The sequence below is a fragment of the Lygodium microphyllum genome, chromosome 15, assembly GCF_053477565.2.
Source record: "Lygodium microphyllum isolate KBCC chromosome 15, Lygodium_microphyllum_v1.1.10, whole genome shotgun sequence".
Taxonomy (NCBI): Eukaryota; Viridiplantae; Streptophyta; class Polypodiopsida; order Schizaeales; family Lygodiaceae; genus Lygodium; species Lygodium microphyllum.
In genome coordinates this window covers 115145096-115217184 of record NC_141149.1, presented here as the reverse complement: position 1 = coordinate 115217184, position 72089 = coordinate 115145096, and the positions used below count along the sequence as shown (strand labels likewise).

The window sequence follows — 72089 nt, the reverse complement described above, 5'->3', positions numbered from 1 at the left end:
GGTATGGGACATGCTAGTAATAACCAACAAAATAGATTACAACATCAATTTGATAAAATGCAGGTTTTGAAAGCTATTGAAACTTTCGAGGCAAGGGGAGCTCTAGAGAAATAGGTGGATGGCAGAATAGAGATTCTAGTAATTTTAATATTGCTTATCATTATTGTCATATTGCAGCCCAATGTTATGCTAAGAAGGATGATATTCGCAAAAATGGTAAATTGTAGTAAGGAAACTATGCATCATCTTCAACAATAGAATGAAGACATAAATGAGCATATGTTTGTTATGCAGTATATGATAAATGTTGTTACATGAAAGGGGATACATGATGATGTATGGTATGTCAATCTAGGTGCATCTAATCATATAACCAGCCCTGCTAAATGGTTTGGAGAGATACAAACTTTACAAAATCCAAGTTATGTGCAGACAAGTGATGATTCATATGACGACCTGAGCTGTGCCTTGATGTTGTGTATTTTGATATCATGAATACAAAGATTCCTTATTGATATCTCTTGTGTGCCATTCCACTATGACTTTTGTGCCTCATGATAGGTTATGACTTAAAGTCCTGTGAAGGTCTGCAGTAACACTCCCCCCCTCTCACAGTCAAGTTAGTTGCTATTGCATGGCACATGATTGATGATCATTTACAAAGCAACTCGAGTCCTTCTTGCTCTTTGGATTCACGAAGTTTAATCTCTTGGCACATGTTTTCTAATTATAGAGTTGGTGATTATAGTGAAGAGACAAAATTTAAAAAAAGCTTAATAAAAGTTTTTAACTTTAGTTATTTAAGATATTTACTCAAAGCCTCCTATTCACATGCTTCAACCTCATAATTAGGGTCAACTTTTTGGTAGGCTTGGGAAATTGCACTAAAAGAAATTCACATGGTCATGAGGATATCTTTATATTCTTTACCATAAGCAACTTTTCTATCCTCAAACTCTCTCTTAGATTCTTCCAATAAAACTTGGGCCTCAATCTCTTGAGATTCATTTCAAATGAAAGTTCTTTTTTTTTTTTTTTCCCTTCTTCTTCTCTTGTTCCCCTGTTTTGTTCTCAATAGGTTGAGTTGCGTCCTTCCTTTGCCTCTCCTTGGCTATTTTCTTCTTCTTCCTTTGCCTCTCTTCTCCTTCTTCCTTTAAAGAATTTGAGTCTAAATCCTTTGTGATGTCAATGTGATGAGTGGTGGGGCATCAAGAAAATTGTTAGGCAAGGTCCATGCTAGACTTGATGGGAAATGCATATTGTTTCAAGCTAAGGCTAATGTGATTAGTGGTGGGGAATCAAGCAAATTGATAGGCAAGCTCCATGCTGAACTTGATGGAATGCAATGTTTCAAGCTAAGGCCAATGTGATGAGTGGTGGGGTATCAAGCAAATTGACTGGCAAGCTCCATGCTAGGGGCTTGATGGAATGCATACTATTTTAAGCTCTTCTCTCATTTTTGCAATGGCTAACTCTCAAATAGCCAATACATCAATTGTACTCACTAATCTGTCCATCCTTCTGTCAAACCCCATGAAAGCAAGAACATACAAATCAACAAGGGTGTAGCGAGCTCAACTTATTACATTCTTCTTTATGTGTTGTGACACAAAAGTTCGAAGATGGATCCACAATTTGTGTGATGTTGCCTCTAGTACTCCATAGATTCCAATCAAATCCATAAGAGAAAAGGCAAAGAAGAACATAAGAAACCCAACTTCTCCTCAAATTCGCTTCTCACCCAAGGAGAAGGAGAAGAAGGGAGAGACACAAAGCAAGAGAGAAGCTTCACTTCCCAAGTCCCTCACTCTCTCACTCTCATTCTCCCTTACTCTCAAGATGAAGTACAAGAAGATAGAGTAGAAGCAAGAACAAGAAAAATCCTCTTAAGTTTTCACACCATAAGAATGAGCTCATTCATTCACTTTTAACTTTTACACATAGGGGTTTACTTTTGAGACTTCCACTCAAGTTGGGTATCCCTTCCCCCTTTTTAGTTCTTGGCTGTGATCTTTTTCACTTTATGCACACATATTTAGATTACATCGATTTCTCTAAAGTAAAATGAAAGTTAGTGCATGTGACCTTGTTGAACTACAGCCCTTTCTTTTCAGCTAAAAATATTACAACTTGCAAATTTGTTGAGCTCAGCTCTCAAAATATTATTACAAATAATTATGTGATTGTGGATATTAATTGGAAATTATTGTATACGCACCGTGAATGATCTGGAAGGATTAGTTTCCAAAATACTTTTGATGCCTTGCACCTCTGACAAATTTGCGCTTTTATTTTCTTTTTGTGTTATTATGGTATCCACCTTCATTAATTTTTCTACTTTTCTTGTTTTACAATTAGCATTATCCCCCTCCTAGAGTCGAGTGTTAATCCCATGGCACTTTTTGTTGGGTTAATATGCTTCAACTTGCATTGCAAATGAGAAATGTAAGGACAATGCTGTGGTTGTGGTGAGGAGAGTAGTGGTTATCATCGAAGCTGGATGTGCTTGTGGTGAGGAGAGTAGTGGTTGTCATCAAAGCTTGATGTGGTTGTTGGAGTTGCCTTGCTAAATGTCAAGGAAGAGTGGTAATTGGGATTAGATGGAGCCTTTTGAGATTGGAGTTTTTTTCTTTTTTGCTAGACTATCCAAAACTAAATGGGATGGTTGAAGCTCATTAATGGTGGAAAATTTGGTTCATGAAAGAACCCATGAGCTACCATATTTACTTGTACCCATGCAAGAACAACCCTCTTGTGCTCTCTTCCATGGGGAATGCTAGTTTTATTTTTGTGCACATGACATTTTGATGGATTGGGAGATGGGTCAAACTCAATAAATCTTGGAGTGTTGTCCCATACTTGAGGACCCAATCCGTGTTTAGGTTATGGTGCAATTATTGTGTGACTACATGTGCGTATATAGGCTATTACATAGTTAGAAGATAGCTTTATGGTTTTTGCTTGTTAACTTTGATGAGGTTCAAGCATGAGTTGATGGGTAGAGGATGGAAAGTATTACCATTGTCGAGTTAATATAAAAACATGAAGAGAATCTCAAACTACATGGTCATATATGTAGTCTATGAGGTTCTTTTCTAATTCCTCAATGAGCAAAAATTATAGTACCAAGTGAGGCTATAGCATTCTAGTTGTTTTGCTTTCAATATCATTGCTATGGGAAGGGAAAAATTCACAAATAAACAAAGGGAATTGTACCAATGACCTAATGTGAGAGGTCTATAGGTGAGCCCATGCTCCCTATAGGTGTATCTTGCCCTTGATATACCCTGACTTTATAGGTGGGGAGGGGATTAGGAAGTGGGGCTAGGGTTTTAGGGGTAGAGATAGCCCACTAAAGCCACCAAGCACACCTTACTAGAGGATCCCTAGGTACAATGCTATGTTCATGAATGTATATTTTTCTTTTTCTTTTGCTTCTCTTGTTGTGTTACAATGTAGTACGAGATAGATTTCACCGTTCATGAATATGATAGGATTGTGGAATTGAGAAGGCTTAAGGGGTTCAATAGAGAGAATAATCCGGGCCGATGTTGAAAAAAGTAGTTATATGGTGGTCTTGGGGATTGGAGGATGGGCACCTTGAAGATTGGAAGCTAGATTGTTGAAGCTTGGAATTTGGTTGTTGAGGGGAAACATTTATTGTTGATGAAGCTTGTCTTCTCATTGGATTTGGATATTCTTTATGAAAAGAGAGAGGGTAGCTAAGAGACATGCTTGCCAATGCCTACTTGTATGTGGATGATGATCTCTATAGATATGGTCTTTGAAGTCTTATTCATGGTGAGATTTTTCACTTAGTCGATTGTTGCACTAATGTTGTAACTAGTGATTCTTTAGTAGGAATGGTGGCCTTTGGTGAAGTTTGATCTACCTCCTCAATGACCTATGTTGACTTGCATTCACTTGATGAAGTGCACATGAAGTTGATCTTCAAAGAAAAATGAAATGATTACCTTTCATGTGAATTTAGTTTGATCAATTTTGATCCTTGTTGCCTGAACTTGATAGCCATTGCTAACAGGGGTGTGATGGGTTTTGTTGGCTTAGTCTTATATATACACAATCATTGGGAGAGCCTTTTAATTAAGTACACATTGCAAAATGGGTACAAAATATGGGTTTGCATCACTCCAAGGTAGTGAAAGCCAATTATATAAGTTAGGATTGTACTTGATTGTAGCACAGGTATCAAGAAGCCATGGCAGCTTTATTAGCAATAAGAACAAGTATTGTTTGATGTCACAAGTAGTACCATTCCTTATCCAAGTGTTCTTCTTGCGACATGTAGCTCTTTCTTAATAAGGATTTTATCAAGCAAGGGATATTCTAGAATTGGTCGAGCCAAGTTCATTCCTCAAACAATAGCAAGCATGCAAAATGACGTAGGGGCTACATATATCGGGTCTCTCTGAGACCATCATATGGCTCATATTTCCTTTAAATTAGTTGGCCTTCAAGTTTTTCCATTAACGGTTGATTATTATAATGTTTCTTGAGTTCACTTTGTGTCTTTGCTTGTTGTTTTAGCTCTTTTATCTCAAGTAGGTTTTGTTAGTAGAGTACTTCATGGAATATGAAAGTAAAATGACATTCCTTGACTTCTTTGTTTGAGATATATTGCTTTGAGGTTATCTGGAAGCTCCATTTAGTGTTTGTTGAAATGTTCTTTCTCCTTCCATGTTAGTGGCCATGTTAGGTATTTATTGCGTTCCTTTGGCGATGTATCCATGTTGCTAATAATGGATATAGTTGCATGAAAATAGTTTCAGCCTAACTTTCGATTTTGTAATATACTTTATGAAATTTCTATTCTCATTGTGAACTTTCTTCATTGCTCTTTCTTTTAGAGTTCTATATCCTTGATTTGCGCTTTAGTTTAGCTAGGGGTTTAGATAGAGATGAGAATGATTGGTTAGGTGCTCGTTAGGTGCAATTGATCAGTGTGGGGTTGCTTGTATGTTTGAGGTTCTCATGTTTATCATAAGGCTCTATAGATACCAAAACTTGTTTGGATGTGATAGGTATAGTCATAGCTTGTGGTTGCAACCACTTTGTATCCACTCTTGATTAGGCATTAGGAGATCTACTATCAGTGGATCAAGTTTTATTTGTAGCAATTGAAGGTAACCCTTTCTTGGAATCCTTAGAACCCTTGGAATTATCCTTAGGCTTATTATTCTTGGTAGAAATGAGTGTGGAGGTGTTCATGGTTTCGCTATATGATAAATTATTATTGGAAAACGTGAGTGTGGAGGTGCTTGTGGTTTCACTTTTTGACAAGTTTACAAACCTCTCACTTTTATTCATGGGCTCCATTTCACTCACTCTTGCAACCACTTTGCAGCTGCTCCTATTTCTTTGTTTGCTTCCTCTTCTTTCTTTTGGACAATGAAGGCTCAATATTTGGAGATTCAGGGCATTCATCTAGTCTAACAGTTGAATTGCTTGGCTACTCATCACTATTCTCTCTTTTTTTCCTCCCTCCTAAATTGGGACTATTCTAGCTCATGTTGAGCAATATTGTTAGGCTATTGTGATGATTTAGCTTTGTCTTAATTTGGATGGTCTAGCTTTTTGGCCATTTCACTTTCATCAAGTGCTTCATCCATTCGGGTTGGCGGTTGCTCCTTCTTAGTTGTTAACTCTAGGGTTTTCTTCTAGTTGGTCAAGATTTGCTTTTCCTCAGGTGTTATAGTCAATGTTGGAGGAGGGATGAGGGCCGAGGGTAGAGGGCTAAGTGGATGAGGCCTATTGAAGGTGGATTGAGGCCGAGAGGCTCAGTGAAGTTTGGTCGAGGCTGATGAGGGCAAAGTGAACAAGGCCAAGTACTGGGAGAATTTTAAATGTCGATTCTTAATAATAACAAAATTTACCTAACCCAATAAAGAACAAGGTCTCTTCTCCTCTTATGCCTTCTATTAGTGTATAACATCCCAATCTCTCCCTTCTCCTTCTCTTCTTCCTTCTTTTCTCATTGATAATGGTGGTAATAACAATTCCCCCTTCTTCTCTCTTCTCTTCCACTTTTTCATAAGATGTATAAATAGAGACCATAAAGTGATTTGTCCTAAACTTTTCTATCATATTAATGCTTTCAAGGTTTCTAACTCCTAGTCTATATCCTGAAAATTCATTCAAAATCTTCAAACAAATAATTCTACTTGTCTTGCTCCCTATTTCCTATATATGCCATACCCCCTTTCAAAGTTCATGCAACTATTTTGTTTTGAAGTTCATACCTACATGTAAGGGCTTATCTTGAGTGCTACAAGTCGTCCAAGCCCCAAAAATATAGAAACACAATGTGTGGTATGAAAAGTATTGTTTTCAACTATTTTGAGAAATTATTGATTTATCTATTCAATTATTTGATTTAATATTCTTAATATACATAGTATTAAAATAATATATTTAAGATGCAATTTTATTAGAATAAGCTTTCCTAACTTTCTTTACAAAAACAATAGGATTGCATGCAAAACAAGAGAACAAGGTAAAAATTCAGTTATGTTGTATCTCCCTCATCCGAAGTCGAAATTTAGCACTTTCCGAGTCGTTTTGCAGTTTTGCACATTTTGAATGCAATGGTGATGTCAAAACATCATAATTTGTCTCATAGAAATTTCTATATCTAGAACATTGTAGTTTGATTGATATTTGTATTTTCTTTGTAATTAGTTATATGATATACATATAAATAGCTATGTAATCATATTTCATAATAGAGAATGGTGAACCATGGCTTTTGTCATGTGGAAGGTTGGGCCATATGGTGTGTTTTTATCTTATTCTTTTTTAATTCTAAAATTATTGGATTCTTTTATGTTTCATAACATTGTTTGCATTTAAGATTTAAGATGCTAGATTCGAATGTTATTTGTTTAGCAATAATGGTATCAAAGCTTGGCTACACTCCCACTTTTAATCGTTTGGCATCTTATATGAAGACGAGTACTATAGCATAATCAAGATCTACAATGCAAACTATTACAAACAAAAGGTATGGTTACAAAATCTATGGTCATGTTTTTATATTTCAAAATCCTCAATTTCGTTACTTAACTACATTGATTTGTGTATTTTTCATCTTTAGTTTTGAAAATAGTTATTAAATTTTGAATGATTATATGGGTTGCCTAAACTCCAAAACCTCAAAGTCATCATCATGATTATACTTTAGTCCCAAATTCTCCTATGGAGTTATTTTCTAGGTATTTGTTTTTATGTAGAGTTTGAGGATGATATAAAAACAAAAGTTTTAGAGACTGAAATGATCTATAGTTCTTATTAGAGACATGTTTTCCAAATTTTGAACATTTTGTGAGATATTTCAATTCTAAAGTAACTATGAACCCATTTTCCATTGTAGTAAGCATAAATTTATGTTTTTGGCAAACTTTGGGCTCTATTTTCACACTCTTATCTTCTCAGTTAGCAAGTCATCAATAGGAGAGGATTTTTTGTAAATTTTTATTATCTACAACTCTCTAGTTATCATCTTGAACTAAATCTAAATACTTAGAATGGTATTCACCTCTAAAGTAGATCTTTAGACTAACTTAGACTTTTTTTAGATTTTCTAGCTCAAACTTATATAGTGACCTAGTTTGTCCTCAAAATATCTTTTGATTTATTTAGATATAGATGTATTACAAAAAGTAAAGTTATACCTTATAGAAAGAAGTATAGCTTATAATAGATATGATTTTGACTTAAAAATATGTATAGTTTTTAAGTTAATTTGCATGTAATTAATATTTCATAATAGAGAATAGCAAATCATGACTTTTGACACGTGGGAGGTTAGGCCTATCGTGTGTTTTTCTCTTATTCTTTTTGAATTTTTGAAATTATTTGTATATTTTATATTTCATAATGTTGTTTATATTTAAGATTTGAGATACTAGATTCGCTAGGTGGTTCATTTAGCGACAATTCTAATCCTATTGTGGAAATAAAAGCTTTTAACATAAATAAAGATTTTCGAGGCTAAATTAAAGAGTAATAATTCAACATTAATGTATGCTAATAGTAGTAGGAAGAGAGAATGAGCCATGGAATAAATGCAAAGTTTTCCATGGTCTCGCTGATGTAAGTACCAACAGTGGATACACACAAAGTCAAAATTTGAAAGAGGCAAGGATGGCTAAGTTGTCTCTCAGCTAATGTCTCTTTACTCTTCTTATATGTCCAATGTAAAATGAGAAAGGAAATTGTACCCTCAAATCATCTTTTGATTAGTATTTCTCATTCTAACAATGATATGATAATCAAATTAGGTTGGTTTCACACATACCCTACTTTTGTTTAGAATGGAACATGTTAGGAAAACAATCTAGCAAATATGGGCATGATTTACTAATTAGAACTTGTAGCCTAGATAAGCATTGTCTAAGGGACTCAAATACACCTAAGAATTCTTGAGGAAGACTACGAAGAAGGTAGATAATAAATAACATACTTTATGTCTCCAACTTGAAGTAAATATTAAATAAGGAGACCTACATTTTCAAGAGGAACTTTAAAAAGCCAAATTAGGACTTAGATAAGTTGAAGACATTGAGGATAATAGCATCCTCCTACATTTGCAAGAGGAACTTAAAAAGGCCAAATTAGGACTTATATAAGTTGAAGACATTGAGGCTAATAGCATCCACCTATACACCAAAAGTTGGTGGATAGGAAAGGTTAACAAACCAGCTAAGGACATGTTCCTCTTTTTCAAAAGAAAAATGAAATAAACATTGTGCCCCTTCTACTAAAAGTGAACGGTTCTAAAGCTAAAGATAATGCTAAAACCCTAATTATTAATATGTATTTCTTCTCTAGCACCTTGCCAATTTCAATTTAGAAAGCACTCTAGAGAGAGCCCAATTTGTTAGGATAAGAAAAATGGTGGTGCCCAAGACCTTGGTTGATATCCTAGATAGTGACCTTACCTAACTAATTAACACCATAAACTCATTGGCTAAAGGGAAGATTGGCATTGATGGACTATTCAATGGATTCTATGAGGGATTCAAGGATGTCTTGATTCATTCATTGCTATTTATCTAGAAGGAAGCGATGAAATATGAGGCCTCACCTATTAATACTAATGAGGGGGTGATTAAACTCATCCACAAAAAGAGATGAGAAAGAGTTGTCCAATTGGAGACCCATTGCATGCTTGATATCTGCATATTAAATCTATGCCAATACACTTGCTAGGAGATTTTAATCACATCTAGATGGATGCATCACAAAAGATCAAGAGGGGTTCATCAAATATGGATACACTTTAGGAAGGTATTGGACATGCATTTAAAAAAATCATAAAGACTTCATATTCTTTGAGATAGACTAAAACAATTATTATGGTAGGTTGGAATGGAACCTCATCTTCTAGTCCCTACATGATATGGGATTTGGAAGAAGATTCATTGGGTAAGTGGGAGTCCTTTTTGCTAATGCCATTGCTAGAGTGGCAACCAATGGAGAGATCATAGACTCTTTTCCCCTAACCACATCGATCAAACAAGGCTAACCACTAGCCTCTTTCCTCTTTGCTATTGCTACAAATGCTTTGGGATAATTGATCCAAGTTAATGTTGAAGTTGGTAAACTCGATATGCAATAAAGATATGGTTCTAAATCAATTTGTTAATACCAATTGTACATTCAATTTTTTTTTACCATACATCTCATCATTCTAGGTTTGTTCACAAACATTTTGCAAAGCTTCTAGTTTAGTCACAAATCTAGAAAAAACTAATATACCCTAATCAATGACCCCCTTTGTTGAATATAAGACTTTTAGCATATTTTTTAATATATTAATGTTCAAAAAGTCGTTGTCTATATCTAATGTGTATGTGATTTGCAACCAGTAAGGTTGTTTACATTTAATATGATTTTTTTTGTAGTCATTAACACTATTTGGATTTAATGATATGGTATGGTTGTTGTTAAATGTTAAAATTATTTTTGCTTCTTAGTAACACATATATAATTCACATTTTCAAGCTCATCTTGGACATCTTATAGCTTGTAACTATACTTATGTATGCACATATGTATGCATGTAAGTATGTGTATGCATGTGCATGAGAGAGAGAGAGAGAGAGAGAGAGAGAGAGAGAGAGAGAGAGAGAGAGAGAGAGAGAGAGAGAGAGGCATTTGCAACCTATTTTTGGAGATTTGGTAGGAACATTAATGGGTCACCTAATGGTGTGAAGGGGTATAAAATTAGAGGGACCTCATAGACCCAATATTAATATAGTTTATGAGAAAAATATCTAATATTATGTCAAAAAGTACTACAAAAGCATACTTTGCACCACTTGATTTGGTAAACAAGGTGGTGCTTTGGAAATTGCATTGGAAATCATACTTTTAAAATACCCAAAACATAAAAGATAGTACACAAGGTCTTTGTTTTTAAGTGTGAAAATTTGAGATCTACATTGATTGTGTAGGTATGATGTTTCCAAATCCATCCAAGAAGCTCTATACATCTAGGATGGATATAGAGCGAAACATATGAAAGTCTATGGAAGATGTGCCGTTAAAGGCAAAAACTGAGCAACAATTAGTCCAAATGACAACAAGAACAATGGTTAGCCCAAGCTCACTTCATCTCTACAATTGCATAAAAGGATCAAGAAGAGGAGAATGTAGTCAAGATGGCCATTGTTTTTAGGGATGTCATTGAAGATACCTCACATGGCACCTTGATTTGGGAGCCGCCCATTGTGTGATGTTCACCAAACAATGGTCTCCAACAAGAAGAAGAGCAACCAAAAGTGACACCAAGGGGCCATCTCCTTCAATTTCACCAATTGGTCTTTGGTTGTAAGCTTCCTTGCTATCGTCTTCCATATCAACATGTTCAAAGTAGGGGAAGGGGTGTCTATTTCCAAACTTTTTGGAACCTCTTGCCCCATGATTGGAAGGTCATGTACAACATTATCTCTTTCCACTTGTAAGTTGCTTGCATGATTGATCTAGGATCATTGACTTAAGGGGCTTTCCTCTTCTTAGATTTGGCTAGCAGCAAACCTTTGCAAGTTTGCCACTCAAGGGTTTATGCCCATGATACTATACACTGTAGGCCATGCCATTGATCCTTGAGCCTCTCCACAGAGTCTCAATGAATTAGCTTCTTGCTTGTTGAGAGAGAATTGTTTTTGAAGAGCTCTATGCTGCCTGATTTGTAGGGTCCCTTGATCCCAAAACTCATCCCATCATTTAATTCTCTCCTTCTTAGTTGCCTAGAAAGGCTTGTGTTGAGTGCTACCAGCAATGTAGCATCCTCGAAGCCATCCTTGTTGGTCTAAGTTGACTAAAGCAAGGAGGAATCAACCTTGCTACTCCCTTGAACCTTGTAGTTAAATTCATTAATCACAAGGTGGCACACATTCAATACTGATTTTGCAAGGCGAAAGACCTCATTAGCCCAATGCAAACATTTAAATCCCATTGGCGAGATCTTATTTGTCTCAATCGAGAATCCCATGATTATTGCCCATGGTTACTGATGGGCAAGGTTCTTTAATGAATGTTAGGCTAGCCTTTGTGCCTTACAGCAACTTCCCACGGGGAGTTTGAGAAACAACCTCCCAAACTCCCTAAACTACCCTCATATGATCGGGTTCACCTTCCTGCGTGTTAGAGAGATTGTGCTCGTTTCGTGTTTTTGTGTAGGTTTGAAGGAAAGTTGCGAAACTTTTGCCATTTGGGCAAAGTTTCCTCAAATGCATGTGTTTGGACAAAATTTTGAAACTCTTAGTGGGAAATATCAAAACAATAGTTTTGCCATTGCCAAAGCTTTGGTGGGAAGAGGCCTTTATTAGTGGAGGCCTTCAAGGCTAGGAAGCAACCTCACAACATACACGAACCCGGCCGTCCCCCCTTCTCCTAACCCGGTGAATTTAGAAAGATGAGGGTGGTGAAGCATATGGTCTGGTTCTGTCTGGCCACCTGCCTATGCGTTCTGCTCAGTTTCCTCAGCACAAGCATGGTCTCGACGCCACCCCATGGTACGAGTAAGTCTGATCGATCATCCACCATTCCACAATCTAAGGCTTAGCAGTAATCTCCTTCTTCAACTCGACATGAACTGTGATGGATCACTTATGGAAGGCAATGTAATCGTGCAAGCTAGTATAGCTTATTCGCAGCCATCATCTCGTTAGTCATCTGGAGAGCCAACGAAAGGTTAAAATTTCGAGCTATAGCGTGGTTGATATAGCCACACGGCTCTCTATTCGTTGGATTTTGGTTAATGTGGCTAACCGATCTGTTTCTTTCAAGAGATCACTGCATCTCATGGTTGATGCGCAAATGCGTATGACTGCTGTTTCGATTTGCATGTCCCAATAGATATGATTTTTTGTTCCGTGTGTACCACTGATTCCTGCCTGGCTCCTTTGTTGCCAACATTACCAGTCTCACTTAAGTCCGCTTGATTCATTTAGGACGAAATCGGCTCCAAAGGAGACAGCCAGACAGCTGTAGTGGGCTCTTTTGCACAGAAGGAAACGACAGTCCTTAGTCTTTTGAGCTGTCTGTAAATCAGAAATCACCCATGTATACAAGCCTTTCAAGCCTGTCTTGGGGGAGGGGGGATAGAGGCCATGGAGGGGGAATGTAGCACCACCGAGGACAGCCGTCCTGTAACACGAAAAATAGGCCATGGCCACCCCAGTCCTTTGTTGACCTAAGTTTGACTGATATAAGATCCAGAGTATGACCATTTGAAACTGAACAGATGTGTAGATAGACATCTTGTGGCGATTCACCAATACAGGATACTTCAGATAAGCAAGTTTTAATTTCTGATTTGCCACTGGAGGATCTCATGCATACGTGCAATGATGATCTAGACCTTTCAAAAGTTAGTTTCCATGCAACCACTAGTGGTTCTGGAACAACCATGTGTAAGCAAGAATGATACTTCAACTGGAACATTTGCTTGAACATAGTTGTCTCTTTATCAAATATCTGATCAAGGCACTGCTCCAACTGCCGATCCACACCATACACTTTTTGCATGGAAAATCATGTTGTGAATTTGATCGGCTTGGTGGGCTGTATAATAATGGTTGATGCTTCTTACAGACCAACTAAGCTCACGCTACTTGTAGGAAAATAGCTCAGGTTGCTGTTGAACAGAAGACACTTCTACTATTGCTGATTATGCATTTTCTTGTTGTCAGTCACTTCAATGCCACTTCCAAGTACGAACCCAATGCAGAATCATGCACTGGCAGGACATCCTTCTGTATGGAACCTGGATAAGTATGCTGTTTTCAAGATTGTCAAAACTTGTAGTTTTGAGATCAAACTAGACAACAGCTGAGCCAAGAACTAGCCTGACGTTTGATGAAATGAGGATGAAAGTTGCTAAGGAGTGCAAGGTGCAGTGCTTTCACCCCTTCCCATGTGATTGCAGTATGCAAACACTTTCTTTGCTGAAATAGTGCTCTCTCTTCTGTGTTGCATGTTTTGTTGATTAAGAAAACACAAATTTTTGGAAGTTTTTTGGTGCTTTATTCTTCCTAGCTGTCTAAAGGACAGAACCGATTCTTGGTTTTGCTGATGTGAATCTGAGGCTGTTGGTGAAAGTACAGATTTTTTGGGTTTTTTGTTTTGCTGATTGCAGTATGCAAACACTTTCTTTCCTGAAATAGTGCTCTCTCTTCCGTGTTGCGTGTTTTGTTGATTAAGAAAACACAAATTTTTGGAAGTTTTTTGGTGCTTTATTCTTCCTAGCTGTCTAAAGGACAGAACTGATTCTTGGTTTTGCTGATGTGAATCTGAGGCTGTTGGTGGAAGTACAGATTTTTTGGGTTTTTTGTTTTGCTGATGTGTAGCTCCTGGTGCCTGTCAAAAGATAGAATTTCTGAGATTTGGCTGTTTTTCACGAGCCATGAAAGCCTGATCAATTTTCTTTCTATGCTGAAAATTGTTGCTGCAGTCCTGCTGCTGTTGGGAGTGTTTCTTGCATATGTAAAACCACCACTGTTTCTTCTTCTTCTTCTTCTATCTTTAGCCCTTCTTGTCTGTCTTTATTCTTGGCATAGTCTTGGTTCTGAGAAGCACCTTCTTTTCATTGCCCTCTACATTTACAACAAGGATCCTGACAGCCACCAAAGATGAAACGACTGCATGGGTTGTTCAAGATGAGGCCGAAGACATTGACTGGAACACCATCCCTGGCTTATTTATGATGAAGTGAATTGGGAGAAGGCACTTGTTGAGCTGCACACAGCAGAAAAGTACAGACTCACTACCGTAGCACATTCAACACGGACGATCACTTTGGGCCATGGATACCCAAGCAATGGGTGATCAAGCTGCCTCCAAGGTGCTTTGGAAAGATACTTATGTCTATTTCGATTGTACCAATCCTTGGCTGCAAAGTGTAGAGATAGCGGAATCTTGATATCTGTCACAAACTAGCTTTGGGCACTATCATGGTCATGGATTCCTCGCCTTTTGCCAGACTGTGAAAGGGTCTCCTCACGCGAGAACAAACTAGGAGCAAAGATCACTCTCTATCAAACATCCAATCATGCATGCAAAAGGTAAACTAGCTCCAAGATTTGAATTTACTAAACCTAATTGATGCATGTAGAAAGCAACTCTTAGGATCCACCACACTTGCATACGGATGAGGCTTGCAAGTCCCACCACCACCACCACCACCACCCTCTCACACTCCTTTGGTATTGGAGAGTTGTGAGGGATGATAGCACCACTAGGGCTAGAAAGCTGTAGAGGTTGGCATAGCCTTTGCTATTTGGCACAAGTCGGAGTTGCAATTTGGATGATGACTCCTTGGAGGATGCCTTATTATTATTATTCTCCTTCTTCTGCAATGCCTTTAGTTTCTTGCAGTCCTTGTAGAGATGCCTCTTCTTACCACATTGGTAGCATTGAATTTTCTTCTTTTGCTTGTCACCTCTTTTGTCAAGTGATCACCCCAGAGAGGCCAGGGCATCGGACCAAGGGTGCATGTTGGTTGCCTAAGGGCCTACCAAGTCCTACAAAGGCGGATGGATACAACAATGGATTGTGTTGGTTGTGTTTTGTTTTTTTTTTTTGGTTGAAAAAGTGTTTTGAAAATACATAAGGAATATAGGGGAAGCGGCCGATTAAGTGACAGATAGGAAAGGATAAAGAGAGTTTTAAACCCAAGTCATTCACAAAACTAGCAAGCCAATCCCTCACACTGACTAGGATAAGTGCTTAAGAATGATAAAAGCGTGTGTGTGTGCTAATCATGTGGTGACTATATGTAGAGGCAAAAAAGATGATGGTGGGCTTAGCAAGACAAGCAAAGCAAGCAAGGAAGCAAGCAAGGGTAGGGAAACTGCCTTTTAGGAGAACTTGTTAGAGATCAGATCAGCACAGGGCAGCAGGTGGCCTGGTGCAGTCGGACTGCACAGTCGGACTGCCACGTGGCAGTCCGACCTGCAGCAGCCAGTCGGCTGCATTTAATGCAGCCGCCTGGCTATTTCTGGCGCCCTATTTCCCCCGCTTCTCGGCTATTTATACCTGGCACTTTCAGCAGTCTGGTACACACTTCTCTGCTCGCAGATTACAGACCGGTGACACGCAGATTCTGTCTTTGTTCGCAGATTTCAGACAGCACACAATGCAGACTGCAGCGGACTTCGAGGTGGACAGCAGGTTGCATCGTCGAGGTGGAGACACGCAGTCCAGCGCACTGCGCCCGTGTATATATCTGCATATCTTTGTATTCAGCATTCTTTATACAGCAGATCTTCATCGTCCACTCTCTTTCTCTCTCTTCTCTCTCTGCGTTCTCTCTCTCAGTCCTACGCTTCCGCACCGCTGCACTCTGACATGGTATCAGAGCAGTGTTTGAGGGCTGACTGAGCGCAGAATCAACCTGAAGAGGAGTTTCCATCGCGACAAAATTTGCGTTTTTTGCGTTTAAGGGCAGACAGGAGGGCTGCGCCTTGGAACAAGGCTGAAACGAGTGTGGGCGTACAGGAAAGGAGTACAGGTGGTGGATTTGCTGCTGTTTGACGCGGAGGAAGTTTGAGTTTTCAACCTACAAGTGCAGGTTTTGCTTTTTCATCGCCTCTGGCGGGTGAAGAAGCTTCAGGACGCGGAAGCGCCTTAGCAGGCTGAGTTTTCCCAGTCAGAGGGGGCTGCTTTTGCGTTTGTGAAGGCATTGCAGGTGAAGATGTCTACAGAGATGGACTTGGAGTTCCAGGCGATTATGGACCGGAAGGTGCCTGTCTTACTGGCTCTTCCTACAGATCAGAAGCTCAACGGCGACAACTACCGCATTTGGCGCGTCATGATGTTGGCCATTCTTGAGTCCTATGATTTGGCGGAGTTGGTACAGGAGGAGATTGACCGGCCCTCGGTAAGAGATGAGTCCAAACTCTCTTCCGATGCTCGTGCGGAGTTGGCCAAGGCCCAGTCTCATTGGGACAAACTGAATGCCAGGATTCGATCCTTTCTCTTTCTATCATGCACTACAGCCGTGATCGCTCACATCGAGCACTTGACGGTGGCTCGGGAGATATGGCTGGAGCTTGATCAGATGTACAATCGGATGACCCTAATGAAGAGGGTTTCTTTGGAGGTACAGATGCGGACCTTGTCCGTAAATAAGTCTTCTTCGCTACGGGAACACATTAACAAGCTAAGGCAGCTTAGATGCAGGTTCAGAATGCGGGGAAGCCGATTTCCTCCGAAGACATGGCGATCACACTATTGTCCCAGTTACTGCCATGATTCGGTACATTTTACTTTGCCCTTATTGCTTCGGGGCGAGAGTCTACTATTCGGTGGGAAGAGTTGGTTCCTATGGTCTTGGACCAAGAGGAACAGCTAAAGGGACAGAATGCTTCCAAGTCGGAGGCGTTGACAGGTCAAGCCTCTTAGAAGAAGGGGAAGGACCAAAAGAAGAAGAAGGGGGATAACAAGTCCAAGAAGGACAAGGAGAAGGACAAGGACAAAGATTCCACATGCCATATTTATGGAAAGACTGGCCATTGGAAGAAGGATTGCCCTGACAAAGACACGAAGGACACCAAGAAGAAGGACACCAAGGATTTTGGAGCGGTGGCTGCACCCTCATCAGCTGCATTTCTTCATCTAGCTGTCATTGAGGACGCTTCACCGAATGCTTCTGATGCTGCGATGACGGCTCCCCAGGCTCGAGAGTGGATTGTTGATAGTGGTGCCTCACGGCACATGACTCCTTCATCAGATGGTGTTGCCCAGTTGCGACCCTCGCGTGGGCAGATTCTCATTGGAGACAGCTCTTCAGTTTCTGTTGCAGGTCGGGGTAAGATGCAGCTTATTCCGGATGGACGAGGTGGTACCCATACCTCAGAGGTTTTGCATGTACCAGGATTAGGGTACCATCTCCTTTCAGTTCATAAGATTTGCTCCCTTGGCCTTTTGGTGGAGTTTGACAGTACTACCGTGCGGGTCCTTGATCGTGGATCGAGGAAGGTTCTCTCATCCGGATACGAGGAGAATGGCATTTACAAACTGAAGTCTTCCACTGCCCTCTCTACTCTTCTTCTTACCTCATAGTCACAGTCAGAGTTATGGCATGCTCGGTTTGGTCACCTGAACTATGACTATCTTCGGAAGGCGTCATGTGGACAGCTTGTTCGAGGGTTGCCGGATATAGTGGTGAGCCAGTAGCCATGTGTCTCCTGCATTCGGGGGAAGCAGCATAGGGATGCCATTCCCCCCACAGCTTCGCGGCGGTCTACTTCACCGATGGAGCTAGTATCTACGGATCTATGTGGCCCTATGAGGAATGAGTCCTTGCGAGGGAGCTCGTACTTCATGCTGATCATGGATGACTATAGCAGGATGACATGGGCCTACTTTTTGACACTAAAGTCAGAAGCTTTCTTGCACTTCAAGGATTTGGCTTCTCTTTGAGGAGAACCGATCCAGCCGGAAGTTGAAGACCTTGCGATCCGACAAGGGAGGTGAATTTGTTTCTAATGAGTTTGCTCGGTTTTGTGCAGATAGAGGAATTCACTAGGAGTTTGCCAATACCAATACTCCTCAAGAAACTGGTATTCTTGAACGGAAGAACCGCAGTGTGATCGAGATGGCGCGCACCATGATGGAGCACCGACAGACCCCTCAGGTTCTGTGGGCCGAGGCTGTGGCTACTGCTGTCCACATCCGCTACTTCGGCCGTGGAAGGGATGACTCCATTTGAGGCTTATTTTGGGACGAAGCCAGATGTTTCTTACTTTCGAGTCTTTGGGTGTGATGCCTATGTTCACATTCCCAAGGCTCACCGTGATAAATTTGAAGCGGCTTCCCGAAAACAGGTATTTGTTGGCTACAGCTCCCAGTCCCAAGGCTACCGACTGTATGATCCCGTTAAGCGGGATGTGTACACTAGCCGTGATGTACGGTTTGTGGAGGTTCCGGCTACTTCAACGGGTGAGGAGCATCCCGTTCTTGAAGATCCAGGGGAGAGTTGGGCTCCTTCTACAGTTCCACTGGAGCCCGAGCCTTTTGATTATGATTTTGTTTCTGACACAGAGTCTACTGTTCCACCGGACACCTCTGAGGAGTTACCACCGGTGGATATTCCAGAGTCTTCTGCTGATGGAGAATGTCGAGGGGAGGTTCGGCCTCCTCCTCGCTGGGCCCGTGACACACTCCGTGATTCAGGGATCGAGGGGGTTCCTGAGGAGCGGGGACCGCAGGATGGTCCGCGGCGGTCACAGAGGCACCAGGCACATTCTACGGAGCTTGTTTGCTCCAACTATTGTTTGATGACCCGTGTTATGCAGGATCGAGAGCCCACCTCCGTGAAGGAGGCTTTACAGTCCGCCCCATGGAAGAAAGCTATGGAAGCTGAGTTGGAGGCTATTGAGAGGAATGGCACTTGGTCACTCGTGCCATGCCTCCCGAAGAAAAAGGTGATTGGAGTCAAGTGGGTCTTCAAGACCAAATACCTCAGTGATGGTACTTTGGATAAGCACAAGGCTCGCCTTGTTGCTAAAGGTTTTGCACAGCGCCCAGGGATTGACTGTCATGACACTTTTGGCCCCACAGCTCGTATGGCGACCATTAGAGCTGTTCTTGCTTTGGCTGGCCATAGGAGATGGCCTGTTTATCAGTTGGATGTGAAGTCGGCCTTCCTAAATGGTGATTTGAAGGAGGAGATCTATGTTGAGCAGCCTCCTGGCTTTGGATCTTTAGATGGGAAAGTCTACAGGTTGAAGAAGGCCTTGTATGGCCTCAAGCAGGCCCCGCGTGCATGGAACGAGAAGATTGATTCGTTCCTTCAGTCTCAGTTGGGATATCGGCGGTCCAAGGTCGATCCGCAGCTGTATGTTCACACTTCCGAGGATGGTTGTGTGCTGTTTGTATTATATGTTGATGATTTGATTGTCACAGGTGATGCTGCACAGCAGCAGGTGGCCTGGTGCAGTCGGACTGCACAGTCGGACTGCCACGTGGCAGTCCGACCTGCAGCAGCTAGTCGGCTGCATTTAATGCTGCCGCCTGGCTATTTCTGGCGCCCTATTTCCCCCGTTTCTCGGCTATTTATACCTGGCACTTTCAGCAGTCTGGTACACACTTCTCTGCTTGCAGATTACAGACCGGTGACGCGCAGACTTTGTCTCTGTTCCAGATTTCAGACAGCAGACAGTGCAGACTGCAGCGGACTTCGAGGTGGACAGCAGGTTGCATCGTCGAGGTGGAGACATGCAGTCCAGCGCACTGCGCCCGTGTATATATCTGCATATCTTTGTATTCAGCATTCTTTATACAGCAGATCTTCATCGTCCACTATCTCTTTCTCTCTCTTCTCTCTCTGCGTTCTCTCTCTCTCAGTCCTACGCTTCCGCACCGCTGCACTCTGACAGAACTGCCATGTATTATGCCGCGAATATGGTGGATCCTAGAGTCGACCACTCCAAAGGACCGAAGAGGGATAAATGCGCACAGATGCATGTTTACATGAACAGAATGCCAATGCATGGGGTAATGCAAAGGGAGATGCAAGATGACATGCTCATGCAATATGCTATGCAATGGTGCCACTTGGACAGTGTCCTCGCAAGGGAATTGTTCACTTGTCCAAGTGCCCTTTTACAATCATGTTATCATGACAGTGCGGATGAAGTTACATATGTTCATAATACAATATAAAAGAATAAATGAATGCAATGTCTAAAAAATGTAAGCATAATCATTGTCACTATCAACAGTAAAAGCCGCTCCCTCTCAAACTGGAAGGGAAAGCAAGAAGGAAGCACCCTTTTTCTGTCAAGCTGAAGAAGTAGGGAAGGGTGTACCCAAGCCGATCCTGGGTAGCAGGTATTGAAGAACCGGCCGGTTGACCGCTTTGGTCAAAATGTCTTCAAAACTATCTGATGAAGGCACAAACTGTAGGCGAATAGTGCCTAGCTCAACCTGCTCTCTGGAAAAGTGAAAGTGGACTCCCACATGCGGTGTCCGTGGTGTGATGATTGGATTGGCCGCAAGGGCAATGGCGCTTTGGTTGTCACAGGAGACAACTGTAGGAGAGTCACATGGTAAATGAAGTGCCGCCAGTAGACTCCTCAGATAGATGGCCTCGGTGGTGCCATCAAAGAGAGCCCAGTACTCAGCCTCGGCCGTGGAAGTCGCGACCATCTCCTGCTTACGGCGGCTGGACCAAGAAATGGGAGCCGTGTCCAAGGTAAAGAGGTAGCCGCCATGGGAATGTTGGGTGTCAGGATCTCTTGCCCAATCAGAATCATTGTATCCCTGCAAACATAAACCAGAACCATATGTTAGGCCATAAGAAAAAGTACACCGCAAATAACGCAACACACGAAGACATGCAATCCAATGTGACATCCTAGGTGCTGTGAAATATTGACTGAGTATACTAACTGAGTAAGCTAAATCTAGCCTAGTGTGAATTAACCAAAGGAGTTTTCCTACAACAAAGCGATAGGTATGGTCATCGAAGGGCTGTCCTAGGGTATCCTTTGACAAGTGGACAATAGGATCAAGAGGCATGGCTACTGGCCGTGTCTGATCTGTAGTGTACTCGTCCACGAGCTGAAGTGTGTACTTTTGTTGTGACACAAAAATACAGCCCCCAGAATGAACTACCTCCATCCCCAAAAAATAGGACAATAAACCAAGGTCTGTCATTTCAAATGTAGCTTGAAGCTTAGTCTTGATTTCTGCTATGGCAGCAGAATCTGAACGTGTGAGGAGTAAGTCATCAACGTATAGCAGGATATAGCTAACCCCCTCTGCAGTAGATCAAACATATAAGTTTGGGTCATAAGGGGTAGAATGGTATCCATGAGACTGTAAGAACTCATCCATTCTATGGAACCAAGACCGTGGCGCTTGTTTCAGCCCATAAAGAGCTTTATGCAAGCGGAATATCTTATTCCTCGGGTTGCCAGAAGGAAAGTCTGGTGGCTACTCCACATAGACCTCCTCCTCGAGAAAACCATTTAGGAAGGCACTCTTGACTCTGATGTATCGGCCAACCGTGGTGAGCGGCTAGCGTGAGTAGCAACTGAAAGGAAGTCAACTGTGCAGTAGGGGCAAAGATTTCTTCATAATCAATGCCATGCTTTTGTCGAAACCCTTGCACTACAAGGCAAGCCTTGTACTTGTCTAAAGTTCCATCAGCTTTTAGCTTAGTCCTAAAAATCCACTTTGTCCCGATGACTTTCTTGTGGCTCGGACGATCTTCCAATGTCCAAGTCGCATTTTGGTCAATACTCTCGAGCTCCTTCTCCATGGCCACTCGCCATTGAGGGTGCTGAAGAGCCTCCTGCCATGTATCCGGCTCAGAATGTGCTATGTAATCAGCTGTAAACAACGATACTCAACACAGTTCATAAGAGCTGTCACTGGTCAGGATTAAAAAGGTATGTATTAAAGTACGTAACGCAGTGGGTATGCCAAGACACTCAACGTAGTTCATAAGAGCTATCACTGGTCAATTATAAAAGGGATGTATTAAAGTACGTAACTCAGTGCTTGACTTGTCAAAGAGTCAAGGCGGAAAGGATCAAGGTGCGTGGAGAGTTACAACCCTTGGACATTTCACAAACGAAATGGGAGTCAATAAGTATGGACTTTGTTGTTGATTACCTACTGCTGCTGGTGGATATGATTCCATCATGGTAGTGGTTAATAGATTGACAAAAGTTGTAAATTTGATCCCAGTCAAAACAACCTATAAGTTATCTGACATTGCTAGAGTCTTTATCAAAGAAGTATTTATGTTATATGGATTGCCAAAGAGCATAATCAGTGATCGAGACTCCAGGTTCACCTCTAAGTTTTGGACTTACCTATTCCAAGCAATTAGAATACAGCTATGCTTCAGTATCGCTTATCATCCTTAAACTGATGGCCAAACTGAGAGGGTGAACCAGACCATTGAAGATATTCTAAGGTCTTATTGTGGCAAAGAACCGAAAGTGTGGATTGAACATTTACCTTTGGTGGAGTGTGCTTATAATACTGCCTTTCAACAAACAATCAAGATGTCGCCATTTCAAGCCTTGTATGGGCAAGAATGTCGTTCTCAGATCCCACTCTGAAGGTAGAGGTTTATAAGGCTATGCTTGAAGAGATGGACCAACAAATCCAATTGATTCGACATGACATCCAAGCTGCTCAAGATCGGCAAAAGTCCTATGCAGATCTTGAAAGATCCATAAGAACATTCAAGGAAGGTGACATGGTGTTTCTAAGGGTAAGGCTCGACAAGAGCTCATTATTCTTGGGGAAATACAAAAAGCTTAGTCCAAGGTGCTGTGGACTATATGAAGTAATCAAAGTAATGGGAAGGCAAGCCTACAAGCTTAAATTGCCATCCCATCTCAAGATTCACAATGTATTTTATGTAAGCCTACTAAAACCTTATGTATCAAACCCCGATCATGTGCTTAATGACGAACAAATAGTTATACCTGCCCAAGGAATTCTGAAAATGCAACTCGAGAAGATTCTAGATATAAGGGAGAAACCTCTAAGAAGCCGAATCCTAAGAGAACACCTAGTACAATTGGCGGATTATTCTGAAGAGGATGCCACTTGGGTCGACGAGGTGACCCTAATAAAAGAATACCTTCAGTTTTTCTCGAGATGAGGACATCTCAATTTCTCTAAGGAGGGAAGAATGTAATGTTCCCATTACTTAGTTTATTTTAATGTGCGTATACATTCCAAAGAAAATTGATTTATGTTGCATATTTTTAAAAACTAACTCTAATTATGAAACTGACTCTTATTATGAAGATAATTGTTATTATTAACGAGGTATTATATGCCAGTTTATGGAAGAAAGACTTGGGAGATCCTCCCAAGACTAGCTTATTAAGACTATGCTTGTAGTATAGAACAATAAAAAGAACTAGCCTAGTGGATAGTCACTTGGGAATTAAGTGTACTTGGGTGATGACACTGCCGGGATGGGTGACCTCCCGAGAAGATTTTCCTACAAGCTAGTGGGAGCTTCTTACGCACAACCAATGGTGCCAACGAAGCCTTTGTAGCCCGTTGCCAAGTGTGTTAAGGCCAGATGCCAAGGTCTATGCCTTGGTCGTCGCCTTAGTCGTGAGCCTTGGAGTGACGCTGCCCGATGACGAGATGTGCGGTGCTCGCCCATATATTCGTTAAATTGGTATCCTCGGGCTATGAAAATGGTGCCCCTCCTAGACGTCATCAATGACGTCGTTAAAACGCTAAAAGAAAGCGTTCTCTCTTTATCGATGACGTCATAAAAAATACTAAAAAGCAAACGTTTTTTTACCCTCCCCTCCTGGTTACTATATAAACAGGGGTAGAGCATCACGTTAGGAATACACACAGAGACAACAACGACCCGTGCAGAAGTCTCTCTGCTGGTTGACACGATGGAAGCTCTGCTGCAACCTTTCTCTCTCTCTCTCTCTCTCTCTCAAGCTGATCTCTAAAGAATACAAACTGATCATAGCTTATAGACGAAAGAAGATTGAGGAGCTCGATCGAAGGATTGCCCTTCAAGAAAAGATTCTAAATGAAGGTATGCATGAATTTCTCTCTTCAGATGTTGTGCGTAAATCTGATGATGTTGCAGGGCCATCGAGACCTCCATCAAGGACGGCTCCCCTCTTGGAGAACAAGACTCGAAGTATGTTCCTTTCTTTCATCCTCTTTCGTCCACTCTGGTGCAAGGTACTTTAGATTTATCTTTTGTTCCTTTTTCTTTTACCTCTTCGGCTTTGCAATATTTTGGTAGAGATCATGTGAAAGAAAGAGTCCAGTCTGTTGACTACGGAAAAGGTCCTCTTGAGGACCAATTCTTGTATGTTAATACACGTCGTAGGGATTATAAGAAAAAGCTAAGTACCTCTTCTTCTAACCTTCCTTCTTTTCTGTCTACGTCACAAAATCAAAATAAATTTGGTGTTTCTTTTTCTTCATTGCATGGTGTATTATCATCTTCACATTTTCGTTTTCAATCATTAAATGATAAAATGAACAAAATGCATCTGCACCTCATACACCACATTTTCAAAACCCACCTATCCCACCACATTCTTCCGTTGCTTCTCCACTTCCATTCACACCATTTACATTTCCATTTCAAACACCTCATGTCGCACCGCACATCACACTGGGGGGTTATGGAAACATAGGCATATCCTTTGGGACCTCATCCTTTCCTCAGCCGGGTGGTGTTCCACCTACTTCATACATATTTTCGAGATCATTGTAGCCTAGGTATCCCCCTAGTCTTTCACGAGTGTGGATCAGTCGATTCCACAGTTTGCCTCCATGGGTTTACCTAGTGGACTTTTTGGTCATACTGCTGTGCCCCAGTCTCACTTTGGACAGGGCTTCCGTGTCCCAGTGCCTCCACCTACATCGGCATCCTATGGAAATATTCATATTCCAGTGCCTCCACCTCAATCGGCACTCATTGGACACTCACAGTCTACTTCTGCCTATCCACCTCTACCCCCTCCTTCTACCTATCAAACATATCTACCTCCACCACCTTATCCCCCACATCTGTCTTACCCCACCTACCCGACACTTCATGGTTCTAGCTCATCTTCTACCAAGCATGCATTTAATGACAAGACTCGTTTTAACGGGTCAAACTTTACCACTTGGTCGAACTTGATGAGACATGTCCTTGACTCGTAGAACCTATGGGATCTTGTGTAAGGGTTGGAACCCTAACCCGATCCCACACTTGTCCCATACGAGGTTGTCCGCTCATGGAAGGCTAGGAATGTCTTTGCTATTGTTGAGCTGATGCATGGCTTATTGCTTGAGTTTCATTCTTAGCTTCAGCATTTTGACTTAGCGTCTGAGGAGCGATGGGCACACTTGACTGACCGCTATGCGGCTTGAGATAGGACCCGTCGTATCAATCTTGACCATGAGCTCCAGCTTTTCAAAATCATTGACCGGGATGACTTGAAAGTCAAGTTGACTAAGTATCAACGTCTTCTCGTTGAATTCTCCACTACGGGGACTCCCAAGTCCTCTGACGATCAGGTCACATTGTTCTTAAATAAACTTCCCAGGAAATATTTCAATTTTGTGGAAGATATAGTTTCAAAGCTTACCATGTTTACATTCTATGAATTTGAGTGTCAGCTGTTGTGTTATGTATGGTTTTTCGATCAGTTTCATATGAATTCCTCTTTAGAGGGGGCTCTTGTTGCTTATTCTTAGAAAGGGCAATAAGGCAAGGGAAAGCAATGCAGAGGCGAAGCAGTAGAGAGAGAGAGAGAGAGAGAGAGAGAGAGAGAGAGAGAGAGAGAGAGAGAGAGAGAGAGCTGTGAGCTAAGAGCAGACACGGTGATCGAGGAGTTCAATGACAGAGCTGAAGAGTGTTTGACAGTGATAGAGTGAGAGTGAGTTGTCAGATAGGTGTGTACCAGTGTGGTATACACAAAGAATAAAGGAATGTATTTATACTTAGGGTACGGTACACTTACATCTGTTAGGGTGGGTTCACATGTGTGAAGTAATATATACATGGGAGAGTGCGTAAAGGGCCTTTGCACCCAACAACCTCCCACTTAAAGGTCCTAAGCGAACCTTTAACCAACTCCCACATGTCTAATGCAATGCTCATGTGGAGCCTTTGCAAGACTTTTAGTGAGAATATCTGCAGGGTTATCCTGTGATTTGATCTTAGTTAGGGTGACTAGACCATCATCCAGAACCTGTCTGATAAAATGATATCGAACATCAATATGTTTGGTATGTGCACGAAACATGGCATTCTTAGCCAGGTATACAACGCTTTGGCTATCACATCTAAGTACAGGTGTTTTGGTGGGCAACCCAAAATCCTTGACCAAACGACCAAGCCAAATTGCTTCTTTTGAAGCCTCAGTGGCTGAAATATAATCAGCTTCAGTGGTAGAGAGTGCTACTATTTTTTGCAATCTAGAGCACCAAGAAACCGCCCCACCCATCAAGATAAAGATATACCCAGCAGTAGATTTGCGAGTATCTAAGTCACTTGCCATTTCTGCATCACAATACCCCTATAGATCCAACGTACCCTTGCCATAGCAAATACATTTTCTTTGTGCGCCCTTAAGGTACCGTAAGATACATTTCACTGCTTCCTAATTTGTTTTGCTAGGATTTGACATGAACCTGCTTACAACTCCCACTGCATAAGCAATGTCAGGTCTAGTAGCAACCATAGCATACATGAGTGAACCACAAGCTGAAGCATAAAGAACACCCTTCATGGAATTGGCTGCCTTAGCATCTTTTGGGCAATTTGCTTTACTAAGCTTAAGATAGGGTGGAAAAGGTACACCAAGAGGCTTAGCATCAGACATAGAGAAACGATCAAGTACTTTGCTGATGTACTTTTCTTGTGAGAGAAATAAGAGTTGTTGCTCTCTATCTCGTGTGACATGCATGTCCAAAATATGATCAGCTGTACCCAAATTCTTCATAGAAAAGGCTGAATTCAGTTGCCTTTTCAATGTATTAATGTGGCTTTTATGCTTACCAGCAATAAGCATATCATCCACATAAAGCACAAGTATAATAAGGCTTCCATCATCAGCCTTCTTAATATATAAGCAATGATCTGCACTACTCCTTTTAAAACCATGTGAGAGCATGAAGGCATCAAACTTTTTATACCATTGTCTAGGAGCCTGTTTCAAACCATACAAGCTTCTCTTAAGCTTACATACCAAATGCTCCTTTCCATGTATAACAAAGTCTTCGGGCTGTTTCATGTACAACTCTTCTTCCGGATCACCATGCAGAAATGCAGTTCTTGTTAGCCTGCTCTTTATCATTCTCAGTCTGTCATCTCCTGGTTGTGAGCTCCTGTCAGAGTCTGACAGGAGACAGAGGAGCTCTGTCAGTTCATTTTGTGGCTGTCCTTGTCAGTCTGCAGCCTCTGGGTGTCATACAGCCCAAACTGGGCTGTTATTCTGCAGTCGGCCCATTTTCTGGGCAGGTCTGCCAGATCTGGCCAAAGTCGGCCAGATCTGGCTGGTCGGCCAAATCTGGCCAGGTCGGCCAGTTTTCTGGCCTGGGGGCTATATATAGCAGCCCCCCCAGTCATTCCAGTATTGTGCTCTGCAGGTTCAGCACTGCCTCCGCCATCTCCGTCTCCGGCATTGGTGCTGCCATTGCTTCCAGTCTGTTCTGGTCCCCTCACTGACGCTCCGGGCTGCGTGCAGGGACTGCTCTGTCCATTTCAGTGTATTCAGCATTCATCTTAGTCAATGCAGACTTTCTTCCTTCATTCTCTGCTTTCTCTCTCCTCTCCTCTGTGTTCGTGTTCTTCTTCTGTTGCGCACTCTCACAGTTCTAACATCCATCTGATCTAGTTCAAGATCCATAGATTCTACAATGGCAAATAACACTCAAAGAGTGGTCATTTTGACAACATGAGAAAACACCTCATGAAAATCAATGCCCTGCTTTTGTGTATAGCCCTTAGCCACAAGTTTGGCTTTGTATTTGGCTTTGCTATCCACACATTTGATTTTATAGACCCATTTGTTAGGAATGGCTTTTCTATCCTTGGGCACTGTAACCAAATCCCAAGTATCATTCTGATACAACGACTTCATTTCTTCCTGCGTAGCTAGCTCCCACTTTTTTTTTAACTCACATGATAAGGCCTCTTTATACGTAAGAGGCTCACCTTCATCTATGAGCAAAATGCAGTCCAAAGAAGGATCAAATATTTCTATAGGTCTTTTGACACGTGTAGACCTTCTTACCCAATGATTGTGTTATCAGGTAATGGATCCACATCCAAGGGAATGTCAATGACCTCATTGTTTGGCTGCTGAACTGCATGTTCAGGTTGCTGTGATACAATTTCAGGCTGCTGTAATTCATTTTCAGCATGCTGATTTTGGTGCTTAAGCTGATGTTCAGCCTCTCCTTGCTGCCCATTTTCATTTGGCTCTATAATGATACGCTGATTGTCATATTCAGCATCAAAAGGAGCTGAATTTTGAGTGGCTGATGGCTACTTAAGTAACTAATCATGCTGAAATTTAACTTTCTTTTTGTCTGAGTCATTAGATGTAACATTTTTCAGCAGCTTTGACTAATTGAATATCACATTCCAGTTGCGTAGCACCTTTTTTATGCTTGGAACCCAAACTTGATAGCCCATTTCACCTTCATCTCCATGACCCATGAAGATGCCTCTATGAGATTTCATGTCAAGTTTGGTTCTGCTATCAACAGGTACATGGACATAGCATTTGCAACCAAAGACTCTTAAGTGGTCATATGAAGCAGGTTTGCGAGACCAAACCTCTTTAGAGATGCCACTTTCAAGTGCAAGATGTGGAGATCGGTTGCAAATATGCACCGCGGTTTTAAGTGCCTCTCCCCAAAACGATTGCGAGAGATTAGCTGTGGACAGCATGCACCGAATCTTCTCACATAACGTGCGATTCATTCGCTCAGCCACACCATTAGATGATGGATTGTAAGGAGCTGTAAGCTCTCATTTAATCCCATTGTTATCACAAAAATTATTGAATTCTTTAGACACATACTCTCCCCCATTATCTATTCTTATGCATTTTAACTTTAAGCCTTTTTGAGTATTAACCAATGCATAAAACCTTTTAAAAGTATCCAATGCCTCACTTTTTTGCTTAAGCAAGTAGACCCATAGCTTCCTAGAATGGTCATCAATAAAATACACAAAATAATGGAAACCACTACGAGTTTTTATTGGCATGGTGCAAACATCAGAATGGACTAAATCCAAGTTAAATGCATTCCTAGAGGCTCCATGAGAGTAGGGACTCTTTACATGTTTACCAAAAACACAATCATCACAAAAATCAAGCTTTGAGCTTTTCATATCAATTCTTCCAAGTGAAGAGAGTGCATGCAAACCCTTTTGGCTCATATGTTCAAGATGCTTGTGCCATAACTCCATGTGTGACTGTACTTCAGCAACTGCAACAAACTTTCCAGGAAGTGCCTTCCAGTAGAGATAATACAGGGTCCCCTTTTTAACACCTCTAGTGACTAGCATAGATCCTTTCTGTATTTTCCACATACCACCACCAAAAGTAGTTAAGTAACCTTTGCTGTCTAGCTACCCAACAGAAAGCAAGCTCTTCTTGATGCCAGGAACATACCTAACATTATGAAGAATCAATTCCTGACCATTTTCTAGAGCAAGGTGTATGGTACCCATTTCTTCAACATCACATGCATGATTGTTGCCAAGGTAGACTTTTCCAAGATTACCTTCTGCATAAGTAGAAAAACACTCTGGAGACAGAGTTACATGAAAAGAAGCACCGTTGTCAACAATCCACGATTGTGACAAACCATCATGAGTTGACAACAAAGCATCTATCACATCTGTTTTAGTGATATATATGTCCTCCACTGTGATAGCAAGCGGATCTGAAAATGCAACCAGCGAATTAGGGTCTTTATCATCTTCTATTTTCCTCAATAACAACACTAGATACCACATTTGCTTTTTCTATCTCTTTAGGGGTAGAGCTGTTATCCTTGCCATTCTTTTTACCTTTTGCATTAGCCTGCTTCTTATATTCTTGTTCCTTTTTAAAGTATCTGCAATCGGGCTTTTTATGCTCTTTGCAACCACATTGATAACAAGTTACATCTTGCTGTTTTTCCTTGCTTTTGTTGTAATTTTTATTTTTATTTGCAACATTATATCTTTTTTTAGGTCTTCCTCTTACATTGTAGGTTGATCCACTGATTTTCCCACTTGCCTTGCGTATAATCTCTTCATTCAGAATTAAACTACGCACACCATTAAATGTCAAGTTGGGGTTATTACTCAATGACACAACCAATGCTTCCCATGAATCGGGCAAGGTCATGAGCAAGAAGATAGCCCTCGATTTAGGATCAAAAGCTGGCAAACCTGTATCTTGTAAATGATTCAAAATACCAATGAAAGCATTTAAATGCTTTGAGGCAGGTTTGGACTCATTAAGCTTCAAGTTGATTAACTTCTGCATGAGATGTACCTGATTGACCGGAGTTGTATTCTCATAAGTGGCCTTAAGCTTTTTCCAAATTACATAGGTAGTATCAAGCCTCTTTATATCAACCAAGATATCATCTGTGATGGCCATTTTAATGTAAGTAATGGCCTTTTTATTCATTTTGGCCCAATTCTCATCTGACAAAGCAATAGGCTTATGTTTTTCTAAAGGATCATCACAATCCTTTAGAAAGAGTATACCTTGTATACGGTCTTTCCAAAGATCAAAACCATTTCCGTCAAATTTACGAATCTCAAAGAGATTCTTTGTATCAAATGTAGATGCACTGCTAGGCATCTTCAACAATACACAACTGCAATAAAGGGCTGAATGCTTTCAGCCAATAGCAAGGTTTTTGAATTGTAATAGCAAGTACACACTCTTGTACTTCCAAAGTGTCCAAGAGGCAGATGTTTAGCTGCAAATTTTAGTCTCAAGTACTGATTACAGCATATGTACGAATCAAATCTGATACATTTGCATTAAGGATAGCTCCCACTTCAGTAATACATCACCAAAATTTCCAAATGCAATGACCCAAATGTTGTATTTACCACTGTTTCACTGCATAATGAGTATTCAACGATACATGTACCAAGAGAAGCTGCCCTTTTTCAACATTTGAAGTATCTAAAACTCAAAAGACTCCTACTCAACAGTGAATCTGCTGCAAATTTCACTGTCCAGTCTCAAAATGACTCAAAAGTATATCACCAATGTGAAAAGCCCCAAAATTTCTTCAGTGAATCTACTCCAATTGCATAAATGCATCTTCCCAAGTATCAAGTGCGGACTAATGTTATAGAAATTTTATGATTTCTGCAAAAGCCCCGAATTTCGGGGTCCAACAGTGCACAATTTCCAAGAAATTGGCTCATCCAAGCAAAAATTTCACTTGCATTTGAGAATCCCAAAATTTTTTGAGGCCTGTACACTCAATGTGTGCAATTTATGGTCTAGAGGTCAGTGCAATATGTGTCAGGCACCAAATTTGGTAAAAGCCCCAAATTTTAAGACATAGATTTTCACAGATTTACACTCTGTGCTTGAATCTGTGAACATCCAGTAGAGAGGGGAAAGGAAATTTAAAAAAAAATTCTTTTTTTTTTGAACGTTGACCTAACCGTTCCATCTGCCGCCTGGCCTTGTTGGCTCGTCACGTGTTGCCCATCTAAACGTCGCATTCAGGTCTCGTCCGTTTGGCCGCATGCAGATCTTGTCACACTGGTCCGGGTCGTGTGAAGATCACGAGTGCCTTTTGCCTCGATGGCAACGTGTCGTGCTCTGGTCAGTTGGTCCAATTTTGATGACTGTCTTTGCTTACGTGTTGTCAGCCTTTGCCTGTTACTTGTTCGTCGTCTACTCTCCAACAGCCTGATTGACTTATTGTGTAGTCTTCGACAGACTTGTCGTGTTGCCTGCTCCTCAATAGTCTGCCAGATTGTTACGCATGTTGGTCCCAATGACGACGACTATACTGTCTATAGTGACTGCTAGCTTGCACCGTCGTGCTCTGATACCAGTTTGCAGAGGCAAAGCGGAAGCACAGAGAGAGAGAGAGAGAGAGAGAGAGAGAGAGAGAGAGAGAGAGAGAGAGAGAGAGAGAGAGAGAGAGAGAGAGAGAGAGAGAGAGAGAGAGAGAGAGAGAGAGAGAGAGAGAGAGAGAACTGTGAGCTAAGAGCAGACACGGTGATCGAGGAGTTCAATGACAGAGCTGAAGAGTGTTTGACATTGATAGAGTGAGAGTGAGTCATCGGATAGGTGTGTACTAGTGTGGTACACAAAAAATAAAAGAAAATATTTAGACTTAGGGTACGGTACACTTACACCTGTTAGGGTGGGTTCACATGTGTGAAGTAATATATACACGGGAGAGCATGTAAAGGGCCTTTACACCCAACAAACAAAACCAAACCTCCACTCAAAATCAAAATTAAAATCAAAAGCAAAAGCAAAATCAATCCGGGGAATCACAAGGAACATCCTGATCTTTGAAACTTGGGTGGCAGAATGTACCTAAAACGAATAGGTATTGTCAACATTGTCAAAAGGCTGGCCATTTTGACGACAAGTGTCGATTAAAGGCAAGAGGCACAACACTAAAATCTAAGTCACAGACCCTTGCCCCTCAGTTGGGCAACCCCCAGCAAGGGAGGCAGGGTGATGGCAAGGGGCAGTTTAAAGGTCAGACTCATACTGCCACCGCTTAGCCATCTCAGTCGACAACGTTCTCAACTTGAGAGGGCTTGTCTGACAGGTCTGCAGAGGCCCACATCGTCTCCATAGAGATATCCGATATGAGTCTCGTCCACATCTATGAGTTGCCTCCTCCTGATGAGGTTACTGCAGAGGTCCACTTGTCACAGTTGAGCACTTCAGCTCCTGTTTGGATTGTGGACAGTGGAGCTACACATTATATGACTTCTATAGCGGACATTTTCCGTTCGTGAGCCTCTGCAGTCGGACGGGCCCGCGTAGGAAACAACTCCTCGGTCAAGATTTAGGCTCAAGGTTGCTTCAGTTTTGCAAGTGACAAGGGTCTGGATGCGGTTTCGCTAGACAATGTATATCCTGTCCCTCAGCTTGGGGTGAACTTGTTATTTGTTCTGCAGCTTTGTCGGTTGGGGCGAGTAGTCTGGATTCTAGATTCAAGTGCTTCCTTTCATGTCACCCCTCATTATGAGTGGTTTTCTGACTATACAGGGGGTTGACATGGTGTTGTCCATCTTGGGGACAACTATGCATGTGACATTGTAGGTATTGGCAATGTGCAATTGCAGCTTTAGTATGGTTCTATCTTCACACTTCAGCATGTACGGCATGTACCTCATCTCAAGAAGAGCTTGATTAGCATAGGGCAGCTAGATGATGATGGATTTCATACCACCTTTGGTGATGGGAAATGGAACATCTGTAAGGGATCTAAAGTGATTGCCAGAGGTTGTAAAAGGAATACCTTGTATTCTCTCCATGTATCTAGTGTGCGTGCCCATGTTGTTGCCGTGATCGAGCAACTAAATACTTCTTTGTGGCATCGCCGGTTGGGACACCTGAGTTAAACTGGAATGAAAGTGCTTTCTCATTTGGGTTACTTGCCTTGTCTTCGTTATGCTGATTTTGAGCATTGTGATCATTGTGTTTATGGTAAACATGCATAAACCTCTCATAAGAAGTCTCTTTCGTTGAAATCTCCTCCTCTAGAGTTAGTACATTATGATATATGTCAGATGCCAGGGTTATCTTTAGGGGGAAAGAAATACTTTGTTACCTTTGTCGATGATGCTACATGGAAGGTATGGGTTTACCTTATTCGTTGCAAGGACGAAGTGCTTGATAAGTTTAAAAAATTCTTGACTTTGGTTGAGAATCAGACTGATAAGACACTTAAGTGTCTTCGCTCTGACAATGGTGGGAAATGTGTCCAAGGCCTTTCAGGCATGTTGTGACAGCAATGGGATAAAGAGAAAGCTCACTGCCCCTTATAATCCACCCCAAAATGGAGTCGCAGAGCGCATGAATCGCGGACCATATAGGATAAGGTCTGTATGATGCTGTCTCATGCTGCATTACCCCATGGTTTTTGGGCAAAGGCTGTTATGACAGCCGTACACTTGATTAATCAGTTACCAAACAGGTCTTTGGGGGGGGAGGGGAGTTCCCCAAGAAGCGTGGTCGGGCAAGCCATCTTCGTATGCACACTTGAAAGTGTTTGGTTGCGAAGCATTTGTGCACATACCTAAGGAAGAATGCAGCAAACTTGAGCTAAAGTGTTACATTAATGAATGTAACTTATTGGGAAACAGCACGAGAGATGACCATCTGGGGGATTTGGGCACTCGTACGGGGTTCGGGGGGCTTAGGAAGTAAGTGGAAATAAGACCTTAAGTAAATGAGTTATAAATTAGTATAACTCATGAGAAATTGACGGTTGGCGGGATTCGACACGCGCTTCTTCCTGTATCTTCCTTAGCATGGACGGGAGGTGAATTGATAGTCTCTCGTGCTTGCCTACAATGTGGCGATTGCAAAATAGAGTTCCACTACACTATCTGCTACACTGGAAAGGGAAGAGTTTTAATTGGGGAACAGACCAAAATGAAAGTTTTGAAAAACTTAAGGTAGCTATTGCTATAGCTCCAGTACTATTAATTGTGGATTTCAATAAACAATTTGTGGTTGAAGTTGATGCTAGTGACAGGGTAGTAGGCGCGGTCTTATTACAAGAGGGTCGATCAGTTGCTTTTGAAAGCAAAAAATTAGACCGTGCAAAATGGAATTATTCCGTTTATGAGAGGGAGCTATATGCAATAGTACATGCAATGAAGAAATGGAGGCACTATCTGTATGGTGCCAAACTTTTGATATTGTCAGATCATGAAAGCATTAAGTGGCTTAATGACCAACCGGATCTACAAGGGCGTAAAGCCAGATGGGCCGAACTCCTCCAAGAGTTCGACTATGAGATAAGGTATAGAAAAGAAAAGTACAATATAGTGGCTGATGCGCTCAGTAGAATGCCCATCATAAATGAATTGAGTTTTACTCAATTCTCTTCCGATTTGCTTGAATCCTTAAAAGGAAAATGCCAGGTTGATCTGGCATATTTCAACTTATGGGAGGCAATTTATAATGGGGATCCAAATGGAAGGGCCTCCACTGAGGAACATCTGAGCATGTTCAACAAGGAAATGGAGCATCAGGGGTTGCTCAAATGGGATTCAAGTGGAAGAATTTTACCATTGATAATGGTTATTTACTCTACAAGGGTAGAATATGTGTCCCGAAAGATGAAGAAATAAGGTGCCGGATACTCTTTGAGTGTCATGATACCCCTAGTGCGGGACATCCAGGAGTTAATAAGACTTATAGTCTTATTAAAAGGCAATTTTATTGGCATGGAATGAATAAGGATGTCCTTGAATATGTGGCAAATGTAATAAGTGCCAGGTTAATAAAGCTGAAAGATTGAAAATGGGAGGACTTTTCCACCCATTAGAGATTCCTTCGGGAAAATGGAAGAGTATCTCCATGGACTTTATTGTCGGGTTACCCAGGACACAGAGGGGGCACAACTCTATGTGGGTGATTGTGGATAGGTTAACCAAAATGGCTAGGTTTATTCCAACTTCAATTGATGTTAAAACACAAGAATTGGCTAGATTGTTCATAGGGAATATATACTGATTGTATGGCCTTCCGGAAAATATAGTTTCTGATCGGGATAGAAAATTTGATAGTCAATTTTGGCATGGTGTATTTAGGAAGTTGGATACTAAACTTAGCATGAGCACGGCGGAGCACCCGCAAACTAATGGGCAAACTGAAAGGGTTAACCAAATCCTTGAAGATATGTTGAGAGCATATGTAAATAAAAGGCAAACTAATTGGCAAGAATATTTACCGATAGCAGAGTTTGCATATAATAGTGCCAAACACTCTTTCACTGGATATAGTCCATTTATGCTTAATGTATGAGAGCCCAGAGCTCATCATGTAGTAGGACTGCATAAGGAAAAGCTTCAGGTAGCAAAAGGTTTTTTGGAGAATATGAATAGTATGTTAAAATTTGCTCAATAAAATATTAAGAAAGCTCAAGACCAAGCTAGAGCTTATGCAGATCATCACCGAAGAGACATCTCCTTTGAAGAAGGGGTATTGGTCTATCTTTAAGTGCCTAGACAAACTAAAACCATGAAAACGGGACAATATCCAAAGCTTTCACCCAGGTATTGTGGTCCTTTCACAATACTTAAAAGGGTGGGGGAATAAGCTTACAAGCTCCAACTACTTGCTGCTAGTAAAACACATTCAGTTTTTTATGTAAGCAAGCTAAGAAAGAAGTTGGGTGATATGGATAATCTAGTCTTAAATGATAAGATTGAGGAGCTATTCAGTGACCAATCTATTCCACATGAACTAGAAAGAATTCTAAATGTTCGTGATAAAGACACAAGGCATACTATTTATCAAGAATGTTTGGTAAAATGGAGAGATTGTTCAGAAGAAAGCTCAACATGGGACGAGTAAGCACCTTAAGGAAAATGTTTCCTAATTTTCAGCTAGACCTTCCAAGTATCGTTTTCGAGGACGAAACCGATTCTTAAGGGGGAGGAAATGTTAAATCAATGAATGTAACTTATTGGGAAACAACACGAGAGATGACCGTCCAGGGGACTTGGGTGCCCGTACGGGGTTCGGGGGGCTTAGCAAGTAAGTGCGAATAAGGCCTTAAGTGAGTTATAAATTAGTATAACTCATGAGAAATTGATGGCTGGTGGGATTCGACACGCACTTCTTCCTGCATCTTCCTTAGCATGGCTGGGAGGTGAATCGATAGTCTCTTGTGCTTGCCTACAACGGGGTGACTGCAAAAATAGAGTTCCGCTACACAAAGTCCTGTGAATGTATTTTCCTAGGATATAGTGATGAAGGTGAAATGGGGTATAGATTATGGGATCTCGAGAAAAGGAAAGTAGTACGCAGCAATGATGTTATCTTCGAGGAAGATTGCATGCATAAACAGCCCGAAAAGACTGAGGAGGTCCGTAGGGTTGTATTCCGGGAAGAAATACCTTTTGGACAGCAAAATGTGCCCGCTATAGTACAACAAATATCTGATGTAAATGAACCTGCAAATACAGAAAATAATGTTGGAAATGATCACCCAACCATTGCCCATAATGATGAGCCACTGGATGTGCAGGAACAGCCAGGACAACAAGTTGTTAATGTTGATTTGCAGGTTGAAATGCCAGGACAGCAAGCTGAAAATGGAAATTTGCAGGCTCAACATTCAGCAAACAATTATCATTGGGTTAGGAGATCGTTTAGGGCTACTAGACAACTTGATAGATTCGTTCATGGTGCAAACAATGTGGCTGATTATGTCATGTTGACAGATTGTGATAAACCGTCTTGCTTCAAGAAAGCAATGGACTGACAGGACAGTAAGAAATGGTATAAAGCCATGTTGTCAGAGATGGAATCTCGAGAAAAATGGCACTTGGGACTTGGTGCAGTTGCCTAAAGGGCAAAAAACCCTTCCATGCAAATGGGTTTACAAGATGAAGGTCACTTTTGGTTCCTTGCCAAAGTACAAAGCAATATTGGTTGCAAAGGGATACAAGTAGGAACATGGAGTTGACTTTGATGAGATCTTCTCTCTTGTAGTCAAGATGACTACATTGAGAACCATTTTGGGCTTGGTTGCAGTTTAAGATATGGAGCTCATATAGATGGATGTAAAGACTGTATTCTTACATTGTGATTTGCATGAAGACTGCATTCTTACATTGTGATTTGCATGAAGACATATATATGCAGCAGCCTGAAGGGTTTGTGGCAAAAGGGAAAGAGAAAATGGTATGTAAACTCAAATGGAGTTTGCATGGGCTGAAACAAGCACCAAGAGAATGGTATCATAAGTTCGATATATTTATGCAGTCTCAAGGTTTTCATAGAAGTCAAGTGGATCATTGCTTGTACACCAAGAAGGCTGCAGATGGCAACCTGATTATCTTGGTTCTGTATGTTGATGACATGTTGATTGCTGGCAGGGATACTCATGTCTTGGACTCAATGAAACAAAGTCTTCATGGTAGTTTTGACATGAAGGATCTTGGTGATACAAATCACATTCTTGGCATGCGAATACTCAGAGATAGGTCAAAAGGATTACTCTATTTATCTCAGCAAGAGTATATCTCCAAGGTTTTGCAGCGTTTCAATATGGAGGGGGGAAAAACAATTGGAGTTCCATTGTCTCCATATATGAAACTCAATGCAGAGGACAGCCCTACATCTGATGATGAGAAGGCTGAAATGGCCAATATACCATATGCTTCAGCTGTTGGCAATTTGATGTATGCTATGGTCGCTACACGTCTTGACATTGCCTTTGCAGCGGGAGTGGTTAGCAGATACATGGCAAACCTTGGTGAAAAGTATTGGGAAGGAGTGAAAGGTATTATGAGATACCTCAAAGACACAAAGGATTTGTGCATCTACTTTGGAAAGCAGAAGGCATCTGTTGTTGGCTTTACGGATGCAGACTATGGTGGTCACGTGGACTGTAGAAAGTCCACTTCTGGGTATGTGTTTACCTTCACAGGAGGAGCAGTCTCTTAGATCTCCAGGTTACAAAAGTGCGTTGCATTGTCTACTATAGAGGTAGAGTATGTGGCTGCCACTGAGACATGCAATGAGGCTTTATGGCTTTCATGTCTGGTGGGAGAGTTTGGCATTACAGAGTTACCTGTTCTCCATTGTGATAGTCAGAGTGCTATCATGCTAGCACGGAATCTCGTCTTTCATGCAAAGACGAAGCACATACAGGTGAAGTATCATTTCATTAGAGATGTACTAGACATCAAGAGCATTGAGCTTGTCAAAGTGCATGCAGATGATAATCTTGCAGATCTTCTCACGAAGGGTCTTTCAGCAGAGCGGTTTGCTCATTGCCGATAGATGATGGGAGTTAGATAGGTATATGTATTTCGGCTTTGTACATACCTAGACTTAGTTGATCTCATCTCCTCTTAAGGCACATTGCCTTTAGGTGGGAGGTTGTTGGGAATAAAGGGCCATCGTGTCTTTTATATGTGCACGGATGTGAACATACCCTTAGCACATTTGTACTTTCATATATATCTATCTAAAACCTAAAGAGGTACACTAGTCTTTTGTACCCAAGAACATCGTGTCTCACTCTTTACTCTGCACTCTCTCTCTCTCTGTGCTGTGAGAAAGCATTGCGTGTCTCGATCCTCACGCTCTTTGTCATAACAATTTTCTTACCGAGCCGACAGCTACGGGCTCCGTGTTCCATAGCTTCTAGGCCTTAGCCACATCTCGGGAGCCTACGAACAATGAGCGCCTTTAGCATTTTCGCTTAGGGCGTCTTGGTTATGACTTTTTTTATGAGTTGTCACACCGTGAGCTAGCTAAGGGCCTTCCACTAGCTTGAGATGTCTGTAAAGCATGTCAGCTTGGAAAGCAACACTGTACCTCATTCCTTGAGCAAACCTCACATCATGCAAAGGCACCTCTTAGATTGATTCATGTTGATTTTTGTGGACCGACATCCATTGCTGCCTTGAAGAGCGCACTGTACTTCTTTTTGATAGTGGATGATCATTCCAGATACATGGGGGTATACTTTCTTAAGCATAAGTTAGATGCTTTCACATATTTTTCTACTTGCGTGTTGCCAGTTTATAACCAGACTGGTGGTCGTGTCGGTTGCATGAGGAGTGATAGCGGTGGTGAGTTCATATCCCATGATTTTTCTGAGTTTCTACAGAAGCATGGCATCTCCCACCAGCTCACGTCTACCAACTCCCCTTCTTAGAATGGAGTTGTAGAGCATAGGAACCGGATAGTCATGGAAATGGCAAGCTCTATGTTGTTCGCAGTAGAGCTCCCTGAGTGCCTTTGGGTCGAGGCTATTAACACTTCGGTGTACATCCTCAACCGGTGCCGATTGTGGCTCTTTCTCAAAAGATCCCATATGAGGCATTTTTTGGCTCTCTACCTGTTATTTCCCACTTCAGAGTCTTAGGGTGTCGTGCATACACACACATGCTTGATGACAAGATAGGAAAGCTCACTTCTCTAGGTGATCTCCTTAATTTTGTGGAATATTTCTCTGAAGCGAAAGCCTATCATTTGTTTGATCCTCGGACAAACAAGGTGATTGTTAGGTGGGATGTTGTCTTTGACGAGAGGGATATTGTGCAGTCCTCAGCATAGGACTCCAATCCGATTCCTTCTTCCACATCATCAGAGATCATGCCCACTGAGCCTAGTCTACTTCCCGCTCTTGACATTTTCGCAGATTCTTCTGCTTCCAGGCCTCCTTCTCGAGATCCATTATCTTGTTTTGTAACAGTAGACCATGCGGGATTCGGAGATCCTACCATTGGATTCCACTTTGGAGGGACCTAGAAGATTTGCCTGGCTTTCTCCTTAGTCATCATTTGCATCATTGTTTACAGCTGATTATATAGCGCATTTTGAGCCGGATACATGGTAGAAGGCTCTTCAATACCCTCAATGGCGAGAGCCCATGGAGAAGAAGCTAGAGAGTATTGACCAAAATGAGACTTGGACATCAGTGGATTGTCCGAGCCACCACAAGAAAGTCATTGGGACAAAGTGGATTTTTAGGACCAAACTAAAAGCTGATGGGACTTTAGACAAGTACAAGGCTTGCTTTGTCGTGCAAGGGTTTTGATAGAAGCATGGCATTGATTATGAAGAGACCTTCGCCCCTACTGCGCGGTTGACTTTCTTTCGGTTGCTACTCGCGCTAGCTACTCACTACAATTGGCCGATACATCAGATGGATGTCAAGAGTGCCTTCCTGAATGGTTTCTTGGAGGTGGAAGTCTATGTGGAGCAGCCATCGGGCTTTCCTTCAGGGAACCCTAGGGATAAAGTATTCCGCTTGCATAAAGCTCTTTATGGGCTGAAGCAAACGCTGCGGTCTTGGTTCCATAGGATGGATGAGTTCTTGCAGATTCACGGATACCATTCTACCCCTTATGATTTGAACGTATATGTTCGATCTACTGCAGAGGGGATTAGCTATATCTTGCTAAACGTTGATGACTTACTCATCACAAGCTCAGATTTTGTTGCCATAGCGGAAATCAAGGCTAAGCTTAAAGCTACAATTGGGATGACAGACCTTGGTTTGTTGTCCTATTTCTTGGGGATGAAGATAGTTCGTTGTGGGGGCTATATTTTTGTGTCATAGCAGTACGCACTTCAACTCGTGGAACAGTGCACTCCGGATCAGACACGGCCAGTGGCCACGCCTCTAGATTCTATTGTTCACTTGTCGAAGGATATCCTAGGATAACCCTTCAATGAACATATCTATTGTTCTGTTGTAGGGAAACTTCTTTGATTAATTCACACTAGGTCAAATTTAGCTTACTCAGTTAGCATACTCAGTCAGTATTTCACAACACCTAGGATGTCACATTGGATTGTATGTCTTCGTGTGTTGCGTTATTTGTGGTGTACTTATTCTTATGGCCTGACATATGGTTTTGGTTTATGTTTATAGGGTACACTGATTCTGAATGGGCAGGAGATCCCGACACCTGGTGTTCCCATGGTGGCTACCTCTTTACCTTAGGCACGGCTCCCATTTCTTGGTCCAGCCATAAGCAAGAGACAGTGGCGGCTTCTATGACCGAGGCCGAGTATCGGGCTCTCTTTGATGGTACCACCGAGGCCATCTATTTGAGGAGTTTACTGGCGGCGTTTCACTTTCCACGACTCTCCCACAGTTGTCTATTGCGACGACCAGAGTGTCATTGCCCTTGTAGGCAATCTGATCATTACACCATGGACACGGCATGTGGGAGTCCACTTTCACTTTTTAAGAAAGCAGGTTGAGCTAGGCACTATTTGCCTAGAGTTTGTGCCATCATCAGATAATTTTGCAGATATCTTGACCAAAGCGGTCAACCGGCCGGTTCTTTAGTACCTGCTATCCAAGATTGACTTGGGTATACCCTCCTCTACTTCTTTAACTTGACGGGGAGAGGGTGCTTTCCTCTTGCTTTCCCTTCCAATTTGAGAGGGGGCGGCTTCTACTTTTGATAGTGACAGTTATGATACTTACAGTTTTTTTTAGAAATCACATTCATTTATTCTTTTGTATTGTATTATGGACATTTGTAACTTCATCCGCATTGTCAGGATGACATGATTGTAGAAGGGCACTTGGACAAGTAAACAATTCCCCTGCGAGGGTACTGTCCCAGTGGCACCATTGCATAGCATATTGCATGAGCATGATATCTTGTATCTCCCTTTGCATTACCCCATGCATTGGCATTTTGTTCTTGTAAACATACATCTGTGCGCATTTATTCCTTTTTGGTCATTTGGAGTGGTCGACTCTGGATCCACCATATTCGTGGCATTGCACATAGCAGTCTCCAAGGCAGTCTTTCCCAGCTTGGTAGCTTGCTTTGCTTGTCTTGCTTGCTTGACATATTTGCTATACAAACACCTTAGCCATTTTCTTAGTCATCGACACCTAGTAATGGTAGGGATAGTATGCTTGTTTTGTGAAGTTCTTGGGTCTGACCATCCCTTATCACTCTCTTGTTTGGGGCACGGATACTCAATAGGACGAAACGTGATTTGAAACCCTCACTTAATGCTTAATCTATCAAAACTAAAAAGCCCAAAAAAAAAGTCCATAGCTGGTTCCATTTGCCTCTGTAGGGTTTGGTAGGCCATTGGGCAGTCGACGTGCACCCTTTGTCCAATGCCCCATTCTTTGGGGTGATCACTTGGGCTCCCTTGATAAGCTAACCATTGCCTTTGTAGTCTTAGTAGGCCACTGGGCAGCTGACGTGCACCCTTTGTCCGATGCTTTGGCTGCTTTGGAGAGGGATGCCTTGGGGTAAAAGATAAACAAAGAAAGGGCTTGGCTGGCCTCTATTCTCGTGGCACCGTGGTTGGGCTTGAGAGGGGGCGTTGAGCTAAAAATGTATTAGCTTTACTTAAACAATCCCAAAACATGCTTAATTAATAAAGAAACCTTGTTTATTTAAAAGAAATGCGATCCTAGAGAGTTTCTGTGTTCCATAAGCACAAACCCACTTGGGAGGGCCTAAACTTTCTATAAATACGTATGCTGCTCTCCATTCAGCCCTCAATCTCGTTTTTGTAGATTTCAGGTGTTTCAGCTTGCTGCCCACGCCCCGTTTGCGGAGGACATCTCAGTCGAAGCTGTCCATTGTTGTCTCCATTAGCTGGTGCCTGATTTCGAGTCCTCTTCATGCAGTTTGGAGCTGATTCTATCCAGGCGATTACTATTTCTGTGCAGACCTGCTACCGTACAGCCTGACACGTCATTACAGTCTTGTAGTCTGTGTTTTTAGTCTTTCTCTCTCTTGCAGGTTGTTTTGCTTGCGTTTTTAGTCTTTCTCTCACACCAGTTGCTTGCGTTTTTAGTCTTTTTCTCTTCTCATTGCTGTTTGCATCAAATTCAGCTTTTCATTGCTGCGTTTGCTAGTGTTCAACATCCGGAGGCTGCCTTGGTGCGATTTGGGATCCGTTTAGAGTACGACACTCTCTCCAGCTCATTACCCTTGCCCTGATCCTTGAGATACAAGAGTTCGAGGTTCAGTATTCATTCATTGCATAGTGTGTTTGTTGCATGAGCATCATATATTTAGTAGTCATATCACTTCATTCATTCATTGTGTTCATTGTCTCTGAGTTACCCTAACCCTAACTATGTTCTTTTATCAGTCTGTGCTTTGTCGTATGGTTTTTGTTTATGTTTTTGTGTTAGGGTATTTCTTTACAGGGGTTAGGGACCTGAAGTGTTTGTAGAAAGGTCAAGAGCGAGCAGTAGACTTGGCTCGGAAGGCACAATCTCATGCGATGTGAGTAGAGGTGAGGATGTAGAGTCCGGTGCAGAAGACTACATGGTGTTTCTCTCATCAAAGACAACATTCCTCTTAACAATCACATTGTTCATTCGAGGATCGAATAAATGGTAGGGTTTTGCTTTAGAAGAAAAGTCCACAAAGATCAAGAGATCAGCTCGAGGTGTGAGCTTTCCTATCTTGTCATCCGGGGTGTTCATATAAGCACGACTACCGAAGACTCTGAAGTGAGAAACAATAGGGTGAGAGCCAAAAAATGCCATGTACGGAGTCCTTTTAGGGATTGCCATAGTTAGATATTGGTTAAGGATGTACCGTGAAGTGTTAACAGCCTCAACCCAAAGGCACTTAAGGAGCTCTGCTGTGAAAAACACAGAGTGTGCCATATTCATGATTGTCCAGTTCCTATGATCTACGACTCCATTCTAAGCAAGGGAGTTGGTGGAGGTGAGCTAGCATGCAATGCACTACTCCTGTAGAAACTCAAAGAACACTTGGGAGGTAAACTCGCCACCAAAATCATTCCTCATAGTACCTACACAATGACTTGCTTGGTTATGAACCAGTGGCATCCAAACATTGAAATAGGTAAAGGCATCTGACTTGTGCTTGAGAAAGTACACCAACACGTACCTAGAGAAATCATCCACTATTTAAAAGAAGTACAGGATGCCATTCAAGGTGGCAATGGATGTGAGACCATAAATATCTACATAAATGAGCCCAAGGGGTTGCTTAGCACGTGTGGTAGATTGCTGAGGGAAGGGTGTATGATGATGCTTACCTAGCTCACATGCTTTACAGACCTCTCAAGATAGCTTTAGGCATGAAAGGCCCTCAACCATCTCTTGATGCAACAACTCATAAAGAGAGTTATAGCCAAGATGTCCCAAGTGAAAATGCAAAAGATGCTTAGAGTTCATGGGCTCCCGTGTGGTAGCCAAGGATTGGAAACAATGGAACTCCGAATCATTGGTAGCCGACTTTGTAAGAAAATGGGTCATGTGGTAAAGGCCATTAGATTGTGCCTTGCCTCGAGCAATCACTAAATCAATTTGAGAGTCTAGGACCTCGATTGTTGTTGCTGTGAAGAAAACTGCTCCCCTAATCAACAAAGCCGCTGAACGGACAATAAGTTCAACCTAAGCTAGATTTTTATTGGCCGTGCTTTTTGTGAATTTAAAATTTAATGTTAATGTTAACTACAATTTTAATATTAATGTAACATTAATATTATGCTTATCTTAATATTTAATGTTATTATTAATGTTACTATGAATTTTAAAGTTAACATTGTGGTTCAATGTTAAGAGAAATTTTATTATCAATCTTATCTATATGTGAGAAAGAGAGAATGATATTGAATCAGTCACAGGGAGAGAGAAAGATTGGTAGAGTTTTTGACATTTCTAGAGTTTGACATTTGTGAACCAGTCGGGGAGAGAGGAAAAAACTATTAAGTAGTGGAGAGAGAAAGTCTGCAAGATAATTTATTGTTGTGGCCAGAGGAAGAGAAAAAAGGATATAGAGAGGGAGAAAGAGAGATTTATTGGTCTTTGTTGTGTGTGTGTGTGTAGAGAGAGAGAGAGAGAGAGAGAGAGAGAGAGAGAGAGAGAGAGAGAGAGAGAGAGAGAGAGAGAGAGAGAGAGAGAGAGAGAGAGAGAGAGAGAGAGAGAGAGAGAGAGAGAGAGAGAGAGAGAGAGATGTTTCCTCATCTCTATTCGTATCTGATAGAGAGAGAAAGAGAGCCATCTAGAGTTGTTTGTCAGTTCGAGAAGCCTGGGGAACTGGATAGGGCAGTTGCAAGTAAGGTGGACGAGGCAGAACAGACGGGGTAGTCGTGGTTTTGGTGTGTGGATGGACTATCAAATAACCATGCAACGGGTAGGTTGATCCCTCATGGCCACGTTAGTATCCTTGAGTAGGCACGATTGTTCAAGAAAGGGGGAGGGATGACTTGTATCTTGATGTGGAAGGCAGGACGGGTACAATCAATTGGTGGCCAAGAAGTTACTATTTTATTCAATAATGACTCTGCTCACAATTTTTTTTTTCTCGGTTGGTGCAAAAATTGCAGCTCCACATGGTACTCGTTGACCGAGTTTATCGTATCCATTATGTAGAGGGCCCTATTGTGGGTCATTGGGCTCACATCATATCAATTTTGGGTCTTTCGATCTAGTAGTATCATTAGCTTATGGACTTAGAATGTGACGTTCCCCTAGGATCCAACTTGCACACGAGATACGTCACAAGCCATATCCACAAATAAAAGGGGATGGATATTAGACTCACCTCCTAGCCATAGAGCCAATTGGGCTTACCCTTGAGCCTAGGAGCTAACAATGCTTTGGGTCACGTCCACATCTCGGGGGTTGACATCCCCCATGCCAGTAGTCCACACCGTGCTGATGTACAGATACGTCAGCCAATGGATGAAGAGTCTAGTGTGTTGATTACACAATGAATGTGCACAATAGGGCCTTGAGTCCTATAAATAGGACTCGGTTGCCCTAGCCTTGAAGCACCCTTGTACATTCACACTAAGTCACTTCATGACCACTGTGACCAATGCTACTAGCATCCATTCGGATGTCCAAGGAAGTAACACTTCTCCCCTTATGAACGATTGTTGTCCTTATTAATATCCTCAAGGACAAAGTGAGGAAAACAACTCTTCAATGAATGTACCGACTCCCAAGTAGCCTTCGCCTCCGGGCAGTTTTTCCACTTGGCCAAATACTCTGGATAAATGGTTCGATGGGATAGTTTAGTCCTAAGGTCAAGAACCAATTTGGGTTCGAGTGGAACATATTAAATGATATTCTCAAGCTGCGAGAGTTCCTTAATTAGAACAAATAGTTCACCTTGTTCCAATTGTTCTTTTAAATGACTAATGTGGAAAATGGTTTGACGGGATAGTTTAGTCGTAAGGTCAAGAACCAATTTGGGTTCAAGTGGAACATATTGAATGATATTCTCAAGCTGTGAGAGTTCCTTAATCAGAACAAATAGTTCACCTTGTTCCAATTGTTCTTTTAAATGACTAATGTGGAATATTAGGTGAACTTGGATTTTTGAAGATAAATCCAGCTCATAGGATTTGCTACTTATCTTCTTAGTAATCTGAAAAGTACCACAATACCTCGAAAATAATTTATAGTACTTGCTAGTAGTCATTGAATCAATGTCCTTTGGGACTTTAAGTTAAACCCACATGTCCTCTTGGAGCTCTCGAGGGGTACGATGTTGATTAGCATTAAACGTGGCACGATCTTTAGGCCGTTTTAATGCTCTCCCTAGCATTTGTTAACATCTCGTGCATATCTTACAAAACGTTAACTACAAACTGCATTTTCACCTCCTTGAGCTTTGTGACGATTTGTGGTTTAGGCTCATAATTGTACATAAGTATAAACGGGCTATAACCAGTAGCCAAATGCTTAGCACTGTTATTAGCAAACTCAAATTGAGAAAGATAAGGCTCCCAAATTGGATTGTCAATGGGAGACATATGCATGCAACATATCCTCAATAGTTTGATTTGTCCTTTTGGTTTGTCCATCAGTTCATGGACAATCGAGTTTTGAGTTTTTGGAAAACTATTTGTCAGAAATGGTAGTGAACTTAGGAACCCGATCATTGACAATTTCGTTGGGCAAACCATAAAGTCTATAAAAATGTTCGATAAAGAGACTAGTCAACTCGTGGCTTTTTATGGTCGTCTTTGTAGGAATGAATCGAGCCATTTTCGTCAATTGCTCAATTACAACCCAAATTGCGTGATAACCTTGATTCGTATGGAACACTCCTACTACAAAATCCATAGAAATGCTTCTCCATTGTCTATTAGGAAATTGTAAAGAATGTAATATCCCGCCTATTTGTGCCGTTGGACTTTATTAAGTTGACGTTGCAAGCACTCATTCACATAAGACCCAACCATAGTCTTAGTATATGACCAATAAAAGTAGTGAGTAACCAAAGCCAAAGTCCGGTGTATAGCAGGGTGTCCAATGCTCGGCACATCTCGTGACTTTGTATAAAATTTTCTTGTGGATATCTTGATTATTGAGCACACACACTTTGCCTTGTTTAAAAAGTAATCAATTACGAATGAAATATTTTTGTGCCATTTTTCTCTTAAGTAGCTAGCTTTGGGGTGTCTAGAGTGCCAAAGCTTTATGAGCTGCTTGATCTCTCTTGAACTAGTTGTGTGCCAGATCTTACCAAAGTAAAGATCGTTTTGGCAACACCCCTTGAGAGAAAGATAGAAATCAATCGAAATTTCAAGGAAGGATAAGACATCAATTTTGGGAATTTGGCTAAGAGCATTGGTAACGAGATTAGTTACATTCTTTCTATAGTGAATCTTGAAGTCAAACTCTTGCACAAACTCCATCCATCTTGCCTTATGGCCATGGAGATTAGTTTCTTGCCTTGTGGCCATGGAGATTGGATTGATCACAAAGATATTTTAAGGAAAGGTAATCCATCCAAATAATAAATTGGGTGTTGTACAAATAATGAGGCCATAGTTTTAAGCATATGGATGACTGCCAATAGTTTCTTCTCTTGGGTGGTGTAATGGGTTTTGGCATTGATGAGCTTACGGTTCTCAAATGTGATAGGTCAGTCATCCCGATAAAGAATATCACTTAAAACATAATTACTCGTATCTGTATTAACCTCAAAAGGTTTATTTGATCGATAATTTGTAACATCGGTGCAGTAGTAACTAGCCATTTCAATGTTTGATTAGGGGAGATTTGGACTCACTTTTGGGCTTTTTAAGCTCTTTGGGATTCTAGGGAACATTTCATAAGGACGAATGAGGATAAGGCAACCGTTATGGAACTTTTAAGGGTGCTTTTTGGTTGGAAGGCCATCACTTGAGCTAATGAACTTCAAATTTGCTGGAGGTTAAAGTGTTAAAATCCTCTCATCAAGACCTTTCCAATGATATGTTACATGATATAGTTTTGAGGTACAATGGTTATAGTTTTCCATGGCCCCCCTTCTTTAAAAGAATGATGACATGGCAATTCTTACAAGGACCAAAAGTGAGTTCAAATCTTCCCTAGCGGGCAGACTAATGTGCTTTTTCTTGCTTCGGATATCCTTAAGTAAATGTCTTAAGGGTTCAATAATATAAGCATAGTACTTTATGAACTTTCGAAAAAATCTAGTAAAACCTAAGAAAGATTTTATATGCTGTGACGGCTAGTTGTCGGCGGATAGGCCACACGACCTGCCTCATGGGTCGACGGACCCACGTAGGTCACGAAAATTTTTTTTTGTTAAAAAAGAAAATCAAGTATTCCCCTTAATCCTTTCAGCCACCCTTATTCTTGGCGGGGGTTCACGTGTGAAAGCACAGTTGCCAATTTTGTGGAAAATTGAGCGAGAAATTTGGAGCTTTTCCCAAAATTGACTCTGCTTATGCCCCTCAGTGATTTTGAAGTCAGGAATTGCAAACATTGCGTGTGATGACCTCAATTAATTTGGGGATTTTGCCAAATTAGTCAAAATTTTACTCCTTTGAGCAATATTTCTTGACATTGGATCCCAGAAATTTGAGGCTTTTTCATGTATAGGCAAAGTTTTGCTCAGCTTGGTCAAATTGACTGACATTTATGCAATTTTGAACTTGAAATTTTGGGGATTTGCGCAGAATTTGGTAAATTTCTGCATTTTTATACGTGTGGTGGCTGGTTCATGTACAAATAATAGAGATTTATTCCTGGTTGAGAAAGAACAGCAGTGTATTTTGCTGGTTTAGCTTGTGCTTCTGTAGTTTAGTGCATTTACTCTCGTGTTCGTGATAAAATGGCTGCAACTTCTTCCAGTTGAGACATCAAGAGTTTGATGGAAATCAAACGGTTTGATGGTCATGGCTTTGACCTTTGGAAAGACCGTATGCAGGGCATTTTGTTTCTAAAGGATTGTGAGGATGCTTTGCAGGAAGATAAATCCGCACTAATGTTTGATGTAGATTGGGCCAGAGTAAATAAAAAGGCTGTGGCTTACATAAAGATGGGTGTCACTGATGACATCTTGACAGACATTAAGGGTTTAGATACAGGTTATGCGATATGGGAGAAGCTGAAAACTACCTATGAGATCACCACACCTGTTAATTAGGTGCATTTAATGCGCAACTTGGTGAATATGCGACTGGATGAGTCAAAGCTTGCAGCTGAGCATCTAAGTGCATTTATAGGGATTCTAAATTAGCTCAAAGATGCAAATTTGGACTTTGATGATATGTCGAGGGCGATCTTTTTGATCATGATACAGCTTGACTCTTGGGAGACCTTGGTGGTTTCACTAAGCAATAATCCCAACCTCTCATATGATGGGGTGAGGGGTTCTATCTTGAATGAAGAAATTAGATATATGTCTAGTGGAGAAGGCAACAACTCAGCTTATAATGTAAGAGGCAGGGCTGAAAAGAAAAATGCAAATGCAGGACAAAGAAACAGGAGCAAGAGCAAAGAAAAGGAAAAAAGTGACATTACTTACTATCATTGTGGTCGGAAGGGCCATAAGAAACCTGATTGCAGGTATTATGATAAGGAACAAGATAGAAAGAAAAATGTAGGAGATAAAAAGAAGAAGGAAGATAAGACAAATGCATCTGAGGCAACCAAAGGCAAAGAAAAGGCCAATGTGGCCTTTAGTGTGGTCATAGAGGAGCTTTCAGATATAGAGGCTGATACATTATGTGCAGTTGATTATGATGCCCTTCATAGTTATTAGGTACGAAAGGTACGATATGGTACGGTACGATAAAATACGGTACTAAATGGTACCTTATGATTTTATAAGGTACAATACGATATTAGTATTAAAAAAAATTAAGATGATTTTTTAAATAACAAAAACCATAAATCATTAAATGATAGATCATAGAATACATGTTTAAAGTGGAATCAGCCATTTCATTACAAAATAAGATGAATACATGGGGTGACCATCGCGGTCGCATGGGCTGCACAAAACATGTGATACAACTACAGTCTAGTATATCTGATACAAAAAAAAAGAGAGACCTATGTCATATGAATCTATGATGAGCTATCACCACCATCACCACCACCATCATCATCATCAGAACCATTTGAGTGCTCATCAAGAGAGTTTGAAGATGACTCCTCGGCATTCGATGATGAGACACGCTCCTACTTATCCTCACTAATGAGATTACCATCATCATCAAATGATGGCTCCTTAGGTGGCGGTTGTGTAGGCAAGGGGGGGATGTCATCATGAGGCACAAGATATGAGGTACTAGACCCCCGCCTTACATATGTCTGCAAGCCACTCGAACCACCCCTCCTCGATGATGGAGGACGTCGAATGACCATGCCCCTGCTACCACCTACTCGAACTCCTCGCCCACGAGCACGCTGACTGCGAGTGTCACGAGTATTTGCTGCTATAAGCTCTCTATAGAATATTGCAAAAATCATCTCCTCCTCCTAGTCCACCTTCTTATGCATACTTGGAAGAGTGTCGCCCGTCAACTTGAATGTATCGACATTCACCTACACAATGCAGTGATGCATGCAAGATTGATAATTGTAAATGCTAAAGTCTGAATTGTAAAGTATAAACTTCAAATTTAAAGTTTAAAAGTTAAAACAACAAATTTTAAAATTTAAATGTCATGGTTAAGTGTTTAAAATTTACCTGCTTCAGACCACCCATGCTCATCATAGCTCTCATCATGCGTAAGTTAGTGCAGCAATAGACTAGCCGCTCTAACTGTCGTGTGCTACCGATTGCGAATCTTTGTGTGAATGAGAGAATAGGCACTCCAGTTTCTCTCACATGCACCCGAAGAGCAATCCTGGGCAAGGACCCTCATGGCTAAGGGTTGAAGGGTCTCTAGTGCGTATCCAAAGTTTTGCCACCAAAATAAAGGCTTCACAAGTGACTCTCTCCTCCAACAAGTGGGAGAAGCAAAAGCCACATGCCCTATAAAAGGGAGTCACGACAATGACAACGGCACGAACTTTTTGCCAAAACTGCTCATCAAGGCACAAGCGTTGCATGGCTTTGGCCTCCTCTGTCTCATGCTCATCCCACTCATTCCATAGAGTGGACACCACTGTCTGACGCAAGGTGGACCGCACCTTATAAAGGCGCTCCAGCAATAACCACATGTAAGCAAAGCAAGTTGAAGAAGGCTTCTTCAACTCCAGTGTGCTATGCTCACGATACATCGCAAGTACCTTTACCTTTACCGTGAAGAATGTGACAATTGATGTAGCTTTGCGGACCACCCTCTTCACCCACTTGAGCTTCCCAATGTCCTCCATGAGCAAGTCCAAACAATGACTTGCACATAGAGTCCACACAATCGTAGGGAACTCGGCCTTAAGCAAACGGCCCATGTGCCGATAATTCTGCATTGTTGGTAACAACTTGCACCACATTTGAGGAGCCCACCTACAACCACAATTTTACAAATTACAAGTAAGTATACTTATTACTAACAATACTTGAAAATTGGAGGTTAGAGAGAGAAAGAGTCTAGAGAGTTTACGGAAAAAAGAAGAAGAAAGAGTCTAGAGAGAGTTGAAACTTGAGCGGCTGAGCCTTTCAAGTTTCAAGTTTCAAGTGTCAACTTTCAAGATTCAAGAATGAAGAGAGATAGGGCTCGGGGGTTGGGGGCCTTGCGGCCCGGGGGGAAAGAGAGAATCGAGATAGATCATAGATAGTAGAGAGAAATTAATTATTAGAATAGGGAGATAGATAGTTATGCATAAATCAAATTTCAATTATGAATCATGATATTATCATAATGAAAGAAAGTGAAACGAATTTAAAAGGCAAATTGCAATGTATACCTCAATGATAGCTTGTCGAATGTGGCGGTAGATGAATGCGCCCATCGTTTTTCTCCCCCTCTTGCCAGTATCTACGACCTGTAAAAAGTAAATGCTGAGTGGATATGAGACGAGTATGTTGATGATGCCCTGTTTCTTACGATTACTCCATCCGTCGGTGAGAATGGAGCAACTATATTTTATCCATGCAGCTCTCTTCATCAATCTTTTTCATCCTCATATCATTGTATGTAACACCGGTCCATCCTTCACATGGACCCACATTCGCAATGGCTTTTACCATCTTCTTCCATTTGCTTTTGCTTTAGGGCATTGAATGGAAGATTGCACTCAATTACCGTGCGTGCAATTTCAATGTCCGCAAGTCGTTGCCTTTCTCTAAGAAAGGCGACCGATCCATGCACATGATCGGGAGCTTGAGAGAGAGAGGATTGTCTCTCCGGCACCGCACGAGCCTCCACTCTTCACTCTTTGTCTTTTACCGGAGTCGGATGCAGATATGGAGCCCCCACCACCAATGGTAGAGGCCTCTTCTGTATCGGTTCAAGATACGCCCACATTGGATGCTTCCTCGTTAGTAGGCATAGAAGTTGGTGCGGATAAGCCACTTCCTCCTTCTCTTGTGGATCCCCCTCTCATATTGGCGAGAATCTCCTTTGCAATGTTTTGAGGAATCTCCTTGTATGGAGCAACTTGCCCCCGTCTTGGAAAGTTGTTGGAGAAGCCGAGTTGCACCACTTGTATAGCGCTTTCCGCAATACTTGCATGTCCAATGGTGGGAGTTGGACTTCTTTGTGTCCCTCTCCACATGGATCGCATGCAAATTGAAGGCCTTGTGCTTCTCACGAGTCATGGTGCCAATGACATAGAGAGAGAGAGAGAGAGAGAGAGAGAGAGAGAGAGAGAGAGAGAGAGATGCTTGAGTCTCGACTCTTGAAACTTGAGTCTTGAAAGTTGAAAGGGAGGGAGACTCGAGAGGCCCGAGGGTTGGGGTAAAATTGAAAGAGCAAGAGTAAGAGAGAAGGGATGGGAGATGAGAATGGCAAATGCTTTGATAGGGTGTGGGATAGAGGGGATGGGAGATGAGATTTGAGAATGGAAAATGCTTCGATAGGGTGCGGGAAAGAGGGGATGGGAGGTGAGATTCGAGAATGACAAATCACAAGTCCATTCAAGAATCAAGATCCAAGAGAGGAAGATGAGAATAGTAAGTGCTTGTTGAATTGGTGTGGAAGCACGGAGGAGAGAAGCACCTTTTGTAGATGAGAGAAGGGTCAAAGTTTAAATAGTCAAAGAGGAGTCAACGGTCAAAGAGAGGGCTGCCAATTGGAAGGAATCCAAAGAGGGCTGGGGGGGGGGGGAGTGCATGGCTGGAAAAGGGGGTGGGATGAGGTATCCAAGGCTTCCCACCCCCCCAAAAAGGGCCATGCAGATAGGTGGAACGCGCAAGAGTAAAGGTGGGGGCGCAGGAAATGTGGGACGCGGGATCGATGACGGCAAGGTGGCCCAAATAGGCCCAAAATCACATACGAATTCGTACGGATACGTACCGTATGGTACTGTACGAATCGTATGGTATGGACAGATCCGTACGTCGTACGGAGGCAATTATGATGCCCTTGTATGTCACATGCAGAATTTGCAGATTGCCAAGGCTGATGTGATTGATACACTCTTGTCAGTTGATGATGGTGTCACTCAGACTTGGATTGTAGACTTTGGTGCCTCTTTCCATGTAACTCCTTGCTTGGAGTGTTTTGCTATGTTCAATGCAGGCAGTTATGGAAAGGTGTATCTTGGAAATAACCATGCTTGCAGCATTGATGGGATTGGCACTGTACACTTGTCTTTAGACAATGGTCAAGAGCTTGTGTTGAAAGATGTCAGATATGTGGTTGGCATTAAAAAGAGTTTACTATCTGTTGGTCAGCTTGACTTGCATGGTTATACTACATTGTTTGGTGGTGGTTTGTGGAAAGTGAAAAAGGATTCCATGTTGATTGCAAAAGGAACCAAGAAGGGCACTTTGTATTGTTTGCACTGTAAAGCCTTGAATGGCAAGTTTCTGGTAGTTGCTGAAATTTGCAGCCACTTAGAATTATGGCATAAGAGATTAGGCCATATGAGCCAAAAAGGACTTGTTGTCCTTACTTCTCTGAAGAGGGTTGATGGAAAATGCTCTAAACTTGACCTTTTGTAATTGAGCCAAAAAGGACTTGTTGTCCTTACTTCTCTGAAGAGGGTTGATGGAAAATGCTCTAAACTTGACCTTTTGTAATGAGTGTCAGTTTGGAAAGCAAATAAAAAATTCATTTTACTCTAGTGTCTCTCGTAAGTCCAATGTCTTGGACTTAGTGCATTCTGATGTATGTAGTATGCCCGTGAAATCGTTGGGTGGTGCTGCATATTTTATCTCCTTTATTGATGACTGTTCCAAAAAGATTTGGGTATATTTGCTGAAAAAGAAAAGAGAAGTATTTGCTGTTTTTAAAACTTTTCATGCATTTATGACCACTTAAACATGTAGAAAGTTGAAATGCTTGAGAATTGATAATGGGGGTGAGTTCACATCGACTGAATTCAAGTCCTTTCGTGACTTGCATGGTATTAAGAGGAAGCTTATAGCCCCTTATAGCCCTTCTTCAAATGGGGTGACTGAAATATATAATAGGACTTTATGTGAAAGAGTGCAGTGCATGCTGTCCATTGCTAATCTCCCTCATGAATTTTGGGGAGAGGCACTCAAAACCACGGTTCACATTTGCAACCGCTCTCCAAACAGGTCCTTAAATAATGATATCCCTAAGGAGGTTTGGTCTGGCAAATTGGCCTTGTATGACCATTTACGCATATTTGACTGTGATGCATGTTAGGGATGAACTGAGGAACAAACTTGACCCAAAATCCACCAAAGGCATTTTCATGGGCTATGGTGATGAGGGTGAATTTGGCTACAGAGTGTGGTTACCTCGGTCCAAGAAAATTATTCGCAGCCGTAATGTTGTGTTTTAATGAGGCAAAATTACTGAAAGGTACTTTAGCCTGTAATGAAGATATGAAAAAGGTGAAATTTCAGAGTTTGCAGCCACCTATTACTTCAGAAAATGAGCCTCATGGTGCTGTACCATAGGCTGAAATTGATGATCAGCCGGTTATTTTTGAGCCAGATGATGGTGGACAGCAAATAGGAGCACAAGGAGGCCATGTACAGTAAGATAGGCTTGCTGATTATGAAAATGCAAGTGTTGGTAATGAAAATGAAGGTGCTGTACAGCATGAACAACATGCTAAAAATGGCTTACAGTAGCTAATAAATGCTGAAAATAATATACATCCAGATGTAGACCCAATTATTGACAATGTTGATCATTGGGTACACAGGTTTACATGCGTAAGAAGGCAACCACATAGGTTTGACCCCTCCTTGCATTATGTGATGCTTATAGATGAGGGTGAGCCTCTTACATACAAACAGGCCAAGTCATGTGAGTTCAGCAGTAAGTGGGAGCTAGCTATGCAGGAAGAGATTAAATCTCTATATGCAAATGATACTTGGGATCTTGTGTCTCTGCCCAAGGGAAGGAAGCCACTTTTAAACAAATGGGTGCACAAAGTAAAGACAGGGAAATTGAAGTACAAGGCAAGGCTAGTTGCCAAAGGGTATGCACAAAAGGAAGGGATTGACTTCCAAGAGGTCTTTTCACCTGTTGTGAAGATGACCACTCTACGTGTGCTTTTTGTTCTCATTGCTGTTTTAGATTTAGAGCTGTATCAAATGGATGTAAAAATAGCTTTCTTGCATGGTGACATTGATAGGAAATCTACATGAAATAGCCTGAGGGCTTTGTAGTTCCTAGAAAAGAGCAGATGATGTGTAAGCTAAAACGTAGCTTGAATAGGCTGAAGCAAGCACCACGGCAGTGGTACAAAAAGTTTGACACTTTTATGCTATCTCATGAGTTTACACGCAGCCATGCAGATCATTGATTGTACATGAAAAAGGATACAGATGGCAGCCCCATCATACTTGTTTTAAAGATTAGCTTGGGTGCTCTTAAAAATCAGCTGAAATCAGCCTTCTTCATGAAAGATTTGGGGAATGTAGAGCATATTTTGGGCATGAGAATTCATAGAGATAGAATGCAGAAATTGCTGTTTTTATCTCAAGAAAAGTATGTTGCAAAAGTACCAGACAGATTTAACATGGCTGAAGCTAAGCCTTTTGGGGTACCCTTACCTCCTTACCTTGAGCTTAGCAAAGCCAACAGCCCAAAAGATGACGTGGAAGCAAATGCTATGAAAGGAGTCCCTTATGTATGAGCTTGTGGCTCTCTTATGTATGCTATGGTTGCTACTCGTCCAGACATTGCTCATGTAATGGGAGTTGTTAGCAAGTTTATATCAAATCTTGGCAAAACACATTGGGAGGCTGTCAAGTGTATGTCGATACCTAAAGGGTACACAAAGAAAGTGTATTTGCTATGGGCAGGGTGCACTTAGTTTGCAGGGTTATTGTGATGTGGACATGGCAAGTGACTTGGACACTCGTAGGTCCACCAGCGGGTATGTCTTCACAGTTGCTGGTGGGGTTGTGTCTTGGTGCTCCAGGTTACAGAGCATCGTTGCACTCGGTACCATTGAAGTTGAAAACATATCAGCTACTAAAGCTTCCAAGGAAGCTATATGGTTGAGCAGGCTTGCAGATGATCTCGGCATGTCTATGGTTACTGTAGTTTTGGGATGTGATAGCCAGAGTGTTGTGTATCTGACTAAGAATGCCATGTATCATTCACACACAAAGCATATAGATGTGCGATATCTCTTCATTAGACAAATTCTGGAAGATGGTCAAATCACATTGACCAAGATCCAAACACAAGACAACCCTGCAGATGTTCTCACTAAAAGTCCAAGCAAAGCTTAGCACGAGCATTGCATACAACTAGTGGGAGTTGGTTAGAGGTTCACATCGGACCTTTAAGTGGGAGGTTGTTGGGATAAAGGCCTAGTTTAACCCCCGTGTATAGTACACACACATTGTACACGTGAATGCACCCTTACGTGCCCTAAGTATAAATACATTTTATTCTTTGTATACCAATACATTTGTTGGTACACTCTTATCGAATCGTACTTGACTCTGCTCTCTCTCTCTCTCTCTCCCCAGCCATCACACTCTCATACTCTCACGGTCACTCCTCAAACTTCCATCACTCTCAGCTGAGCTCCCCAACAAAAGGCTTTTTGGGCATCTCCTGAGAAATTCAGGGCACCACTCGAGAGACTTCAATAGGTGCTCCCAGATGTAGTTTGTGCCTATAAATATGACACTGACTCCGTCCATCCCACCATCACACACATTCATTTCTTTTGACACTTCCATATTCTTTTCTGTCACTCTTCCATATTCTTCTCTCATTTTTCCATCCTCTTCATTGGTGTTTACACCCCACGAGGACATCATGGTTTGTGGCTTTTGCATCCATCTCCACTTGGCATTTTACAGCCTTCACCATTTGGCGTTAGCCCTTCTCAATTGATCTCATCATCAGGCTTTGTTTGCAGCAGATTCAGGCCATCTATAGCACGTTTCACTCTCTTTATCAGTCCTACATTAGATACGTGCAATCTTGTGTTTTCTTCACCCTTGAAGGTTTACCTAGTAGTCGCTTGTTTGCAGCCACTCACACGTGCCATGGAGAGATCTTTATCAGATATTCTTGCCTTTTCTTCTCTAGCCGGCTGCCTAGTAGTCGCCTTGATAGCAGCCATTATCTCAGAGAGATTACAGTATATTCTTCATCTTTGATAGCTCCTTAGGATTGTGTTTCACTTCCTCTACATTTGGCTGTCCTTTTCTTCACCCTTCAACATTTATCTTCAGTATCCTATTGCAGAAGGATTGCATTTCACTCCCTTCACTGTGAAGATTCCCTATAGGTGCTGCCGCTTGATTCAGACAGGATAGTGCAGTTATCTTCAGCCCTTTGGCTCCATTGTATCAGCATGGTTCACTTAGCATGATCCAATGGTTCATCATTCATCATTCATCTTCATCTTCTTCTGTGTTTTCTGAGTTTCTCTTCTATCTCAGTGTTCACCATACACACTTTGTGTTTTCCCTTGCAAACCCTACTCTCTTTGATTTGATTTCATAGTAGTTATATTTTGACATAGTACAAGAGCCAGAGGTGCTCAGAAAGAAAGAAAGAAGAAAGAAAGATATATTAACGTCTACATAAGGCTAATGTGGCTTATGAGACAAAAATCTAGAGTACATCCATGTCTAATGTCATCTCATCAGTAAGGTAAAGATAACATTACAAATAAGTGGGTGGCCTATGAAACAATACTGAAAATAACTATACGATGGGACTATACTAGGATTGAACCATGTGTAGTGTTGTTCCATCGATAGAAAAGAAAAGGAAAGGAAAGGAAAGGAGAACTAGATCTGATAGAACCATGTACAAAAGTGTGGTGGAGAGTATGGGCTATAGCTGATCTTAAGATCTGCACATGATTTCAGCTATGATGCGGTCTCTAGCTGCTTCACTAATATGCTTGGTGGTGAGTCTTCAGTGTCTCGTGATAATGGCTCTAATCCGACTGTGGTGTGGCCTCCTCGGACATGGTCCTGGTAGATGGGGTCATCGTGCTTGACGAAGGGAAATGGCTCTATCCAATGTGACTCCACGACGTGGCCTATAAGGTGTCTGGCGGGGTGGCTCTGTCTTTGCTAGGCTGGTAGTGTTAGTAGGGTCGGCTTTGTAGAAGAAGTCTGTCATTGCTCTGTGTGTGTGTCCCTATGGATGAGTTGGCCTCCTGTCTCGCAGTAGTGCAGTTCGGCGGCTCTCGAGCTCCAAGAGGAAAAGACCTAGGCATCTTTGGTCCTCGTACTCCGTGATGCGACGGAGGGGTCCAAATCCATCTCGGAAGAGGCAGTGGTACCGTCCTCATATGTCATAGTATACTGTGTATCTGCATATGTAGTGCTCCTCCGTTTGAGGCTCTCGACCACAAAGCTGGCATGTCCTATCCTCTGCTAGGGTATTTGTCCATCTGCCTGTCTTCATCTAAAGCCTATGTGAGGAGGTGCGAATCTGTTCGATAGCAACCCGCACGCTATGGGAGAGATGGGTGTCCATATATGCTAGCCGAATAGTGAAACCATCATCAGAGAGACAATAAATGACTCCTGTAGAACTCCATCCTTGATCCTAGAGGGAGTGGTGGGTGGATCCATGTCCTTGCTGTCTCAATCCTCAAGATATCAGCTGTGATCACTTGGTTCAGCTCTGATCGGCTGAGAGAAAGTGTAGGGCAGTCAAGGCTATAATCCAAAGGTGGAAGACGGCCAATATCCAAACCATGTAGGCTCATCCAAATAGCCATCTGTGAAAACCAACAGTTCTTCTCGCACTCATGCTGCTAGTTGTCTAGATGAGGTTAGTGCCAATCTAGAGTATCTATAGCGTGGAAGTTTCCATAGTCTGTGCCAAAAGGCCACTACCCTGAAAAGTGCCTCTGTAACTATAGGTGTTGCCCTAGCTCTGCTCTGACAATGGGATGTGGGATGGAGAGCTTACTCCTAATCATGCGTGCTATCATCATGATCAATGGCCTTTCCATGCTATCCCAACCATCATAATAATCCCTCTCTACTTCAAAGAAGGCAAAGACGGGATGTGCTCAGAGAGTCAAAAAGATCCTCTGCTTCAAAGAAGGCAAAGACAGGTTGTGGGAGTAGCAATATCTTCTGATTACCCTCCATTTCCACTACATCACGGGGAGTTATCCTTATCTTCTTCTTTCTCCCACTCTCCCTTTTACATGTTGATACTTCGGTACTAAGGCTTCTCTTGACGGAGAGTCCACTTGGTGCTCATACTACAGGAAGAACGGTCATACCACCAAGGACTATCAACTTTGATCTTTTCTCCCTACACGCTTGGAGTATATGCGTCTACTAGGCAGTTGTTGTCCCACATCTCCCTTTTGGGCCACAAAGATTGTTTTCTATCAGCTATTAGAGTATTACACTCAAGGCCATAACACACATCTGATGCACACAAAGTCCTTATGGCAAAATGGGGATTATCAAGCACCATGATCTTGTGGAGACCACCGCAAAGCACTACAGAGGTTTTCCCCATCTATTTTTAGGTCCAATGGCTTTCATGGCCACAACTTGTAGTTATGCAGTTTAGTCACCTGAGAGACAGTGATTGTTGGACATCATCTTCTCGTCAATCTGCTTCTTCGAGAGACATAGATTGTTTGACTCCTTCCTCTCCTTTGGCTTTGCAGTTCACTCCATTGAGAGATAGTGACCGTTGTTCACCCCTGGCTCCCCAACAGCTATCTTTTTCTCACCTCCCTTGTCTTACTGCATGGACATTGATTCTGATGTGGGCCTTGAGAACATTTTGTGTGATACCCCTCTCTCCACTCCGCGTTCTACTTAGGTTCGAGAGGCCACCTTTGGGAGGTACTCAATCTTTGTTCTAGTGGAGCCCGAGATATCTTCTTCGGCATCATTGGCAGCATCTCCTTCATCATTAGACACTTCGAAGATCGTAGGCTTGTGATCCATGAGTTTCTTGCTTCCCTATCTCTCTTTGAGGGGGATTTAGAGGGGACTTATTCTTGTTCTACTTCAGAGGGGGATTCCACTCCTTCCGCTTCAGAGAGGGTTCCTACTCATCTTGCGGTTCTTCATTCACCTTGTCAACAAGCCTTTACCTTCTTGGGGTGGTTGACATCTCCATGCCATTTCATCCCCCATTTCCTCATCTATTTACTTATCCTCTTTTTAGCATTCACACCCAAGATCTACAGGTTTTTTCTAGTTTGGGGATTTGGATGTTTCATTGGTGGCTTGTATATACCTTTCAGTATGGAGTAATGGAGCTGTGGCTTTTCTCACAAGTTTGATTTTCGAATTCTATCAGCTCATTATGTCTACTATTCTTCACTACAGGTTATCTTACAGGTGGAACACTGGGCTCCCGAGGTTGATATTCTTCTCTCACACTGCTCCTTTTCACTCCTTTTTGGGCTTGAGAGGGAGTATTGAGAAACTAGGTGATTTAGCATATTTCCCCCCCTCCATTCCTACTTTTGGTTCCCATTTACAGCCCGAAAAAGACTCTCTGGGTGCCTCTCGAGAGAGTCGGGGCGCCACTTGAGAGACTTGAGTGAGTGCCGCCCGAGACAGTCAGTGCCTATAAATATAGCATTGACTCCACCCATCCCACCATCCCACACATTCATTCCTTTTGATACTCCATCACTCTCTTCCTTATTGTTCTTTGATTTCTCCATCCTTTCCATTGCCATTCACACCTCGTGAGGACATTACAGTTTGTGGCTTTTGCCTTCACCTCCACATGGTGTTTTGCGCCTACATCATCTGGTGTCAGCCCTCCTTACCTGGTGTCATCATCAAGCTTCGTTTGTAGCAGATTCAGGTTGTTTACAACAGGTTTGACCCACTTTATTAATCCTACCTCAATTATTTGTGTTTTTTGTATTTTCTTCTCTCATGGAGGAGCGCCCAACAATCACCTGTCTATAGCAGCCCATAGTACCTCAATCATCAAGCTTCGTTTGTAGCAGATTCAGGCCGTTTACAACAGGTTTGACCCATTTTATCAATCCTACCTCAATTATCTGTGTTTTTTGTATTTTCTTCTCTCTTGAAGGAGTGCCCAACAATCACTTGCCTATAGGTGTTGCCACCTGATTTAGACACGACAATGTAGTTATCTTCAGAGCTTCGACTCCATTGTGTGAGCATTATTCACTTGGCATGATTCAATGATTCATCATTCATCTTCATCTTCTTCTGTGTTTTTTGAGTTTCTCTTCTATCTCAGTGTTTGTTGTACACACACTGTGTTTCCCCTTGCAAACCCTATTGTCTCTTTGGTTTGCACTCATAGAAGTCATATTTTGACAATCACTACTCTTGGACTCTTGGCCCGTTGGGTAACACATCCATACACTGGGATGGTGTGGGCTGGTGGTATGGGATGCCAACCCTTGGGATGTGGTCGTGACTCGGAGTGTTGCTTGCTCCCAGGCTTAGGGGTGAGCCTGATTGGCTCTATGGCTAGGAGGTGAGTTTGATGTCTTGCCCCTTTTATTCCTAGGGGAACATTTCAACATGGATAGCAGGGCATCCTATTGAAGACCCAAACACAACAGTGGCAACAAAAGGAATGAGGGTGCCAATAGGTTGGAGAAGAGAGAGACTAATCTGAATTGAAATGCAAGGGAGAATGAAGATATTGATGAATACCCCCAACATGCCCTATTTATAGGGGAGTTTGGTGCAGTCGTTCTACCATGTGAAATAAGTGCAATACAAATAAAGCCTTTTTTGGGGCTGTAGCTTGTTAACGATGCCCAAATTAAGTATTAATACACTAGAATTATTTGTAATGCATGTGAGGGTTTTGGTTGCTCAATAGGTGGTAGATCATCTTGTTATTCTGCTTAGACTACAGAGCATCAAAGAACCTTAATCTTGCTTCATTAAAAGGCATCACTTGTAAGTTGCGTTGACAAGTGTGGCACAACCAATGCAGCCCTTTGGTAAGGAGGAAGACATGGGTTAAGAAGTAACTTTTGAAGGTGTGGTTGGAGGACTTGGCCATCCAATTGGATGATTTTATTGTGTAGTATTCCTTGAAAGTGGCATCTCTACTTAATGTGGACACAACTCCAAGGCAGCCCTCCATCCTTCCAGCTTGCTGCTGCTTCTTCCAACTTGCTTTATCTTCCTTACATCATCTTTGTCTTCGGCCTAGTTTGTGTCATGGCAGCCAACCATGGTGAGAGACAATGACCTTGAGCACCTATGGAGGTGGCAATAACTTTAGCTAGAAGTTAAGAAATTACTAATTATGTATTATGTTAGTAATTTGAGAAGTTTTTGATGTAAAGTTATATTTTTGTGGTACAAACGTATGCACATCTATAGCACAATTTTACATAAAAGCCTGGAGCCCCTTTGAACAAAGGTAGAACTTGTGCCTGTTCATTCTGAAGTGTGTTTCCTTTTCATGGTTTCCAAGACTCTATGCAACTGTGTGCGCGTGAGTGAGGACAACTTTCTGTGAAGATATGTTAGGGTTTGCATGACATGACTAAAACATAGTGATCTCAGACAAGAACACAAAAGAAAGAAGAAGAAACTAATGCATGAATGAATAAAGGAATGTGGTGCAGATGTAGGGAGCTCAAGGAGCAAAGATTGTCCAATAGTGGCTCTCTTGTCACTTGTGGGAGACTAGGAGTGGTGGACCAAGAGAGTGCCGTCCTTTGAGAATGGATCACAAGGATATGAAGACCACCAATGATGATGATTCTGATGCAGTAGATCGGAGCTGAGGGTGATGAAATAGAGCAGCTGAGGGCCTGCTGATGAAGGAAAATGCCAAATCTGATGTCGTGGAGCAGCTGGAAACAAAAATGTAGTAAATAGGAGTGCGTATGATAGTAGAAGACTGCAGCAACAGATGTAGATAATGTTGGACAGCAATTTGGACCGAAACACAGACCTCCAGATGCTGTAGAAGGCCGGAGAGTGTATTAGAGACTGATGAAGGGTTGCAGACTGAAACACAGCAGTTTAGGGAGACCTTCACAAAGGGGTTGGTAGGCTGGCAGCAGTGATGGCACCTTCTACCCATTAAGAGGACATTGTTAAAGAAAAGATATTCTTGAATGGTTTGCTATCTGGGTGTTTTTGGTATTTTAAGAAATCCTGGCATATCAACTTACTCTCTCTTATTGCTGAAATCGGTGGGGGGTGTTTAGAAACGAGTTCTTTCTCCGAGAGGAGGACTGTACTTTATCAGAATTTGGCGACCGATTTAGAGAAGCATGGACCAACATTTTTGGCTGGAGGCACGACTTCGCAGTCTTTAAAGGTATGTCTGCATTTGGCAATATGATGGATAGACAAACATCTAATAAAAGGGCATTATATATTTCCAGGTTGTGAGAATGAAGTAAACTAATACATGTGAGGCCTGATTTTTCAAAACTAGTTCAGGGGCATCACTATTTCGTTTTCTGTATAGATTTCAGACATTTTTTCACAGATAGATGGACTCGTTCAACCTATTCTGAAGGTATCTTATACGTGGTATTGGTGGCTTTTTTATAAATGATCTGTACTTGAACCTTATCTCGTGTTTTGACTTGATCAATTTCCTGTGATACAGCCTGCAGACCCTGCAGTCCGGGCTTGTGTGCTCTATCTGGATCCTTATTATGCTGAGCATATCTTGTATGCTCTAATCCCTCTGATAACTGAAGATTAAGTACTGGGTTGCATATTCTGTGTACTAATTTGGGAGTCCTTGCTCTTGCCTGAAGCACTGTGGTGAGGAGAGTACTCGATCCTTATTTTCCCAAGGGTAAGAAATAAGAACACCTGCAAAACCCTCGGCATGAAGTGTTTTTGATATACTGAATTGTTGAAACTTTGTTCTGAAGTATTCTGAATTATCAAACTTCAAGCTTCTGATGATCAGGAGCAGCAGTATGGTTTCAAGATCCGAACATGTTCCATTTTAGCTTGTTTCATGCATCCCATCATCTTGAACCTGTGGTTGCAACTCCAGTGGAGGTAACAAATCCTGTATTTCTCCTATTCTATTGATCATGCATTTTATGAGTGTGCATCCTGGTTTTGCTCTTGCTTAATGCTATGGTAAAGATTGATGCAGAGGCAAGGCAGGTGGAAAGTGTAGCAAGGAGAACATGTGAACTGTCCATAGTTTTGGACAAAGTAGTTCTGACATCAACTGGTGTGCTGCTCGGCTGCTGGCAGGTAAGGAAACTTTGTTTGCCATTGCCTCCTTAAAGGCTCCTCAGTGTTTGCTACATTGGATACAGGTTGTAAATGGAACAGACCCTACCATCATCCGAAGAGAATTACAAATATCTCTACCCCGGGCTCCGGCCAGGCAACTTGTAAGTCTCCAAAAAAGGTTATAAGCAGTAGTTTGGAAAGTTTTTTTCTCCTGATTTACATGCAAAGCTAGTTTTCTTTTTTGTCACACAGTATGATGAGGTTATGCTCCACACATCTTTTGCAAGACTTTTGGGACCCCCACAAAGAAATGGGGAGGTTTGTAAGCTCAAACAATTTTAATACTGGTCTACATTTTTGAGACAACTTCACCTGGGTTGATCACTGTTGAGACTAACAGAAGTACATTGTAATTTACAGGGTACTCCACTGCATATGCTTCAGCAATTCGTATCAGAGCTAAATAGAGAGTTGTATCACTTCAAGGTACAGCTTCCTTTCGTTCAGCATTTGAGATTGTCCCACACACTTTAAATGGTGACTTGAACAGTGTTTCCTGGCTAGCAGGCTGTTGTCAGGGAAATGTGGTTCGTTGAGGAGCTAGATGTTTTGGCACTTGCTCTGAAGGGCCGTACCAAATGCAGAAGGTACAATTTGCAATGCCAGAGTGAGGAGTTCTAGGATTGGAATGTCACCCCAAGGAAGAAGGCCTCAATGGCTTGAATATTAGATTAAGTCCTAATTGAATCGATTCATGCCTCTGCAATCCTAAGGTCCGGAAGGTGACACCCATACGCCATAGTTCCATCGACTCATCTAATGTATTATACTCTAATTCCATAGATCCACTGACTCAATCAATGTGCTGTACTGTAATCCTGATTTCATGGACTTCAACTACTCTTGCACAAGCTTGAAAGTGCAATGTGATGTGGTGACTAGTTGCCCGTTGGGGGGAGATCTGAATTTAACCCATACAAGTATAGACCCACGAAACTGGACCCATGACACAGGAGCTTCAGTCCCCATGAGTCAGCATCAAGGTGACTCCTAGTCCCAAGGGGGAGTGTGCAAGTCAAGCAAGTGCCAAGGTGCAAAGAGGACTCGGACCCTGAGTTGTGGGGTGGCTCTAGGGGCTCCCTGGGGCATTGATGAGAGCTTTCCCATGCTTTTTACACGTCTGACTTAATAACATTTTTTGGGTGGGAATTTTTTGGGTTGTTTTTTTTTTTTTTGCATTTTAAACTTAAAGTACTTTATTTTGAAACTTGCAGAAGTTGAAATTAGGAATGCTTTAAGCTTGTTAGAGCTTTTATAATTAAAGACTTTGCATAAGGCAATCCCACATTATCAAGCTTGATGTCTCCAAATCCATCAAGTTTTCTCACACACACACACACACACACTCTCTCTCTCTCTCTTGTTTTTTTTCGTAAAACACACACACACACACACACACACACTCTCTCTCTCTCTCTCTCTCTCTCTCTCTCTCTCTCTCTCTGTGGTCTTGAAATCTACGGTGGCTCCACATTGATCAAGAGGCACATCATACATTATTTTGGGTGGGGCTACTACATGATCGTGCACTATGTGGTGGCTACTTGTTTCTTTTAAGAACTGCAAAGAAGGATATTGGTTTACAGTCATGGTATCCAATGGGTGCAGCTTTCTGGACTGTCTTATATACTCTATACAACTCTACATTAAGCAATGGGTTTCAAAAAGCATGTGTCTCTTCAAGTAATTACATTTTACATTTAGTTAGGTCACTTCTTATTGCTTATGCTTTGTTGTAACACACGCACACACACGAATTCTCTCTCTCTCTCTCTCTCTCTCTCTCTCCCCCTCGTGCGCCAACCTTTCTTGCAAGTGCTTGCCCCCTTCCCCCTTGCCAGTGCTAGCCGCCCCAATTGCGGTCGGTTCTACTTGATAGGGTTTTGCCCCAGTCGTGGCTTCGCCTGACCCTCCGTATTAAATGAATGCGACCTACCACCTCGACTTGAGAACGTGACTTGGTCTTCAAGTTGCCACGTGCTTGCCTCGCCGTTTGCCTGGCCTCGCCTTTTGCACCCAGTTGGACATGTCTTGCACTCAACCCATTTGCTTAGCATCATCGATTTCAGTCGGAATACCATGGTATTCCAATGAGATTCCCACATGTAGAAGGGCTTAGAGACGCTTCGAGATGTGCACCAAATTTAGGATCAAGATATGGGAAATATCAAAGAGATGATGGTAGCAATGTATGTTGAAGCCATACAACAAATCAGAGGGGAGATGGCTAAGAAGGTGCAAGAATGGAAGAGTGGAATATACGAGGAGATTACAACACATTTTACCTTTTGAAACATTGACATTGAATCGTCTCACCAAGAGAGAAACAGTGTGATTGAATTAACTTCAGCATGATATCATTGAATATTAGAATCGGCTTGACCTCCTTAAGAGGGAGGAGGGAAAAATCAATAGTGCCCAACAATATGCAAACTAAAATAGATGAGTTGAAGATACACATGATGAAGGAGATTAATACATGGGCGACTAGCAAAACTAGGTTGACACATTTAGGTAAGTAAAGGAGTACAAAGTTCTATATGCAATTATGGAATGTTTGTTATGTAGCAATTTTATTGATGGTGTTTAGACATGTGACGTGCTTTAAAGCGAAGTATGTTTGTAGATAAGATTTGGTATTTTTTAAATACATGGAGAATGAGAATATGTATACTTATATAGTTTCAGTCAATGATTGCGAGTTTGAACATTTATATTATTTTTGCTATATTAAATGAGTTTTTTTCTCTTAAAAAAATAATACTTTTTACATCTTGTTGGCTCTTCGTGTAGGTGGTTGTACCTTGTTACAGTTGCATTTTTCTTATGGATGGTGGCTTGCTCAATATTCCTAGCCTTATCAATGCTATCAACTATTGCTTCTATGTAATCTCGAAGTTATCCTCGAATGGTTGGAATGTTTCTTTGTCTTTATTTTCTTGATGAGATTTCTTCGGTGTTGTTGGATTCTTTTCTTGATGTTAGTCATTTGTCCTACGTATTTCTTGCAGTTTTTTTACATCTTATGCTATAGATGAAGTACTTGCTTTTGTCTTTATGTTGGCACTTCTAAATTAGCTTGTGGGGTTTAGTTGTAGCAAGTTTGGCACTAGTAGAAGCTTGGTTTCTTCTTGGTTTGCTTTTGTTTGCATTTTTGCAAGAAAAGTTGATATTGTTAGTTTTTTAAAAGAAATAAATGTTTGAAAAGAGGTTATGTTTGAGAACTTGCATGTTATGTAGATTATGTTGCTTAATGGATTGGAGTTGGAACCGTGTTTTTGGGTGTAGACCTCTTTGCTCAGTAGGTACATGACCTTGATCTTTATTATAGGATAATGATTCTTTTTCATGTAATCTTCTAGTATGTCATTGTTTTATTTTATCGTGACTTATACTAATTGGTTAAGAGATGTTAAATTCGTAGTGTAACAACTTAATTAGGTATGTTTCGATATTGTTTGTTCTTATGTCTAGAAGTGCTTGGGCCGTGCTTGTTCATAGTGGATTGTCAATCGAGTCTTTGTGCTTAAGTTTAAGTCTGTTGAGTATGTCTTTGAGGAATTCTACATGCTAAGTATATATGAGTTAGTGTTGTTTCAAGTAAAAATGAAAGTTGCAAAGTTTGTAGGAGGTTGTATACTAGTTGCCAGCTTGTCATCTGATGCAAGACACCGCTTTTTGTTGAGAATTTGAGTGGATATGGCCATCAATCTTTGGAAGTTGTTGTATGTTGCGGAGTTGTTGATATATGTTGATGGCTTTTGCCCACCCAGCGACGTTTGCCATTCTCATTTGGTTTGTCGTTACATATTTGCGATTGCGTGTATTTATAGGATGGTTCTCAATATGACATTGGGTGTTCTTGTGGTTTTGAATGTATAGTTAGAACACTTGCGTGCATAGATCAATGTGGTTAGGTGAAGTAATATATTCGTATTTTTATACATGCTAAGTATCATTTGGATTGTACATACCTTATTTGGAGTCATTTTTACATTGATGGGTGTTGTGTATCTGTAAAGATGAAAATGAGTATAAGCACATTAGTATGTTAATAAATCTATTAGTAGGAGAAAAAAAATAGAATATACATTAATATATTAACAAATGACGTTTGTAAGAAGGTTTAGAAGATCACTTTATTACTTGCTACAAGAAGTGTATAAGATTGTTGTGTGATGGAATGTGTTGTGTTTAATCTTTGTTTGTTTTTTGTTGAGCTATGTTGTTTTTTTTACTTTAGTCATGGTGTGAGGAAAGGTGTTGCAGCGAAGGCTGATGGATCTAGAAGGCCAATGAGATGTAAATTTATTTCTTCGATTATGCAAGAGAGCATTACACAAACTAGTCTAGATGCATGCACACTTCTAATGTGTAGAAGTGCTTTTTGGTTCACTGTGACTGCCTGCGATTTGTGATCAGTGATCGCGTATGCGAGTGTCAAAGAGAATGTGGATTTATGGTACCACTTGCTATTCAGTGCCTTGCGTTGGTGCTTGCTGCGCTTGCAAGGTGAGCTATTGGTTCGTTGAATGGATCGTGACCTGGATTCTTGATATCATTTTGTTGTTTGATGTATTGATATGATTGATCTTACACATCGCACTGTTTGTTGCATCTATGGTGAGGTCAATGTTCTCAATTATTATTGCAGTCGTCCCAACTACTATCTTGTCTATCTCATGGAAGTTCTTGTCATGTAGCTATATCTGGAATGTTGGCTTGTTGTTTGCATTTGTTTGAACTTTGATGGTGTGGATTTGTTCAACTGTGTAGTATTTGTGTAGAATCTGCTTGTTCTAGTTGCGAACATATTCCTTGTGTGCACATATGATTATTATTATTTGATCGACGAAACGTAGGACATCCTCGTCGAGGATGCACTGATGTAAGCATTCTTATATCTCTTGCTTTGTTGGACAACAATGCTTGATCACTTGTAGAAATTGTAAGAGTGGCAGGTCGCTTGCGTGCCGAACTAAGGTTTTGGAGATTATGTTGCTTTCCATGTGTCCAATATGATGAGGAGGTGATGTGGCATTATTTACAGAACTCAATTGGATGGTTACATATATGTGGGAACTGTGCAAGATCGCCAAATAATATCACGAGCTTCTTGTTGAATGGACTGAACGACAAGCCTTGGGAGATGTTCACTGTCTGGCGCACACTATTATATTGAATGTTGTCCTTGTTAACATGGATATCTCATCAATGATGATTGCGTCAACTTCTCTTATTGCAATGTATAGCATTCGTCCGTCTCTTGTAATTGTATTGGATATTGTTGTGCACGTACTGGTATCTTTGAACTGGTAGTAGACTATGGTGGATAGGTTGTATAGTCTAGTTGCAGCTGCTTTGGTGCGTGCTGTCAATAGTACTCTCTTATTCTTGGCAATGAAGTTGTAGCTATAGTAATGTACGAGGAAGCTCTTTCCACTACCTTATGTATTGTTGACGATGTGTAGGCCGTATGTCACATCGATGAGGTGGTTGTGGACAGCTTGTTGTTCTGTTGTTAGAGTACTGACATGAATTGTTCAGAACTCTTTGGTAAGTTGTAACATTTTTATCCACATTAATGCAACACTACTTTCACAATTAGAAGCTGATGAAGGTATTGTGAATGTTGCTGGGTTTTCTTTGATGAAAGGGATCTTTTGAATGTTCATGTTTCTTTGTGTGTAGTCTATGATGAACACTTTGAGGTCTTCCTCATTAGCCACAAGACCAGAGAGTTGGTACACGATGTAGTATGATTGTGTCGAGCTCTTGCCACTTATTAGATTATTCTCTAACCGAAAGGTTTGTTGCAATAATGTGTTGAAGAAGGAACCTTTAGTTTGGTGGCCCGAGTGAAAATTAGTGAATCATACTAGTCTCATATGCTAGTCCATGGTATTGCCATAAGCGCTGTGGAAAGTGGGTTTGTGATCAAATGCATTGGTGATTTTGGCGATGTTGTAGTGATAAAATGTTACATGCTCTAAGCTCGATGGCTAGGCACAGTAAAGGTCTATAGAGTGCACGATAATATTTTCTATTCTTTGAGCCTTTGTTATCATATTTGTGCAAGAGCACTATCGACGTACTTGATAGACTTGCTTCATGTGACTATTGGGATCTGCATGCGATTTAACACCGCTTTGGTGGGTAACACTAGCTTGAACAATATTGCGATAGAAACTACATTCTGTTTGTTTAAGTCCAAGTCTTGCAATCCTCCCAATCTTTTGACATCTTGTTTTTAGATGTTTAACTTTCTGATCAGCTCCGCCTTCATTGCGTATTTAAACAGTGAAATCTACCCTCCCAAAATATAAACAACCACAAAACCGAGGAT

The 72089-nt window shown here is 41.6% G+C and overlaps 1 protein-coding gene across 2 annotated transcripts; it reads left to right on the top strand.

Moving 5' to 3' along the window:
- The first annotated feature begins 11846 nt into the window (after positions 1-11846).
- Positions 11847-68679, top strand: LOC148024943 (uncharacterized). 2 transcript variants are annotated; one of them, XM_087694627.1, is made up of 12 exons: positions 11847-12041; positions 64681-64793; positions 64947-64997; positions 65091-65155; positions 65245-65285; positions 65403-65497; positions 65588-65701; positions 65767-65844; positions 65936-66001; positions 66104-66169; positions 66251-66330; positions 68537-68679. In XM_087694627.1, exons 1-12 carry the CDS (start codon positions 11942-11944, stop codon positions 68631-68633), a joined length of 966 nt encoding a protein of 321 aa, XP_087550753.1. In that variant the 5' UTR covers positions 11847-11941; the 3' UTR covers positions 68634-68679. The 2 variants fall into 2 exon arrangements, with proteins under 2 accessions (XP_087550753.1, XP_087550752.1); XM_087694626.1 differs by having other exon boundaries at positions 11847-12047.
- The last annotated feature ends 3410 nt before the right edge of the window (positions 68680-72089 follow it).

Excerpts from the sequence above, each read along its gene's own strand:
- LOC148024943 (XM_087694626.1), top strand. The coding sequence starts at position 11,942 with ATGAGGGTGGTGAAGCATATGGTCTGGTTCTGTCTGGCCACCTGCCTA. Across the intron at positions 65,286-65,402 it reads CGATCCTTATTTTCCCAAGG|GAGCAGCAGTATGGTTTCAA; the intron begins GTAAGAAATAAG and ends TCTGATGATCAG. Across the intron at positions 66,331-68,536 it reads GGCCGTACCAAATGCAGAAG|GTGGTTGTACCTTGTTACAG; the intron begins GTACAATTTGCA and ends CTCTTCGTGTAG.